Source organism: Triticum aestivum, chromosome 1B (genome assembly GCF_018294505.1).
Source record: "Triticum aestivum cultivar Chinese Spring chromosome 1B, IWGSC CS RefSeq v2.1, whole genome shotgun sequence".
NCBI lineage: Eukaryota > Viridiplantae > Streptophyta > Magnoliopsida > Poales > Poaceae > Triticum > Triticum aestivum.
This window is the reverse complement of record NC_057795.1, coordinates 264,814,670-264,886,758: the sequence shown is the minus strand read 5'-3', so window position 1 is coordinate 264,886,758 and position 72,089 is coordinate 264,814,670. Positions and strand designations below refer to the sequence as shown.

The following is a 72,089-nucleotide window of genomic DNA, read 5'->3' as shown; positions in this document are numbered from 1 at the left end:
GAAGATCATCTGGATGTCTGAAGGTACTAGGTACCAATCCATTGTTGAAGAATGGGCTCAGTTGATCAATGCTCCAAAAGAAAATGAAGATGACTTGGATGTTTATGCTGAGAAGAAGAAAGACCACAACACCATGGCACACATGTATAGAGAGATCCCAGATAAAGCTTTGGAAACTCACAAGCTTGGATCTGTACACTTCTTGTTGTCTGGTCTGCCTACAATCAACTGGATCCTTAGGCACACATTGCTACCCAGGTCTGGAGATCACAAGATGATCAGAGGACATGCTATCAACTTGCTGCATTTGTTTGATGTGCCTCAAAAATTCAAACTCATGAGTCTGATTGTGGAAACAATCAAGAGAACAGCAACTGATCAGAAGAGAAGTTGTGGGTATGCTCCACACATTCAGGAGCTCATCAACTCAAAGATGGGCACATGCACATATCTATTGGATAAGGAGCATCTAGCATTATATCCTGATTTTGAAGATAACACAGTTGAGATGAATGAGGAGGAACCATCATCTGTGCAAGCACATGAGAAGAGAGAGAAGGCAAGGGCAGAGAGAGCTGCAAAGATGCCAACTGTTGAAGAGGCATCTCATGTGTTCCTGAAGAGCAAGCAAGATCAGCTTGGCTATCTGATTGCCTCCACCTTGAGGATTGAGAAGGGCTTGGCCACCCCGACTCAAAACTAGGAGAGTTTGGAGAGTATCATTGAGCAGAAATTCTATGCTCTTGATGTGAAGGTCACTGAGATCCAAACTGTAGTTGAGCAACTTCAGGAGGATGTGGACGAGAAGAAGGGCAAGTCTACTACAGATGCTTTTGCTAGAGTGCCCAGAGGACAGAGATCTGCTGCAGTACCTGTTCCAGACACGAGAGCTACTTCATCTACACCAGCAGCTACAGCTTTAGTGCCACCAGCTCCAGCAGCCACTCCACCAGCTCCAGCTACATCAACTGATGCTTTCATCCTTGGAGTCATCTCTACACAACCTCATGAAGACCAATCCTGAGAATCGATTAGCACTATGCATTTTTGAACTTTTTGGTAACTTGTTGCCAAAGGGGGAGAAAAATGTATAGATCATAGGCTTCGAGAGAGAGTGTTGCTTTTGATCTCTCTTGTTTTGGTGAACTTCTTTATTGTGCGCTTGCTTGATACATTATGTCTTTTGTGAGATACTTGGATGATCATGTGTTTGATCATATGCTACCTTAATGCTTGATTAGATGATATTATCTCTTATATCCTTATATGATCATTCTCTTTGCTTGGTGATGAGTGCATATGTTCAATTATTATCATTTTGAGCGCTCCACCAAGATGTATGTGACATGGAAGAGTGACCCATGATCCTAACAGATTGTGCATTTGCAATCCAAAGCAAATTTTAAATAATGCACAAATTTAGGGGGAGCTCTTGCTTATCACATACTTCTCAAAGCGACGATGTTTTTCAATCTTATTATCATTTGTCGAAGCTTTGATCTATATGTTGTCATCAATTACCAAAAAGGGAGAGATTGAAAGTGCAACTATCCCTGGGTGGTTTTGGTAATTCCTAACAACATATAGCTCATTGAGCTAATGCTATTTCAAGATAAATATTTCAAGAAAAGCTCAATGATTGGCATGGCATGGATGAGAAAAGTGGACCCCTTAAAATGTTAAGGACAAAAGGATTGGCTCAAGCTCAAAGCACGAGACTCTTCATTTTCCATTTTAGTGATCTGAGATCACATTGAGTCCATTGGAAAAGCCAATACTATCAAGAGGGGATGAGGTGTTGCTTAATGAGCTTCTTGCTCAAAGTGCTTAGTGATATGCTCCAAAAACCCTCAACTACTTTCTCACATCCACATATGTCCCAAACCAAAAGTCAAACTCGGCCCCACCGAAACTTTCTATGCGGCGCCACCGAGTTATGTTGACATAGCCACTGCCAGAAACCCTAGTCTTTTCGGTCTCACCGATAGGGATCTCGGTCTCCCCGAGATAGGATTGTAATCTCTCTATTTCCCTTTGTGACGTTTCATTCAAACAGAGATGAGCGATCAGTCCCATCGAGATTGCAATGCAAACTCACTGTTTCCCTTTCATAGCGTTTCGGTCCAACCGAGATGAGTGAATCGGTCCCACCGAGTTTGCCTGACCAACTCTCTGTATGTCTATTACCAAAATCGGTCTCATCGAGTTCGTGTAATCGGGTCTCACTGAGATTTCGTTATGCCCTAACCCTAACCATATCGGTCCCACCGAGTTGACATGTTGGTCCCACAGAAATTCCTAACGGTCACATTATTTACTAAATTGGTCTGACCGAGTTTCACGATTCGGTCCCACCGAGTTTAGTAAGTCGTGTGTAACGGTTAGATTTTGTGTGGAAGCTATATATACCCCTCTACCCACTCTTCATTCATGGAGGGATCCATCAGAACATCCCTACACTTCCAACATACATTTTCTGAGAGAGAACCACCTACACTTGTGTTGAGGTCAAGATATTCCATTCCTACCACATAAATCTTGTTCTCTAGCCTTCCCCAAGTTGCTTTCCACTCAAATCTTCTTTCCACCAAATCCAAACCCTGTGAGAGAGAGTTGAGTGTTGGGGAGACTATCATTTGAAGCACAAGAGCAAGGAGTTCATCATCAACACACCATTTGTTACTTCTTGGAGAGTGGTGTCTCCTAGATTGGCTAGGTGTCACTTGGGAGCCTCTGACAAGATTGTGGAGTGAACCAAGGAGTTTGTAAGGGCAAGGAGATCGCCTACTTCGTGAAGATCTACCCTAGTGAGGCAAGTCCTTTGTGGGCGACGGCCATGGTGGGATAGACAAGGTTGCTTCTTCGTGGACCCTTTGTGGGTGGAGCCCTCCGTGGATTCACGCAACCGTTACCCTTCATGGGTTGAAGTCTCCATCAACGTGGATGTACGATAGCACCACCTATCGGAACCACGGATAAAAAATCTCCGTGTCAACATTGCGTTTGCCTCCTCAAACTCCTCCCTTTACCTTGATATGCAATTGTTTTACATTCCGCTGCTATACTCTTAGAATTGCATGTGTAATTTGATTGCTTGACTTGTGCTAAGTTGGTAAAATCTGCCAAGAACTAAAATTGAGAAAAGGCTAGATTTTTATTTAGTCAAGTAGTCTATTCACCCCCCTCTAGACATACTTTGGATCCTACACTTCCCCAAGTTGCTTTCCACTCAAATCATCTTTCCACCATAGCCAAATCTGTGAGAGAGAGTTGAGTGTTGGGGAGACTATCATTTGAAGCACAAGAGAAAGGAGTTCATCATCAACACACCATATATTACCTTTTGGAGCGGGGTGTCTCGTAGATTGGTTAGGTGTCACTTGGGAGCCTCCGTCAAGATTGTGGAGTTGAACCAAGGAGTTTGTAAGGGCAAGGAGATCGCCTACTTCGTGAAGATCTACCCTAGTGAGGCAAGTCCTACGTGGGCGATGGCCATGGTGGGATACATGAGGTTGCTTCTTCATGGACCCTTCGTGGGTGGAGCCCTCTGTGGACTCGTGCAACTATTACCCTTTGTGGGTTGAAGTCTCCATCAACGTGGATGTACGATAGCACCACCTATCGGAACCACGCCAAAAATCTCCGTGTCAACATTGCATTTGCTCCCTCCAAATTCCTCCCATTTACTTTCTTGTGATTTGCATGCTTTACTTTCCGCTGCTCATATACTATTTACATTCTTGCTTGAATTGTGTTAATATGGCTTGACTTGTGCTAAGTTGCTAAAATCTGCCAAGAACTAAAATTTGGAAAAGGTTAAGTTTTTATTTGGTCAAGTAGTCTAATCACCCCCCTCTAGACATACTTTCGATCATACACATCATGTGAGCTGCTATATCTCAGATCTACAAGCTCCAAGGAACTCATATCAGCATATAGCATCATATTCTCCCGGGGAGTGGGGTGCACAACCCATCGGTGTTTGGGAGGGTGGGGACAAATATGATGTTAAAAAAATATAATCTTAACAATCCTAAACAGAGCTTCACAATTTTATCTAAGGTCGAGGGGTTAACCCCTGACAATCTACATAGCTTCACCTATGTAAGAGGTGTAGTGCGAGCATCTATGTGTGAGAGAGAGGACGCAAAAATGTGAGGTCAATCGAGTCATTTATAGAGGGAGAGATCGAGGGAGTGTTGTCTAGCGTACACTCGAATGTTAAAGACAATACACCAAGATATCGAGCAGCGAAGCTGTGCTGAGGGATGGAGGGAGATAGTTACCGAGAGAGTGGCCTACATAGACTTTTTGTGTGCGCGCATAGGGAGGGTGTTTTACAAAGGCAACACATGTGTCTTGAGAGAGGGAGGGAGCTTTTGTCATGGAGGGCACGACAAGGTTGTGTGTGAGAAATACATTTGTTGAGAGTGTTAGGGCGGGAATGAAATAAATGGAGATCGAAACATGAAGAGCAATAATGAGGGCGCGTGTGTCGGATACCAATAGCAGTATTAACAAAGAAATTAACATCAGTCGATACATGAAGTATGTGTGTGTGGGGGGTCGATGGAAAGACCTAACACTAGTGCAGGATGCTGCTAGCGCGACACTACAATCAGAGACCCTTTGACGAAACTGTATGCGATGCATTAATCACAGACGGTGGTTTAAAAAAACCTTCAAAAAGGTGCAATACGTTTGTGATGACGGATGCATCAAACACTGTTCAGATTTTAGTTCCGTGTGCAATGCAGGGCATACGGTTCAGTGCAATTAACTGTTTGCGATGAGGGGCAACAAAAGAAACAGACAGCCAGATGAAGGTGTGTGCGATATACAACATATGGTTCACTAGGATGAACTGTTTGTGATTAGGCAACACAAAAGAAACGGTCAGGAAGATCAAGGTGTGTGTGATATACCGCATGTGGTTCACTCGGATGAACTCTTTGTGTTGAGATAAGAGAACATAAATGGTTCAATATAACAAGATGTGTGTGATATGCGGCAAACAGGTCTGTAATCAGAAATGTGTGCGAAGACCGATAATAACACAGATGATTGGTGCTAATGAGATGTGTGTGTTTTGTGATGGGATTGCATACAGAACAACAACATATATATACACACACTTATAACGACATGGTTGCATAATCAAAATAGAATCCACTTACATAGGTGGATACTACAACTATGGCATTTGCACACACCAAAGTAAACTGTTACATGCATAATTACATAGGTGGCTACTACACACATGAAATTTCCACACATCAAAGTAAACTATATATTACATGCATGATTAACTAGCATAAACGTTCATCTGATCATCATCTACTTCTTGTGATGCTTGCTCTGCTTGTGGCTCGATTTGGGCTCATCGATTTGGGTAACGAGGCACTTCCTCATGTCAACGATCCGCCTGTGCATCTCGTAGCCTATGTACATGCTCTTAGCCGTGAACCTGAGGTGATGTTCATCTAGTTGCCGCATACAGGCCCCGTGCCAGGATACAGGACGTGTTCTGTTGGCATCCTGCTTCATCTTTTTGTAGTATGGGTTGATGATGGCTGAGGTGAGTTCAACCAGGGAGTCCTTCTTCATGCTGCCCCAGACCCTGTAGTGCGCTAGGATTTCGACAAGGTTCTTGCATGCCAAGCCCGTAACCCTGAGCGCTTTTACGTCATCGGTGGTTTCCACCGTAGCAAACTTTTAGTCAGTGTTGTTGACAAACCTGGCGAAACGGTCGGAAGGCTTTGTGGCCATGTGGAGTGGTAGATGAGGACATGATGGCGCACGCACAACTGGGAAATAACAACCTTCTGATCTATTTTGGGATGACCAGTGGTGTACTCGAGGTTGATGCCGACCACCTTGTACTTGTCTCGAGCAAGCAACTGCTCAACGGTGTTGATGTAGTTGTCCACCACGGCCGGGTTGATGGTGTACACCACTGAGAGATCCGTCTCCCTCATGTGGGTCTCCACTTTATGCTCGGCGAACTCCATTGGAGCGCTGCTAGACATCCCCTCTCTATGTGTCGTTGTGGATGTGCTTGTTTTTTTACTAGGAACTGTGGGGCAAACCCCCACAGCATATCAAAACTTTATTAATGAAAGACAACAATTACAACAAGATGATTACAAGGGGTAATCCAAAAAACAAAAAAGAAGAAGTCTTACAAAAAGTCTTAAGGGGGAAGAAAAGAAATCCACTTCAGTAAGTCATCCTTTTAAGCAGACTTGATTCTGTGCTGCAGGAGACTAATATCATGCCTAAAAGCACCTCTCCATTTATTAAAACTTGACCTCTCACTTCTAAAAACTTTGGCATTTTTGATGATCCAGATATTCCAGCAGGCAGTGAACACCACTTCAGTGAAGAAAGGCTTATCAAAACTTCTCCTTGCCCGAATAACCAAATCAGACATGGAGTTACCCGTAGACCAATCAATCTGCAAATAATTCCAAATTCTAACACTAAAGTTGCAGCTAAAGAACAGGTGGTCCCTGGTTTCTCTTGTCCGCAAAGGACATAGCCTACAGTGAACTCCATCCTCCATGTGCCAGTGCCTCCTTTCCACCATATCCTTTGTGTTCAGTCTGTCCATAATGAGCATCCAAGCAAACACCTTAATCTTGAGAGTGCAAGAAGACTTCCAAATCCAACAAGTCAAGGGATTGAAAGCTTTAGACACAAAAGTGTGAGAGTAAAACATCTTGGGCCTGTACTGCTTGGATGAGCCCTGCCAAAACCACACATCCTTAGTGCCAGATTCTCTGTTGTGAGAGCCCATCATATCTTGGATCATGTTCAAATCATCAAAAGCCTGAGCAGACAAAGGAAGATGAAAATGCTGGTACATGACCAGGGTGCTGGAAATTTCCTTAACTGAAATCCAAGGATCCTTAGAATATGAAAATAGCCTTGGAAATCTAGTCTGTAGGCTAGAAACATCATTACCAAGATTCCAATTATCATACCAAAAAAGTGCAGTGTCACCTTCATTTATCTGCACCCAAGAGCAATCCCTTAAATTTTGCATCACCTTGCAAATATCCCTCCACCAAAAAGAGCCACAATCATTTGTTCCCTGGGGCACCCTTCCAAAGTAATATGAGTCCCGGATTAGGGACACCCAGGGAATATCTCTTTTCTTTAGGAAATTACTAGCATGCTTGAGGAGCAGGGCTACATTCGGAACACCCAAGTTGAGGATACCAAGCCCTCCTTTGTTTTTTGGCCTGCAAATAAGCTCCCAAGCAGCAAGAGAAGGGGCTGGATCATCTCTATGTTTCCTCCAAAGGCACTGTCTCTAAATTCTCTCTAACTGTTTAAGGATGCCAGCAGGAACAACCAGGCTACACAAAAAGAAAATTGGCATGGAGGACAGAGCAGAGTTCAAGAATTGCAACCTTTCACCTTGATTAAGGAAAGAGGAACTAGCGGTCATTCTTATTTCCATACAGTCCACTAATGGCATAAAATCCACCATTTTGGGCCTTGTGGTTCCCACTGGCAAGCCAAGATAGGTAAATGACATCTTTCCTATTTGGCTACCAAAAGCAGCAGCTAAATCCATCATGAATGTTGGGTTAACATTTATTGTAATAATAAATGATTTGTGGTAATTCACATCAAGACCTGTGGACTAAGAGAACACCTGCAGGATATCTTTCAAAGCCAAAAGCCGAGCCCTGTCTGCGGGGAGAATGATCAATGTATCATCAACAAATTGGATCACTGGGTAATCCTGATCATGACATGGAATAGGAAGGTGTAGAATACCTCTTCTGAACATATCATTGATAATTGTTTGCAAAAGATCAACAGCTAAAACAAATAAAAGAGGAGAGACAGGGTCACCCTGACTAACTCCCCTTTTGCAAACAAATTTCCTCCCGGGGACTCCATTAAGAAGAACAGAAGAAGTACCAGTGGCCAGCAACTATTTCATCCAAAGGATCCATTTCTCATTGAAACCTTTATGTCTCAGGATTTGAAAGATTGCTTCATGCTCCACAGAGTCAAAGGCCTTCTCAAAATCAAGCTTAAGAATTACAATTGGCCTCTTGGACTGATGGCATTGGTGCAAGTACTCAAAGGTCCAACCAATACAATCCTGGATTGTTTTGCTCTTTATGAAACCATATTGATTCTTATGAATACACTACATAATCACCTCTTGAAACCTGTTGGCAGATGTGCTTGTTGTGTTGTGGGGCGCGATTGAAAGATTGAAGAGACTAAGGTTATAATGGCCGCGGGAATTAAATGGGAAGCCAGACGACCTGGAATATCGGCACACCATGATGGCAGTTCTAATTCGCAGCGCGTAACTCCATTGTGTCGTGATACGTCCATTTTGCATCATGCTTTTATATCGATATTTATTCCATTATGGGCTGTTATTACACGTTATGTCACAATACTTATGGCTATTCTCTCTTATTTTCAAGGTTTAACATGAAGAGGGAGAATGCTGGCAGTTGGGATTCTGGGCTGGAAAAGGAGCAAACATTGGAGACCTATTCTGAACAGCTCCAAAAGTCCTGAAACTCCATGAAAGTCATTTTTGGAATTAATGACAATTATTGAGCGAAAGAAGTACCAGAGGGGCCCCACACCCTGGCCACGAGGGTGGGGGGCGCCCACCCTTACAGGGCGCGCCCCCTTGACTCTTGGGCCCCCTGGTGGCCCTCCAGTTCCAATCTTCCGCTATATGAAGTCTTTTACCCTGGAAAAAATCATAAGCAAGACAGGAGGAAACTCCGCCGCCATGAGGCGGAACCTTGGCGGAACCAATCTAGGGCTCCGGCGGAGCTGTTCTGCCGGGGAAACTTCCCTTCGGGAGGGGGAAATCATCACCATCGTCATCACCAACGGTCCTCTCATAGGGAGGGGGTCAATCTCCATCAAAATCTTCATCAACACCATATCCTCTCAAACCCTAGTTCATCTCTTGTATCCAATCTTTGTACCCAAACCTCATATTGGTACCTGTGGGTTGCTAGTAGTGTTGATACTCCTTGTAGTTGATGCTAGTTGGTTTATCCAGTGGAAGATCATTTGTTCAGATCCTTAATGCATATTAATACTCCTCTGATGATGAACATGAATATGCTTTGTGAGTAGTTACGTTTGCTCCTGAGGACATGGGTGAAGTCTTGCTATTAGTAGTCATGTGAATTTGGTATTCGTTCGATATTTCGATGATATGTATGTTGTCTCTCCTCTAGTGGTGTTATGTGAACGTCGACTACATGACACTTCACCATTATTTGGGCCTAGAGGAAGGCATTGGGAAGTAATAAGTAGATGATGGGTTGCTAGAGTGACAGAAGCTTAAACCCTAGTTTATGCGTTGCTTCGTAAGCGGCTGATTTGGATCCATATGTTTCATGCTATGGTTAGGTTTACCTTAATACTTCTTTTGTAGTTGCGGATGCTTGCAATAGGGGTTAACCATAAGTGGGATGCTTGTCCAAGAAAGGTCAGTACCCAAGCACCGGTCCACCCACATATCAAATTATCAAAGTCACGAACACAAATCATATGAGCGTGATGAAAACTAGCTTGACGATAATTCCCATGTGTCCTCGGGAGCACTTTTCTCATTATAAGAACTTGTCCAGGCTTGTCCTTTGCTACAAAAAGGATTGTTCCACCTTGTTGAACCTTATTTACTTTCATTGCTTGTTACCCGTTACAAATTATCTTATCACAAAACTATCTGTTACCTACAATTTCAGTGCTTGCAGAGAATACCTTACTGAAAACCACTTGTCATTTCCTTCTGCTCCTCGTTGGGTTCAACACTCTTACTTATCGAAAGGAATATGATAGATCCCCTATACTTGTGGGTCATCAAGACTCTTTTCTAGCACCGTTGCAGGTAGTGAAGCACCTTTGGTGAGTGGAACTTGGTAAGGAAACATTTATATAGTGTGCTGAAATTTACTGTCACTTGTTACTATGGAAACTAATCCTTTGAGGGGCTTGTTCGGGGTATCTTCACCCCGACCAGTAGAGCAAAGAGTTGCTCCTCAACCTATTGAACCTACTGAAAATGTTTACTTTGAAATTCCTTCGAGTATGATAGAGAAAATGCTAGCTAATCCCTTTGCAGGAGATGGAACATTGCATCCCGATTTACACCTTATCTATGTGGATGAAGTTTGTGGATTATTTAAGCTTGCAGGTAGCCCGATGATGTTGTTAAGAAGAAGGTCTTCCCTTTATTTTTGAAGGGAGATTCATTGACATGATATAGGCTATGTGATGATACGGGATCTTGGGACTATAAATGATTGAAATTGGAATTTCACCAGAAGCTTTATCATATGCATCTTGTTCATCGTGATCGTAATTATATATATATATATATTTTTGGCCTCGCAAAGGATAAAGCATCGCTCAAGCTTGGGGGAGGCTTAAGTCAATGTTATATTCATGCCCCAATCATGAGCTCTCAAGAGAAATGATTATCCAAAAAAATTATGCTCGGCTTTCTCTCTATGATCGCACCATGCTCGATACTTCTTGTGTTGGCTCTTATATGATAAAGACTATGAATTCAAGTGGGATTTATTGGAAAGAATTAAACGCAACTCTGAATATTGGGATTCCGATGATGGTAAGGAGTCAGGTATGACACTTAAGTTTGATTGTGTTAAATCTTTTATGGATACCGATGCTTTTCGTGGATTTAGCACTAAATATGGACTTGACTCTGAGATAGTAGCTTCCTTTTGTGAATCATTTGCTACTCACGTTGATTTCCTTAAGGAGAAGTGGTTTAAATATAATCCTCCCACTGAAGTAAAAGTAGTTGCACCTATTACAGTTGAAGAAAAGATTATCACTTATAATGATCCTATTATTCCTACTACTTATATTGAGAAACCACCTTTCCCTGTTAGGATAAAAGATCATGCTAAAGCTTCAACTATGGTTTGTAAAAGTAATACTAGAACATATATACCACCTTAGCAAATTAAAGTTGAACCTAGTATTGCTATGGTTAAAGATCTCTTGGCCAATAATATTGATGGGCATGTTATTTATTTCTGTGATGAAGCTGCTAATATTTCTAGACCCGATGCTAAGGTACATCTACCTGTAGTAGGCATGCCTATTATTTCTGTTAAAATAGGAGATCATTGTTATCATGGCTTATGTGATATGGGTGCTAGTGCTAGTGCAATACCTTTTTCCTTATATGAAGAAATTATGCATGATATTGCACCTGCTGAGTTAGAAGATATTGATGTTATAATTAAGCTTGCCAATAGAGATACTATTTCACCATTTGGGATTGTTAGAGATGTTGAAGTCTTGTGTGGGAAAGTTAAATATCCTGCTGATTTTCTTGTTCTTGGTTCCCCACAAGATAGCTTTTGCCCCATTATATTTGGTAGACCCTTCTTGAATACTGTTAATGCTAAGATTGAGTGAGAAAAGGATGGTGTTACAATTGGCTTGGGGGATATGAAACATGAGTTTAATTTTGCTAAATTTCATAGACAACCCCATGATAAAGAATTGCCTAGTAAGGATGAAATTATTGGTCTTGCTTCTATTGCCGTGCCTCCTACTGATTCGTTAGAACATTATTTGCTAGACCTTGAAAATGATATGTTTATGAATGAAAGAAGGGAAATAGATGAAGTATTCTTTAAACAGGGTCCTATTTTGAAACACAACTTACCTGTTGAAATCCTAGGGGGTCCTCCTCCACCCAAGGGTGACCCCATGTTTGAGCTTAAACCATTACCTGATACTCTTAAATATGCTTATCTTGATGAAAAGAAGATATATCCTGTTATTATTAGTGCTAACCTTTTAGAGCAGGAAGAGGAAATATTATTGAAAACTCTGAAGAAGCACTGTGCCGCTATTGGATATACTCTTGATGATCTTAAGGGCATTAGTCCCACTCTATGTCAACACAAAATAAATTTGGAAGATGATGCCAAACCAGTTAGAGATCATCAATGACGATTAAATCCTAAAATGAAAGAAGTGGTAAGAAAGGAGATACTTAAGCTCCTCGAGGCAGGTATAATTTATCCCGTTGCTGATAGTCAGTGGGTAAGTCCTGCCCATTGTGTCCCTAAGAAGGGAGGTATTACTGTAGTTCCTAATGATAAAGATGAATTGATCCCACAAAGAATTATTACAGGTTATAGGATGGTAATTGATTTTCGTAAATTAAATAAAGCTACTAATAAAGATCATTACCCTTTACCTTTTATTGATCAAATGCTAGAAAAACTATCCAAACATACACATTTCTGCTTTCTAGATGGTTATTCTGGTTTCTCTCAAATACCTGTGTCACTAGACGATCAAGCAAAGAGTACTTTTACTTGCCCTTTCAGAACTTGTGCTTATAGACGTATGCCTTTTGGTTTATGTAATGCACCTGCTTCCTTTCAAAGATGCACGATGGCTATATTCTCTGACTTTTGTGAAAAGATTTGTGAGGTATTCATGGATGATTTCTCCATTTATGGATCCTCTTTTGATGATTTCTTGAGAAACCTTGATCGAGTTTTGCAGAGATGTGAGGACACTAGTCTTGTTTGGAATTGGGAAAAGTGCCACTTTATGGTTAATGAAGGCATTGTCTTGGGGCATAAAATTTCCGAAAGAGGTATTGAAGTTGATAAAGCTAAAGTTGATGCTATATTAAAGATGCCTTGTCCCAAGGACATTAAAGGTATAAGAAGTTTCCTTGCTCATGCCGGTTTTTATAGGAGGTTCATTAAGGACTTTTCTAAAATCTCTAGGACTCTAACTAATCTATTGCAAAAAGATATTACTTTTGTCTTTGATGATGATTGTGTAGAAGCATTTTAAATACATAAGAAAGCTTTGATTTCTGCACCTATTGTTCAGCCACCTAATTGGAATTTACCCTTTGAAATTATGTGTGATGCTAGTGATTATGCTATAGGTGCTGTTCTAGGACAAAGAGTTGATAAGAAACTAAATGGTATTCAATATGCTAGTAAAACTCTAGACACTGCTCAGAGAAATTATGCTACCACTCAAAAAGAATTCTTAGTGGTTGTATTTGCTTGTGATAAGTTCAGACCTTATATTGTTGATTCTAAAGTAACTATTCACACTGATCATGCTGCTATTAAATATCTTATGGAAAAGAAAGATGCTAAACCTAGACTTATTAGATGGGTCCTCTTGCTCCAAGAATTTGATTTGCATATTATTGATAGAAAGGGAGCTGAGAACCCCATTGCAGAGAACTTGTCTAGGTTAGAGAATGTTCTTGATGACCCACTATCTATTGATGATAGCTTTCCTGATGAACAATTAGCTGTCATAAATGCTTCTCGTACTGCTCCATGGTATGCTGATTATGCTAATTATATTGTTGCTAAATTTATACCACCTAGTTTCACATACCTGCAAAAGAAAATTTTCTTTTATGATTTAAGACACTACTTCTGGGATGACCCACACCTTTATAAAGGAGTAGATGGTGTTATTAGGCGTTGTGTACCTGAGCATGAACAGGAACAGATCCTACGCAAGTGTCACTCTGAGGCATATGGAGGACACCACGCTGGAGATAGAACTGCACATAAGTATTGCAATCCGGTTTTTATTGGCCTACTCTCTTCAAGGATGCCCGTAAGTTTGTCTTATCTTGTGATGAATGTCAAAGAATTGGTAATATTAGTAGACGTCAAGAAATGCCTATGAATTATTATCTTGTTATTGAACCATTTGATGTTTGGGGCTTTGATTATATGGGACCGTTTCCTGCCTCTAATGGATATACACATATTTTAGTTGATGTTGATTACATTACTAAGTGGGTAGAAGCTATCCCAACTAGTAGTGTTGATCATAACACCTCTATTAAGATGCTTAAAGAAGTTATTTTTCTGAGGTTTGGAGTCCCTAGATATTTAATGACTGATGGTGGTTCACATTTTATTCATGGTGCTTTTCGTAAAATGCATGCTAAGTATGATCTTCATCATAGAATCACATCTCCTTATCACCCACAGTCTAGTGGTCAAGTAGAATTGAGTAATAGAGAGCTCAAATTAATTTTGCAAAAGACTGTTAATAGATCTAGAAAGAATTGGTCCAAGAAACTTGATGATGCATTATGGGCTTATAGAACTGCATATAAGAATCCTATGAGTATGTATCCATATAAAATGGTTTATGGAAAAGCCTGTCACTTACCTATCGAACTAGAACATAAGGCATATTGGGCTATTAAAGAGCTCGATTATGATTTCAAACTTGCCAGTGAGAAGAGGTTATTTGATATTAGATCACTTGATGAATGGAGAACCCAAGCCTATGAGAATGCCAAGTTGTTTAAAGAAAAACTTAAAAGATGGCATGACAAAAGGATACAAAAGCGTGAGTTTGACGTAGGTGATTATGTGTTGCTATTCAACTCTTGTTTAAGATTTTTTGCAGGAAAACTTCTCTCTAAATGGGAAGGCCCTTACGTTATCGAGGAGGTCTATCTTTCTGGTACCATAAAAATCAATAACTTCGAAGGCACAAATCCGAAGGTGGTGAACGGTCAAAGAATCAAACATTATATCTTAGGTAATCCTATAAATGTTGAAACTAATATTATTGACACCGTGACCCCGAAGAATACATAAGAGACACTTTCCAGAACGTTTCAGACTCCAAAAAGGAATAGGTATGTGGTACGGTAAGTAAACTGACTCCAAAACAGTTCTAATTGCAATTTTTCTCCGTTTTGGAATATTTAAGAAAATAGGAAAATAAGAAGTAGTCCGAGAAGGACACGAGGCGTCCACGAGGGTGGACGACGCACCCTACCCTACTGGGCGCGCCCCCTGCCTTGTGGGCATCTCGTGTGCTCTCCGGACTCCGTTTTCTTGCACAATATTTCTTTCGGTCGGTAAAAATTCATTATATAATCTCCCGAAGGTTTTGACCACCGTATCATGCAAAAATCTTCTATCTTTGTTTCGAGTTATTTTTCTGATAGATCTAGAGCACCATGACGTCTTCAAGCGCTCCCAAGGACAAGTTTTTCGAGAGGTTCATCAACCCCTATCTTGCGGAGGTGTTGCATCACCCTCAAACCATTGAGATGCGTGAGGGGGTGCTGCACATTCGCGATGTGGAGGGACCAAGGAGTACCGGAAGCATGGAGACAAAGCTCGAAGCGATGGAATAACAAGTTTTCAAGTGCCAAGGGATGGTGGAGCGCGGACTTAATGCCAAGCAGATGATGATCGCGGAGTTCACCAACAACCACAAGATGGACGCCAAGAACATTGGGGAGACCATCTTCAAGCTTCATGAGAAAATCGAGCACCTCCAAGCCTAGATCTATGACCTGCAAAACCAAAACTGTGGGTATGAATATAGATTCAAGAGGATGAGTTTGGCTGCAGATTTGAGGATCCCGGAGACTCGATCATCCTTCTATGATGGTGAGCCTATTCCTTGGAAGACGGACGACAAGCCTACATCATCAACAACTCCTTCTTAACCACCTCCAAGGACATAATCACATGGGTATGGGCACTCCCCTTGGAAACTGCCAAGCTTGGGGGAGTTGCCCTGGTATCGTATCACCATCACACTCCTATGTTTACCGTTTTTCTTAGTTCGATCCTTTTGGTAATATCTTGATCTAGTAGAATAAAGTTTTGGTATGAATTAGTTTTGAGTTTTGCTTTGTGATCCCTCTATGTAATTGAGTCCATGAGCTATATATAATAAAGATTAGTGTTGAGTCAAGGGCTTTGCTATCTTGCCATGATCTTAAGTGCATAAAAGAATAAAAAGAATAAAAGAGTTCATATTGATCTTATGGATAGCAATGACTTCACACATAGAGAGTATGAGGCTTAAAAGTTGTTGAGAGTTGGCAACCGTAGTTTTGGTCATCGTTGCAATTAATAGGAAGTAATAAAGAAAGCGAGGTTTTCACATATAAATATACTATCTTGGACATCTTTTATGGTTGTGAGCACTCATTAAAATATGACATGCTAAAGAGTTGATGTTGGACAAGGAAGACAACATAATGGGTTATGTTTTCTCACATCTCAGTTAAAGTATATTGTCATGGATCATTCAAACATGTTGAGCTTGCCTTTCCCCCTCATGCTAGCCAAATTCCTTGCCAAACTAGAGATACTACTTGTGCTTCCAAATATCCTTAAACCCAGTTTTGCCCTGAGAGTCCACCATACCTACCTATGGATTGAGTAAGATCCTTCAAGTAAGTTGTCATGTTGCAAGCAATAAAAATTGCTCTCTAAATATGTATGACTTATTAATTTGGAGAAAATAAGTTTTATACGATCGTGTGGTATGGAAGTAATAAAAGTGACGGACTGCATAATAAAGGTTCATATCACAAGTGGCAATATAAAGTAACGTTCTTTTGCATTAAGATTTCATGCATCCATCCAAAAAGCACATGACAACCTCTACTTCCCTCTGCGAAGGGCTTATCTTCTACTTTATGTCTTTTACATTATGCAAGAGTCAAGGTGATCTCCACCTTTCCCTTTTTATTTTATCCTTTGGCAAGCACTTCTTGTTGGAAAGATCCTGATATATATATATATATATATATATATATATATATATATATATATATATATATATATATATCCAATTGGATGTAAGTTAGCATGAACTATTATTGTTGAAATTACCCTTGAGGTAAGACGTTGGGAGGCAACACTATAAGCCCCTATCTTTCTCTATGTCCGATTAAAACTCCATAACCATAAGTATTGCGTGAGTGTCAGCAATTGTGAAAGACTAAATGATAATTGAGTATGTGGACTTGTTGAAAAACTCTATTATTTACTCTTTCCTATGTTATGATAAATTGCAATTGCTTCAATGACTGAGATTATAGTTTGTTAGTTCTCAATGAAGTTTATGAATCATACTTGACATTGTGAATAGATTGTTACTTGAGCATAAGAAATCATATGACAATATATATATATATATATATATATATATATTGCTGTTATAAGAGTGGTTATGATGCCCTCATGTCCGTATTTTATTTTTATCGACACCTCTATCTCTAAACATGTGGACATATTTTTCGATATAGGCTTCTGCTTGAGGACAAGCGAGGTCTAAGCTTGGGGGAGTTGATACGTCCATTTTACATCATGCTTTTATATCGATATTTATTGCATTATGGGCTATTATTACACGTGATGTCACAATACTTATGGCTATTCTCTCTTATTTTAAAAGGTTTAACATGAAGAGGGAGAATGCCGGCAGCTAGGATTCTGGGCTGGAAAAGGAGCAAACATTGGAGACCTATTCTGAACAGCTCCAAAAGTCATGAAACTCCACGAAAGTCATTTTTGGAATTAATGATAATTATTGAGCGAAAGAAGTACCAGAGGGGGCCCACACCCTGGCCACGAGGGTTTGGGGCGCGCCCGTGCCTCGTGGGCCCCCTGGTGGCCCTCCGGTGCCCATCATCCGCTATATGAAGTCTTTTACCCTGGAAAAAATCATAAGCAAGCTTACGGGACGAAACTCTGCCGCCACGAGGCGGAACCTTGGCGGAACCAATCTAGGGCTCCGACGGAGCTGTTATGCCGAGGAAACTTCCCTACGGGAGGGGGAAATCATCACCATCGTCATCACCAACGATCCTCTCATCGGGAGGGGGTCAATCTCCATCAACATCTTCATCGGCACCATCTCCTCTCAAACCCTAGTTCATCTCTTGTATCCAATCTTTGTACCCAAACCTTAGATTGGTACCCGTGGGTTGCTAGTAGTGTTGATTACTCCTTGTAGTTGATGCTAGTTGGTTTATCCGGTGGAAGATCATTTGTTCAGATCCTTAATGCATATTAATACTCCTCTGATCATGAACATGAATATGCTTTGTGAGTAGTTACGTTTGTTCCCGAGGACATGGGTGAAGTCTTGTTATTAGTAGTCATGTGAATTTGGTATTCGTTCGATATTTTGATGAGATGTATGTTGTCTCTCCTCTAGTGGTGTTATGTGAACGTCGACTACATGACACTTCACCATTATTTGGGCCTAGAGGAAGGCATTGGGAAGTAATAAGTAGATGATGGGTTGCTAGACTGACAGAAGCTTAAACCCTAGTTTATGCGTTGCTTCGTAAGGGGCTGATTTAGATCCATATGTTTCATGCTATGGTTAGGTTTACCTTAATACTTCTTTTGTAGCTGCGGATGCTTGCAATAGGGGTTAATCATAAGTGGGATGCTTGTCCAAGAAAGGGCAGTACCCAAGCACCGGTCAACCCACATATCAAAGTATCAAAGTAACGAACGCGAATCATATGAACATGATGAAAACTAGCATGATGATAATTCCCATGTGTCCTCGGGAGCACTTTTCTCATTATAAGAACTTGTCCAGGCTTGTACTTTGCTACAAAAAGGATTGGGCCACCTTCCTGCACCTTATTTACCTTCATTGCTTGTTACCCGTTACAAGTTATCTTATCACAAAACTATCTGTTACCTACAATTTTAGTGCTTGCAGAGAATACCTTACTGAAAACCGCTTGTCATTTCCTTTTGCTCCTCGTTGTTCTGCACTCTTACTTATCGAAAGGACTATGATAGATCCCCTATACTTGTGGGTCATCATGCTGCACGTAACTACTTCGCATGACAATGCACGCGGCGCAACTTCATGCATATGGGGCCCCCGACGTGATCATGCGCAGGCCCAACCGCTGGCAGAGCGCGCGTGGAGGGATGCAAGCAGAGCGCTCCGCGGTCGCCTCAATGGCGAGCAACCATATATATGCATATATTAGTTGAACACGCAAGGAAAATCTTTCCACAAGCCGAGCGCACCTACGGACGCGAGCAAAGCGTGCCGTGGCGCCTAACAGCGAGCACAGCGTGTTGCGGCACGTAACGGCGAGCAGAGCGTGCCGAGGGACACGAGCAGAGCCGACACAGTGATACGTGGCAAATAAGACAAACTATGCGAGCGATGTCAGAGATATCAAGCACGAATCAGATTAGAGTTGCGTGTGCGATATGTGGCATACAGTTGATCCATCCTAGCTGTTTGTGATAGAATAAGCCGTGTGTGTTGTGGGAAAACACTTGCTGGTATATAACCTCAAATTTAACCGACAAAGTGTTAATGCATGTTACAAAAATTATATAACTGGAAACTATGTTCAAATATGAATCCAACGATATAATCTTTGGCGACATGCATTCGTATTTTATTAATTAAATCCTATTTATAAACCAGGATGGGGGTATAGTAGGTAATTAAATCACAAACATTTATTTATTAACCATATGTGTATGTGTCCTTTCGTCCTCCTCTCGCATGTCTTGTCACCCTGCTGCCGCAGACGGTTCGAGTGCAAGCTTGAGCAGCACGCGGGGGCATTCTTTTGGCCAAATAGTGGTGAGCCCGTTCCCGCGCAACCACGCAGGTTCCCGCGCAAGCTTCCTACCCGACTCGGTGAAATCCCCCAAAATCCCAATGCTTACCAGCCTACTATATAAAACCTCACGGCAGGCGAGTCCTGCGTCACATTTTCCCCTCCCTACCTGTAGCTTATCTTGTCTGCTTCTCCCACAATCGGCAATGGCACCGGCCCGTCGTAGTCGCTCAGCCACTCTGCCGTCATCAGAGCACAGCTCCAGCTGGGAGGCTACACCACGGCGGTAGTGTAGTCCCTGGCGTAGTATAGTGCATGTGGTGTCCCTATTGGGTGTGCGCGGAACACCCACCACACGCTCGGCCGTCGGTGCCCGTCGACAGCTGTTGTTGGCCGCCGTTGCTGCCACAGCAATGTCGAAAGCTAGGGCCATCGCCCGCTCCACCGTTGCGGCTTGAAGCCGGGAGGTGGCCATTGTGGCTGCCACCCCACTGCCGGCCACTATGGCCATCACTCGCTCCGCCACCGCGGCCTGAATGCGGGAGGTGGTGATCGTGGCCGCCACCCCATCATCCGCCATAGGGATCATCACCTGCTTCGCCATCGCTGCCCGAAGGAGTGAGGCGGAGGTGGAGGCCTGCACGTGCGTCAGCGACCTTGCGTGCTACATCGAGTTCCTGCAGGAGGAGGAGGAGAGCCTTGTTGAGCACGCGAAGAGCCTTACCGCCGCCATGGCCGCAGCACACGCCAACGCAGAGGCAAGGAATCAGGAGATCTATGAGCAGTCCGGCCGCTTCAAGAGGAGTCGTCTGGAGCGGCAGAGGGCGTTCAAGGTGAGCGTCACTAAAGGTGCAGCAGCGGCAGGCACCGCATTGCAGTTGTCCAGTTCGTCGGTAGGGTCCTCCTCCTCTTCCTCTTACTAAGCGCGCTCAACAAAGGAGAGGCTGCCAGAAGTAGTACAAAGCCCCTCCGTAGTACTATTTAGTGGCTATTTTGTTCAGTTCATCTTACTATAGATGCAGTGGAACTGTACAACGTACTTAAAAGTAGCTATATATATATATAGTTGAACTAGCTATTTTAGTACGTGGTTGGCAACAATTGGGGAAAAGTTTGGTTAGTTCAGCTGTCGAGTTGAATTGTTTGTATAAATTAAGAATGATTGCTTAATCTATGAATGAAATCTATGCTTAATTACTGAATCTTAGTTGAAAAAATTAGATAGTGCTAGTTATTTTTAGCTGCATATTTTGACAAATCGCAGTGTTACCAGGATTGACAAATGGCAATGTTACTAGATCATAAAAATGTCAATCTTTCCAGTTTGACAAATGGGGATATACCGAATATGTCAGATGCAAATCTTACCAAATTGTCTGTACGTGGTTGCACACGGGTCACCCGAAAAAACCATTTGCGTTGAAGGGAGGTACAAATCCTGGTTGCCAAATTTTCTCTTGGCTTAGCGCCGAAGTCTCTCTTTGCATACCTTATTCAATCTGAACCATTTATGTTGAAAAGATGAACAAATCCCTCGCAACGAATGTTCCCTTGGCTTACTGCGGAAGACCATAGCTCTCACTTTGCATACAGGTGTTCTATCTAAAATGTTTGCAATGAAGAGCTGCACAAATCCTACTCGGCACATTTTCCCTTCGCTTACTGGGGAAACTATTAGTTTACATATGGGCGTTCTATCTAAAACGTTTGCGATGTTAGAGTGGTAGCTATTTGTTTCAAAATGCCCGTGTTGACTATTATTTGAGTGCGCCTTCTCTCAAAATGGACATAAACAAAAAACCACATCATGTTGGGTGCCATTCCATGATAGCATGCCAAGTTCGATGAATTTCAGACAAGTTTTGGATTTACTAGAACTTAAAAACAAAGTATCTCAATGTTTTGCCGGCAATCAACAGTGCCCTGGTGTTTGAAATTCATTTCCATTTCTTGCATGGGACCTAAGTATGCACCCAAGCACACATATTTGATTTTTCAACCAATTTATATGCACTAGAGCATGTGCATGTAGTTCAAATTTGAATTATGCACATAAAATGCCTAGAAAACCCAGTTAATGTATAAATATGTCCAAACGAACCCCGAAAAATTCCAAAATTTAGCACAACACTCCTGTTGTTCTATGTTGACACTAGATTTTTTTTTGAAAACAATAACAGGCTATGGATATCATTTCATCCCCAAAGGTGGCACGTTCCCTACCGAAACCATCAGGCTTGTTGTGAGAAGCTCTGTTTTGTGAGAAGCTTATACCCAAACCTGCCCTAAATGGGACAAAAATTTACCACGGCATGTCGGGTGCCATTCCATGATAGCATGCCAAGTTTCATGAATTTCAGACGACTTTTGAATTTATTAGAATTTAAAAACCAGGCATCTCAATGTTTGCGAACGAGTGACGGTGGAGGGTGTTTGACATTCATTCCCATTTCTTGCATGGGACCTAAGCATGCAACAAAGGACATAGATTTGGATTTTCAACCAATTTATATGCATTAGAGCATGTGCATGTATTTCAAATTTGAAGTATGCACATAAATGCATTGAAAACTCAATTAATGCATAAAAATGTCCAGATGAACCCCAAAAATTCCAAAATTTAACACAACACTCCTGTTGTTCTATGTTGACACTAGAGAAAAAATTGAAATCAAGAAGAGGCAACGACTATCTTTTCGCCCAGAAAGGTGAAACGTTCCCTACTGAAACCATCAGGCTTGTTGTGAGAAGATCTGGTTTGTGAGAAGCTCATATATACCAAAACCTGCCCCAAATGGGACAAAATATTTACCATGGCATGTTGATGCCGCTCCATGATAGCATGCCATGTTTCATGAATTTTAGACGAGTTTTGGATTTACTAGAATTTAAAAACTAGTTATCTCAATGTTTGCGGCCGAGTGACAGTGGCACGGTGTTTGACATTCATTCCCATTTCTTGCATGGGACATAAGCATGCAACCAAGGACACGTATTTGATTTTTCAACCAATTTATATGCATTAGAGCATGTGCATGTAGTTTAAATTTGAATTATGCACATAAATGCATTGAAAACTCAATTAATGCATAAAAATGTACAAACGAACCCTGAAAATTTCCAAAATTTAACACAACGCTCTTGTCGTTCTATGTTGACGCTAGAGAAAAAAATTGAAATCAAGAAGAGGCAACAGATATCGTTTCGTCCAGAAAGGTGAAACACTCCCTACCTTAACCATGAGGCTTGTTGCGAGAATCTCTAGTTCGTTAGAAGCTTATACCCCAACCTGCCCCAAATGGGATAATATTTTTACCACTGCATGTTGATGTCGTTCCATGATAGCATGTCAAGTTTCATGAATTTCATATGACTTTTCGATTTACTAGAATTTTAAAACCATGTATCTCAATGTTAGCTATCGAGCGACAGTGGAAAAGGTGTTTGACATTTATTCCCTTTTCTTGTATGGGACCTAAGGTTGCAACCAAGGACACACATTCGATTTTTCAATCCGTTTATATGCACTGGAGCATGTGCATGTAGTTCAAATTTGAATTATGCACATGAATGCATAGAAAACTCAGTTAATGTGTACAAATGTCCAAGCAAACCCCGAAAAATCCCAAAAAATTGCACAACACTCTTGTTGTTCTATGTTGACACGAGAAGAGGCAACATATATCGTTTCGTTCCCCAAGGTGGCACATTCCCTACCGAAACCATCAGGCTTGTTGTGAGAGAAGCTCTGGTTTGCGAGAAGCTTATACCATAACCTGCCCCACATGGGACAATTTTTTTACCCCAGCATGTTGATGTCGTTCCATGATAGCATGCCAAGTTTCATGAATTTCAAATGAGTTTTGTATTTACTAGAATTACAAAAGCAAGCACCTCAACGTTTGCCGGAGAGCCACGGTGTCGTGATGTTTCAAATTCATCCCCATTTCTTGAATGGGACGTAAGCATCAACCCATGGACACATATATCATTTTACAACCCATTTTGGTGCACCAGAGGATGTGCATGTAGTTTAATTTTGAATTGTGCACCTGAAATGCATATAAAACCAAGTTACTGTATAAAAATGTCCAAACGAACCCTGATAATTCCAATTTTTTTGATGGCACACCTATAGTTGCATGTTCACTGCAGATAAAAGTTCTAGCAATTCAAACATCATCCTTTGCAGCTGTGACCCCATTATGTAATTCAAATCAAGACAAAAAGTCAAGTAGATCGCACACAGTTTACCAACCGTGCGAGATCCAGTACAAAATATCCTGGAGCATCATCGGTGTATAGTACGCATACAGCTTACGCGAGAAGGTGCGTCGGCTACAGTGTGGGTGTGTTGTAGTCTCCTTTGTGTACCCAAAATATGCAATGACGTGGATGAGCACTATAACCAGGGAAATTGGAACCAAAAATTTTGACGTTCAAACTCATCACACACGGGTTAAGCTATCTGAATCGTTTGTGATGTTCACATATCATACACAGTTCTGAATAAGGGACCATGTCTGATGACACTTTGCACGCCAGTTTTTCGCTGAACCGATTCAAAATTTTTGGCTTCCGCGAAAATATCTACCTCCCCGCACCCTCCCCCTTACCAAAAGCCACATTGCCCCTATTTCTGCCTTCCTTTCCAAGTTGAAACCTTCACTCCTTGCTTGCAGCGCTGCCCCCTCGCCGGTGACCCTCCTTCACGCTGCTCGGTCTCGTCTATCTAGGCAGGTAATCCACACCAGACCCCCATCCTCCTCCTTCCACATCCCACATGCCCTGAGTGCTGACACGACACCTTCCACCAAAATCACCGACCCCTCCACCAAATAAGCGCCGCCCTAAGCCATGGTGCAAGCAGTATAGCCAGGAGCTCAAGGAGCATTTGGTAGCGGACAAGAAAATCATGGCCGCACGCGCGGATGAGGTCGTGATGGCTGCCATTGGTGCCGACCCCTAGATCTTGGAGGAGCACCTCGCCGTCGAGGCCACCGTCGACGCCTCGTGTGCCGACACCACGACACGATTGGCTGCTTTAAACGACTCATGGCGTTTTCTCGAGGCCACCCTCGGTGCCTTCAACAAAGACTACGAGTTGTTTTCTAAGCGTGCACATGCTTACCTCAACTCGAGAGCCAGCATGTTGGTGCCCGGAGCGGCTCAGGCAACTGACCACATGATGCGGGCACCCACAATGTGGAGGCCTCGCCCTCTTCCATGTCCAAGGAGCCAATCGTCATCAATATCTCCGACAATGAGGAGTAGCTTCTCTTATTAGCTCACTATAAGGACCCATGTTTAGTTTGCTAGCTACTGCCTTTCCTTAACAAATTCTAATGAATTGTGCTATCTACTTTTACCATGCAATTTGTTGCACTAGTGTATATGTTCTATATGTCGTGCAATGTGGTGCTCACTTATTAACTTTTTGGTTAATTAGTTGTCGTGTTCAGTTAACTATTTGGTTTAATTCTGCAAATGTGATGTTCAATTCTTCAGGGTGCAATTTTGTATTGTCTTCCATGTGAGAAATAAATTGATTTTTTCTTTACAAAACACATGAGAAACAAATACAATTGCTATATTTCCAAGTTGTCAAGCATGCTTGGTTTGGTTAACTGTTTGATCTTCTAGTATGTTATACATTGTGCAATGTGGTGCTCAGTTAACGTTTGGTTCATTTGTTGTGGTGTTTAGTTAACTGTTTGGTTCCATTCTGTAATGCGATGTTCAATTGTTGTGGGTGCATTCTGTTATTGTATACCATGTGAGAAATAAATGGAATTTGGCTGTACTAAATACATGAGAAACAAATACAATTGCTATATTTCCGAGTTGTTAAGCAACCTTGGCTTGGTTAACTGTCTGATCTTCTATTAGGAGTATGTTATATTGTGCAATGTGGTGCTCAGTTAATGTTTGGTTCATTTGTTGTGGTGTTTAGTTAACTGCTTGGTTCAATTCTGCAATGCAATGTCCAATTGTCATGGGTAGAATTTTTGTATTGTTGTGCATGTGAGGAATAATCGAATTTGGTTGCAATTAATACATGGGAAACATAAACAATTGCTATATTTCCTAGTTCTTAATCATGCTTGGTTTGTGTAAGTGCATCTAGTGCCCTTAGTGATTTTGGTGTATTGAAGACTTATAGGTTAAGGAACTGATGCGTTTGTGAGTGTACACAGGTCTATAAGTCTATGCGGAGTTTGATATTTACAGAGAAATTCGACCCCTAAAAATGAAGTTCTTCAACTGAAGACTTTGGATCTCTGAAGACTTCCTGAAGACTTTGAAAGTGAAGAAATTGGTGTGACCTTGAAGACTAGGAAATCATTCGAGGAACATGAAGCGTGAAGACTTTTGTTTTCGTAGTTTCATTTTCTCTTTCTTGAGTCATAGGAAACACCGTACTGTTAAAGGGGGTCGAGGAAATACTAAGGAAAAATTTTCATGTGATGCTCAACTCAAAATCCTACACCTACCAATCCCTTCGAGTGAAGCCATTGGAAATCTCATACAGTTCAGTCATATTCTTCAGTGACAGAGACAAAGTTCTTCTGGTCTCTGAAGAATTTGTTCTGACTGAGGAGTTAGGAATTCACCAGTGTGAATTGCCTACACAGTGAGGAACATGATAGTCCTGAGGATTTTGTTAGTCAAAATTCCGACGGTTGCTGTGCTATGCGCCAGCGGTTCCAAAATATCTACCCACCTAACGGTCATATTAGACAAGGGAATTTATGTCTTCATGTCGGGCTGCTCCCTAGGCTATAAATAGCCGCCCCCTTCAACCACTAGCTGGTTGGCTGCTCCGAGAGAAACTGACACTTGTCATTTGAGAGCATCCCATCCTCCGAGGACTTTGAGCGAAAATCATCAAGTGAGGAAAACCCAAAACCCAACACCTACAAACCCAAAGTGATTGAGCATCACTGAAGAGATTAATCCTGCGTGGATCCGACACTTGTTTCCTTTGAAGACTGTGCTTCTTCCAGACGGTTAGGTGTCAATGTCTAGAGCATCCAAGAGGAATTGTGGATCGCCGAGTGACCGAGTTTGTGAAGGTTCAGAAGTCACCTGAAGAGTTACCACGAGTGATTGGGTGAGGTCTGTGTGACCTTAGCTCAAGGAGAATAAAGTGAGGACTGTGTGTCCGGGACTGGGTGTCCTCGAGTTTAAATACTTAGCCGCTCCAACCAGATGTACAACTGAGACAATAGTTGGAACTGGTCTACCAAATCATTGTCTTCACCAAGCCTGCTGGTTCTATTTCCTCAACTCTTTCATTTCCTCATGTCTTTTGTTGTGTGCCTGTTCATATCTGTTTGAAGACTTTGACTGAAGACTTTCTCAATTTCCTCAGATCAATTTCTTCAGTCAGTCTGTCTTCTTTCTTGTGTTATCCCGTGTTTACGCTTTCTGTACTCTGTGCTTGTCTTCATTTCATCATGATGACTATGCTTGTGTTCTGTTATGTTTACTTCTGAGTACTTATTCCGCTGCTAGTAGTTCTTCATTTAGGAATTTCCTCACCAGCAAATTCATCAGTGAACAATTCATAAAAATCGCCTATTCACCCCCCTCTAGTCGATATAACGCACTTTCAATTTGGATAAATGGGTTTTCCAGGTGGCTTGAATTAATCTGATGAATCTGCAATGTGCTTAGTTTTCATCGACACATTTTACTAATAGCATGCGAACCCTCACTTAACCTGATCACTAACTACCTTATATGTGTTGCAGGGAAACAATGGGAAGCACTGAGGTTTACAATCGAGGTTTGCACATGCATGGTCCTTTGTCTAATAGCACATTATTGTGCAATTGAAGGAACCATTCTAATACTTGGGTTTTAAACAAATTGGTCTTGCACATATAGGTCCTACTGCTAGAGGTTTTGACCCACTGTTCGACCCTTTTTGCATATGGGGAAATGAGTTGTCCATGAATACCAGTTAAGTCAAGAAACTTAGAAAGATTGTTAGGATAAAAAAATTAGCGACAAAAAAAAACAAGATCTTTGTCTACACAATGAAGAAGACATCAGTTCACTACAGGATGGTACTAACTATTAGACCTTGCCTTTTTTATTCCTTTGCCCCATTTTCAATATAGAGAAGATATTTATGCACATCCTTGTTTTCAGGCCTTTCCAAAGCAGTTCACTGATGATTACCTCTCAAACCACCTATATGGTCAAGAGGCGAGGAAGGTATTCATACAACACCCACGGTTCAATATTGAAGTGTTCTTGAAGAGGACGAAGGATGGACGGTCAATCATCCACATGCACTGGCCTAAAGTTGCAAAGACCTTCAACATCAATGAATGCTCAATATTCGCATTCTGCTTCAGCAGTTTTCTAGATGAGATACATCTGTCTATGTACCGTCTATGATGCTAATTTCGAAAGGTTATAGATGTTGCATGTGAAACTTGATGCTGGTGTAGTTGTGTAATGGGGCAGCTGAGTGCTGAAGCTATATGATGCTGTACTCTGATGTATTTCAATTATGAAAATGAAATATATTGTGTGCTTAATATGAAAAGTCAATTAGATCAACAAATGGATTATTAATAATAGGATAATTAGCCTGCTATTTGGGTTTTTCTATTGCAAAAGGTTACTGAGAAAACACGTGGGCGATGACGTGATACGTCTCCAATGTATCTATAATTTTTTATTGTTCCATGCTATTATATTATCCATCTAGGATGTTTTATATGCATTCATATGCAATTTTATATGATTTTTGGGACTAACCTATTAACCTAGAGCCCAGTGCCAGTTTCTGTTTTTCCTTGTTTTTGAGTTTTACAAAAAAGGAATACCAATCAGAGTCCAATTGACGTGCCAATTTTTGATGATTTTTATGGACCAAAAGAAACCCCCAGAGTAAAAGAGTTGGGCCAGAAGAGTCCCGGGCTGCCCACGAGGGTGGGGGGTGCGCCCACCTCCCCTGGGCGCGCCCCCTATATCATGGACGACTCGGATACCCCCCTCACGTGAGACCTACGCCAAAAAATTCCTATAAATACAGAGACACCTAGGAATAAACCTAGATCGGGAGTTCCGCCGCCGCAAGCCTCTGTAGCCACCAAAAACCAATCAGGATCTTGTTCCGGCTCCCTGCCGGAGGGGTGATCTCTCACCGGTGATCATCTTCATCATCCCGGCGCTCTCCATGATGAGGAGGGAGTAGTTCACCCTCGGGGCTGAGGGTATGTACCAGTAGCTATGTGTTTGGTCTCTCTCTCGTGTTCTTGATACGGCATGATCTTGATGTATCACGAGCTTTGCTATTATAGTTGGATCTTATGATGTTTTCCCCCCTCTAATCTCTTGTAATGGATTGAGTTTTCCCTTTGAAGTTATCTTATCAGATTGAGTCTTTAAGGATTTGAGAACACTTGATGTATGTCTTGCATGTGCTTATCTGTGGTGACAATGGGATATTCATGTGATCTACTTGATGTATGTTTTGGTGATCAACTTGCGGGGTCAGTGACCTTGTGAACTTATGCATAGGGGTTGGCACACGTTTTCATCTTGACTCTCTGGTAGAAACTTTGGGGCACTCTTTGAAGTACATTGTGTTGGTTTGAATAGATGAATCTGAGATTGTGTGATGCATATCGTATAATCATACCCATGGATACTTGTGGTGACATTGGAGTATCTAGGTGACATTAGGGTTTTGGTTGATGTGTGTATTAAGGTGTTATTCTAGTACGAACTCTAGGATAGATTGAACTGAAAGAATAGCTTCGTCTTATTTTACTACAGACTCTTGAATAGATCGATCAGAAAGAATAACTTTGAGGTGGTTTCATACCCTACAATAATCTCTTCGTTTGTTCTCCGCTATTAGTGACTTTGGAGTGATTCTTTGTTGCATGTTGAGGGATTGTTATATGATCTAATTATGTTATTATTGTTTAAAGAACTTGCACTAGTGAAAGTATGAACCCTAGGCCTTGTTTCCTAGCATTGCAATACAATTTGTGCTCACTTTTATCATTAGTTACCTTGCTGTTTTTATATTTCCATATTACAAAAACCTATATCTACCATCCATATTAAACTTGTATCACCATCTCTTCGCCGAACTAGTGCACCTATACAATTTACCATTGTATTGGGTGTGTTGGGGACACAAGAGACTCTTTGTTATTTGGTTGCAGGGTTGCTTGAGAGAGACCATCTTCATCCTACGCCTCCCACGGATTGATAAACCTTAGGTCATCCACTTGAGGGAAATTTGCTACTGTCCTACAAACCTCTGCACTTGGAGGCCCAACAACGTCTACAAGAAGAAGGTTGCGTAGTAGACATCAAGCTCTTTTCTGGCGCCGTTGCCGGGGAGGTGAGTGCTTGAAGGTATATCTTTAGATCTTGCAATCGAATCTTTTTGTTTCTTGTTTTATCACTAGTTTAGTATATAAAAGAAAATTACAAAAAAATGGAATTGAGGGTGCCTCATATGCTTCATCTTTTTAATGTCTTCCGTGAAAATAAGGATTCCAAAAATTGTGCTCAAGTAATAGAAGAAGAATTACATAGAATGCTTGGCATAAAATATGTTAATGATGAGCATGATTGCAATGTTGTTAGTATGAGTTCTTTGAATACCCATGATGCTAATGATATGCAAAGCCACAATCTTGGGGATGCTATGTTTGATGAATATGACATTTTTTGTCCCCCAAGTTTTGATGAGAAAATTTATTATGATGAAAGCATGCCTCCTATTTATGATGATCATTGTGATGATACGTATGCCATAAAGAATAGACATAACCATGAAACTTGTCATCATGATTTAATTTTAAATTGGATTATGCTTCACATGGTAGTTATTTTGTTGAGTTTGCTCCTACTACTATTCATGAGAAGAAGTTTGCTTATGTGGAGAGTAGTAAAATTTATATGCTTGTGCATCATGAAAATAATGCTTTATGTGATGGTTATATTGTTGAATTCATTCATGATGCTACTGAAAATTATTATGAGGGAGGAACATATGCTTGTAGGAATTGCAATAATATCAAGTTTCCTCTTCATGTGTTGAAAATCTTGAAGCTATGCTTGTTTTACCTTCCTATGCTAGTTAATTCTTGTTCCCGTAAGTTGTTTGCTCATAAAAACCCTATGCACAGGAAGTGGGTTAGGCTTAAATGTGCTAGTCATATGCTTCATGATGCTCCCGTTATGTTTCAATTCTTATCTTTTATGTGAGCATCATTATCATCATCATGCCTAGCTAGGAAGGCATTAAAGAAAAGCGCTTGTTGGGAGACAACCCAACATTTACCGTTACTGTTTTTGTGTGTCCACATGATTATTCTACTGTAGTAATCATGTTTTATAGCTTTTGTTTCAATAAAGTGCCAAGTAAGACCTTTAGGATAGCTTATGGTGATAGTTGTGTTGGTCCTGCTGAAAATTAGAAACTTTTGCACCCAGTAAATTAGTTTTGAAAATTCACAGAAACGTGCTTTTGATTTGATTCTTTTTGCCCTGGATTGGTACACAAATTTGTCACACTTTCCTAATTCAGTAGGAGTTTTGGTGTTACAGAAGTATTCCGGAGTTACAGATTACTACAGACTATTCTGTTTCTCACAGATTCTGTTTTCTATGTGTTGTTTGTTTATTTTGATGAATCTATGAGTAATATCGGAGGGTATGAACCATAGATAAGTTGGAATACAGTAGATGTTACACCAATATGAATTTAGAATGATTTCACAACAGTACCAAAAGTGGTGATTTTTCTTATACTAAAGGAGCTTATGAGTTTTCTGTTGAGTTTTGTGTTGTGAAGTTTTCAAGTTTTGGGTAAAGATTCGATGGACTATGGAATAAGGAGTGGCAAGAGCCTAAGCTTGGGGATGCCCAAGGAACCCCAAGGTAATATTCAAGGACAACCAAGAGCCTAAGCTTGGGGATGCCCCAGAAGGCATCCCCTCTTTTGTCTTCGTTCATCGATAACTTTACTTGGAGCTATATTTTTATTCACCACATGATATGTGTTTTGCTTGAAGCGTCATTTTGTTTTATTTTGTTTCCCTTTCTGTTTGAATAATATCCCAAGATCTAAAATTCTTAAATATTAGAGAGTCTTCACATAGTTGCATAATTATTCGACTACTCATTGATCTTCACTTATATCTCTCGGAGTAGTTTGTCATTTGCTCTAGCGCTTCACTTATATCTTTTTAGAGCACGACGATGGTTTTATTTTATAGAAATAGATAAACTCTCATGCTTCACTTATATTATTTTGAGAGTCTTAAACATCATGGTAATTTGCTTTAGTTATTAATTTAGTCCTAATATGGTAGGCATCCAAGAGGGATATAATAAAAACTTTCATATAAAGTGCATTGAATACTAAGAGAAGTTTGATTCCTTATGATTGTTTTATGATATGAAGATGGTGATATTAGAGTCATGCTGGTGAGTAGTTGTGAATTTGAGAGATACTTGTGTTAAAGTTTGTGATTCCCGTAGCATGCACGTATGATGAACCTTTATGTGATGAAGTTGGAGCATGATTTATTTTTTGGTTGTCTTCCTTTGTGTGGAGGTCGAGATCACGCGATGGTTAACTCCTACCAACCCTTCCCCTAGGAGCATGCGTGTAGTACTTTGTTTTGATGACTAGTAGATTTTTGCAATAAGTATGTGAGTTCTTTATGACTAATGTTGAGTCCATGGATTATACACACTCTCATCCTTCCACCATTGCTAGCCTCTCTAGTATCGCGCAATTTTTGCCGGTACCATATACCCACCATATACCTTCCTCAAAACAGCCACCATACCTACCTATTATGGCATTTCCATAGTCATTCCGAGATATATTGCCATGCAACTTTCCGCCGTTCGGTTTATTATGACACGCATCATTATTGTCATATTGCTTTGCATGATCATGTAGTTTACATTGTATTTGTGGAAAAGCCACCGTTCATAATTCTTTCATACATGTCACTCTTGATTTATTGCACATCCTAGTACACCGCCGAAGGCATTGATATAGAGTCATATCTTGTTCGAAGTATCGAGTTGTAATTCTTGAGTTGTAAGTAAATAATAGTGTGATGATCTTCATTATTAGAGCATTGTCCCAGTGAGGAAAGGATGATGGAGACTATGATTCCCCCACAAGTCAGGATGAGACTCCGGACGAAAAATAAAAAAATGAGAAAAAGAGGCCATAAAAAGACAAAAGGCCCAAATAAAAAAAATAAAAAAATGAGAGAAAAAGAGAGAAGGGGCAATGCTACTATCCTTTTACCACACTTGTGCTTCAAAGTAGCACACTGATCTTCATTATAGAGAGTCTCCTATTTTGTCACTTTCATATACTAGTGGGAATTTTCATTATAGAACTTGGCTTGCATATTTCAATGATGGGCTTCCTCAAATTCTCTAGGTCTTTGTGAGCGAGCAAGTTGGATGCATACCCACTTAGTTTCTTTTGTTGAGCTTTCATATATTTATAGCTCTAGTGCATCCATTGCATGGCAATCCCTACTCACTCACATTGATATCTATTGATGGGCATCTCCATAGCCCATTAATATGCCTAGTTCATGTGAGACCATCTTCCTTTTTTTTGTCTTCTCCACAACCACCACTCTATTCCACCTATAGTGCTATGTCCATGGCTCACGCTCATGTATTGCTTGAAAGTTGAAAAGGTTTGAGAATATTAAAGTATGAAAGAATTGCTTGGCTGAAACCGGGGTTCTGCATGATTTGAATATTTTGTGCGATGAAGATGAAGCATAGTCAGACTATATGATTTTGTAGTGATAGCTTTCTTTGGCAATGTTATTTTGAGAAGACATGATTGCTTTATTAGTATGCTTGAAGTATTATTATTTTTATGTCAATATTAAACTTTTGTTTTGAATCTTATGGATCTGAATATTCTTGTCACAATAAAGAAAATTACATGGATAAATATGTTAGGTAGAATTCCACATCAAAAATTCTATTTTTATCATTTACCTACTCGAGGACGAGCAGGAATTAAGCTTGAAGATGCTTGATACGTCTCCAACGTATTTATTATTTTTTATTGTTCCATGCTATTATATTATCCATCTAGGATGTTTTATATGCATTTATATGCTATTTTATATGATTTTTGGGACTAATCTATTAACCTAGAGTCCAGTGCCAGTTTCTCTTTTTTTCCTTGTTTTTGAGTTTTACAGAAAAGGAATACCAAACGGAGTCTAATTGACGTGCCAGTTTTTGATGATTTTTTATGGACCAAAAGAAGCCCCAGAGTAAAAGAGTTGGGCCAGAAGAGTCTCGAGCTGCCCACGAGGTTGGGGGGCGAGCCCACCCACCGGGCGTGCCCCCCTATCTCGTGGACGACTCAGAGACCCCCCTAATGTGAGACCTACGCCAAAAATTCCTATTTAAATCAATAAAGAGGCTAGCCAACTCGCATGAAGGAGGCTCCCCCGATTTGCACCTTCGCTGGCCGTTAGATCATGGTTGACTGAGTCTTTTTTTGCCTGTCGTCCGTTGGATCTCGCTGGGAAATGACTCATGTTGTTTTGACCGTGTGGTGAAATCTTGACAGTGTATGGCGTGTGGGCTCGAGCTAGATCCGATTGGCTGGGTTAAACTTTTCTGGGTGTACACACGCTTCTCTACACGCGCCGCGCCCTCCGCGTCGTGCGGAGCAACTCGCATGGAGGAGGCTCCCCCGATTTGCACCTTCGCTGGCCGTTAGATCATGGTTGGCCGAGTCTTTTTTTGCCTGCCGTCCGTTGGATCTCCCTGGGAATTGACTCCTGTCGTTTTGACCGTGTGGTGAAATCTGGACAGTGTATGGCGTGTGGGCTCGGGCTAGATCCGATTGGCTGGGTTAAATTTTTCTGGGTGTACACGCGCCTCTTTACACGCGCCGCGCCCTCCGCATCGTGTGAAGTGGGCGAGCTCGTCTGCAATTGGCTAGAGGGAGATAGAGGATGAACTGACGCATACGAACCCGCCCCACGAACTATGATGAGTGGGCCTTGTTGGCGTTTTCTTCCGCGTGCATATTGACCGGGTCATCCAGCGGGAGATAAAAATCATCCCGCGCTGCATGCCCTTCCCACGCCGCATCAGTCAAACACCGGCCCTCTTTCTCCCAATCCCCGCAGCTGCCGCGCCATGCACACCTCCCTCCTCCACTCCCCCTGCGCCCTACCCTTCCCCGCCGAGCTTGTTCCTCTAGCCACCCACTCGTCTCCTCCTCTTCCTCCTCTCTCTCTCTCTTCTAGCTTCCTCCTCCTTCCTGATCTCTGCATCGGCCGGACCGCGAGAGGAGCGGTGGTGGCGGAGACGCTCCGGTGGCGACATCGAGTTGCGAACCCCAGGAACCAGGTCTGGGGGTTCGGTTCCAAGGCACGGACGGCTTCTCCGCCTATGACGCCGAGGGGAAGTGCACACCCTAGTCCCCTCCTCCTGCGTGAACCCTAAGAGAGAGAGAGAGGAAGATGAGAGGGAGGGAGAGAGAATGACCGGCGTCGGCCTGCGCCGGCGAGGACGGGCGCGACCTGGAGGTTGGCCGCTGCTCGATTTGCTCTTGGATCGGGAGCTTCGACGAAGCTGGGATTCGGGCGCGTTGCACCGGAGGCTGCACTCCACCTCTTCCTCGTGGTGCGGCGGACGGCAGCTCTTGCAGTCGTGCGGCTGACGGCGGCCTCAGCGGGTGGTCGACGACACTTGCAGCTGGTGCTCTACCCATGGATTCCGGCATAGCCCGAAATACTCAGGTGGTCAATTAGAAGCCCTCATTCTCTCTTTAGACGTGGGTCTTTTTGTCCATAAAAACTATGAAGTTGTAAGTTCTTGTTCTTTATATTTGTGCAGATATTTGACTGCATTACTGAATGTTCTAGGGTTGGAGCAGCAGCTGAGCTTAGGTGAGTGCTCAGTTTCTATGTGGATCACATAAAAAATAGAAATCCCAATTTCTGAAAATAGATCGAACCATGTATATATTTGCAGGGCAAGACAAGCACATTAGTTTAATCCTGAACTTACAGGATGGTTTCCCCTGCCACAACCATTGTCATCGGCCTGCATTCCCTCGTCAAGCGTGCATCGGTGCTGGATATGCAAGCTGCAACAGCACATCAACGGGAAGGCAAGAGCAAGACGATGGTCATGATTTTTGGTATGAAGTTTCTTTTATGAACTTTCAGTCAACATTTGCAGTGAATATATATACTATTTCTTCTGCACCTAGCCGAGTAATTTAGCTGATAATTTTTTTCCTTATGCAGCCAAGGAGTGGAAGACAATGTTAACTAAAGCCACTTTTGTTGGTCATGGATTTACAAGAAAGCCAGTAGAGTATGAAAAGGTTCTCATGGGACTCACCCTAAACTGAAATCTATCTTCAACCTTGGTATAGCTCTATAGAAAAACCCAAGTGGTCCAATATTTTGTTTATTTCCTTAGTGCCTGTTGTTGTTGGTTTGTTATAACTGCATTTATGTCCTATTGTTGGTTTCTTTCTTTTATTCTGTTTAGGTGGGTTCTAAACTATTAAATTATGAAATGTTTTGTTTATCAGTTTGAGACCTGCTTTAGGAAAAAGAATGAAAGGAATAATTCTTATTTGATGATGACACTCATGACTGTCAAACTGCAGAAAATACTTGGTTTATGTACTCTGCACAGTGATGAGTATACCATTTAACATGTGCATATGTTAAAATTGTGTGAATCTAAGGGCCTACTTGCTTCATAATCTGTAGCTAAGTTATTTTAGGATTTTTTTTTTATTTTTGTGTGTGCGAGGAGAAATTGTACTATCTCTTCATGATTCATCGTTTATATATTAGTTGGATAGTATCTCTTTATTCGGTCCTTATGACTGACCTGCTGCTTTACTTATATGGACAGCTTAAACTGAAAGCAATGCATGGTATTGTTCAATTCGAAGTGTACTTGACGTGTGCAGATCTGAGGATGAAGGGAAGAAGACAGAATTTAGCTAACGAGTTGAATAAGATCAAGGTTATTATTCCACAATCATTTGTTGCATCCATTATGTGTTCACCCAATCCATCTCTCTCTCTCTGCTGGCTGCCGCCACACGTGGACGGTAGTGGTTCATTTTCCTACAACTTTTGGCATTTCTACAGTTTTATCATGTATAGCTTGATCCAGAAAATGTAGAGAAGAAAGTTTTGCAAGAGAAATAAAGTGCATAGGTTACGCCTCTTAATTTTTCTTCAACTGTTTTTGGTAAAATTGCTTACCTAGGCATCAGTATATTTTGTGACAGGAATCTGCACTATGTTCTTATGCTTTTAGCAATACCAATCTTATTTTGTTTCTTGGTGGAATTGCTTACCTAGGCATAAAAATGCGAAAAAAATCTGCACAATGTTCTTATGCTTTCAGTAATGAGCGCCTTGTTTAGATTCTCGGGGTTTTAGCCATGCTGACTTCTGAATAATTATTCATTCATGATATTCACTGTAGAATTGCTTACCTAGGCATAAAAAACGTAAAGAAGGTGAGATTGGCTACAGTTTTGATGTACTTTTGTAATGTTTTCCTGTTTGTACATACTTTATTTGTTTGCTTGAAACTGCATTTTAATATGTGCTTGTAGGCTCTACAGGATCCAGTGATGGATCTGAGTGTGAGCACTCGAGTTATAGGTTTCTTCTAGCATGTTGACACACTAATTAGATTCAGGAATTATTTGGTACATCTCAGCTTTGCGGCATCATGTGTAGAGGGTCATGTTAATAAATATATCTGGCCTGCACTTAGATGTTCTTTTCTTGTAATTGATAACTCATACGAATTCTGCAACATATTGTGCATAGCGATACACCTCTACTGAAATACTACTTTCTTATTCCCATTTCCATCCGACACCTGACTTTACATCATTTCTAATCTCATCTTTTCTCCTGAATTTTAGTCTGCTTCAGTAATGTTGTGGCCTGCCGCAAAACAACCACATTTTTGCTGCTGTGATTTGGTCCATCCTATGCATTTCAGTTCCTGGTGATCTCCAACGTTTGTCAGCTAATGCCACCATGAGGGTGCTGGGCTGCTAATGGCATGCTACCTGCTTTGAAAAAAAGGAATGAAAGGAAGCATTTGTTCATAGAACAAATATATTCATTGTCTGTTAAGATAAATATCCCTATCCTCTGTTTGTTTCTTGATTATTCTCTGTGAACTTTTGTTCTATGTGCAGACAAGTTTCCTCCATGTCATGTCAACATCCCATGGTGATGTATGTGAAAGATTGAAAGTGCGGTACTACATAAAGACGCGCCGCAATTATTGTTGCATAATCAAAACTTCTATAACATTAACTTCCATTGTCTGTTAATAATTAATTATCTCGGGTAAAATCTATTTTTCTATCTGATTGATGTGGTTAGTTTGATTTATAGTAGAATATCAACATTCTCCTTTATGATGGCTGATGGGCAGTGTGTTTCGTCCAAGTGATATGCTTCCTGTATTGTTAGAGATGTCTATTTGGCTTATGATCGTACTGTTGAGCACATCTTACCCTTGTGCTGAAGATAAATGGTACTAATCAATCTGCTAAAGCTTTGTGATGTGAAAGTGCATTTGGTAGGAAGGGTTCTGCAGATAACCCCTTTAGATTTTGTCCCTTCAAGATTTTTTTTGGATCAAGCCATAAATTTAAACAGGAATCCTTCAGTGGCTATTTTTTTTATCCACACACTTTCTAATGTCTGGTCCTCTTAACTTAGGATAAGCTTTTTACTGTCTTTGTTTTTTGATTATCATCAACAATACTAGTTCTGTTGTCCCTTAGGCTGTCAATGCTGATGCTATTTCAATGCTGAGAAGCGAACTCAGAAATCAGCTCGCTAACAAGAGTCGGAATTCGAATCTGAGGCAAGTTTCACATTCCCCAATTTGTCTATTGAACCCATGGTCTCTCTTTCTTCTGCATTATTTCTCATTCATTATCTAAGATATGATTTTGACTTCACTGCACCGTCTTGTCTGGTTTATAATGCCGGTTGAGCTCATTTCTAATTGTTCATAACTAAATTTTTTGTTGTGATTTTGCAAGATATTGAAATTATTGTATTTCAAAATTGTTTTACTGATTCTCGATGCTCTGTTCATGGCTTTTTTTCTTATTTTATCCTTCTTTGCTTTTTTCCTTTCCTGCAAGAAGATGTCGAGTCATGTAATATGTTCAAAGAAGAGAGAATCTGGACTTTATGAATCCTTTCTTCTTTCTTCATTGTTACTTCAAGTTAGTGAATTCATTTAAGTTGTATTGAGCAGCTTCATGTGCATGGTTTCTTCATCTACACATCTTATTCAGTCACGAGGCGAGTAAGATCTTTTGCCTTTTAGAAAAAGGGAGATGCCATTTAGACCTTACTCTTCCAACTTGATCTTTAACTTGCTACTACTGTTTCTAAGATTTTTACCAAGCATTTTTTATTTGCTTCATAGAATGAGCTCACCTTATTCAGTGGATGTGCCAAGTAAAAAAAATTAGAAACTGAGCAATTAGTTCCACTCTTGAATTTTGTACAGCGGTCCAAATTATCCAATAAATCATTTGTTAGCATGGTCAAATTATAGAAGTTGAATCTGTTGTTCCAAATTACAATGTGTGACTTATTCCATTTGTTTATCCTTTTGTCCTTTTAATCAAGAACAATGTTTAGAGCTTACATGGTTGTCCAAATTTAGTTTTGTAAAAGAGGAATATTGATATCATGCAATGATCAGTGCAGATTAGGATAGTTATAGAGTTTTTCCTCAGTTTTCATTGAGAAAAGATTGAATCTGTATGATTTCTAATACCAAGTAAATCTTGGTCTGCATTCTGTTAGTTTTCCTACTGAGTTTTTTTTGGCTATTTTCGTTTAAATTGGTAGCTGATGTGAAAAAGTGTGTGTTGACATGCATGTAACCGAATCATGTATTAATGTGAGGCACTACATATACTTGCCTATCTCTTTCCAGAAGCACAACCCTCTTGATCCAACTAGGAACATCAAAACCAAATGGGAAATCATTGAGTGGACTTCAGATGGCCATGCTGTGAGTACACCATTAGTATCTAAATCTACTTTGTATAATTAAGACACACTTTCTACATATCGCTGCTATATTGATACCATGTGATCACTTAACATGAGTGTGACTAGCCTATTTTCTTGCCTAACTATGTGATTGCATGTAGTAATGCATGGCTTCTCTATTTAAATGAATAGTTGTGTTTATCATAATAATTATATACCACAGACTTGTTTCTTTCTGTTTATGTAATAATGTAGTTCGTCTTCTACCATATGTTTTCTTCGTTACATGTCTTCTAATTGTTCATCTTTTTTTCTCTTTCGACGACAAAATAACTTTGCGTTTCGAAATATTTAGTACGCCATCATGGTCTTTCTTAAGGGTGTTCAGGCCTTTTGGTCTTCTATTCATGTTGTGAATCCCAATATGGCATCTCGCCGTTCCCCATGATCCACATGGTAAGTATGGATTTATTTAATGATAATATGATATCAACTGCCTTTTCTTCAGGATAATCTGACACCTAATAAGGACCAAGAGAACAACAGAGATGCTAAGAGGGAACCTTTTGGGTTTAAGGATATAAACAACATGGCTTACGAGGATTTGAACTGCTATTCTTTTAGTTCCACTCTTAAATGTTTTGGTTCTTGAAGGCCTGCACTTTCCTGGTGGAGTAGGAGCAAAATAATTTAGAGGCTTTAAAGCTGCTGCACTTTAGTAGTTAGGATCAATCCTTTGTTTTGGTTTGAAATGCTCCTCAATTCCTCCTATTTGATTGATTCATCTGATGGTCATTTGTCAGGAAAATAAACAAAAGGCATATGTATTGTTTTGAGTGAAGCCATCCATATCCCATATGTGGAATTCAAGATAAAGAGAAATGTTATTGTTCTTCTGCTAATTGGTTGCTTGACCAAATGTACTATAAATGATGTTATTATTGTACTAGATATAGAGAAATGTTATTGTTCTTCAATTATTGAGATGATAGAAGTACTACTTAGCAGTTTTGTCTCTTGACCGAATGAAGCTCTCGAGGAAGAAGGGATGAATAAGTGCTGAGCAAAAAGGGCTAAACAAGTCGCCCGATTCACGGGCCGAACTGGCTGCCATACGACTGCTTCACTGATTTGAAATATACATGCGTCTGAGTGGCACATAAGTACTCTTTTTTCAAACACACAGAAACAAGCTGATAGAAATACTACTCTTTCTAAAATAGCATAATTATACATATGTTCTTAGGCAAGAAGATATGTACTCTTATAGAATGGTCTAAATTCTTACCTCGCGTACTTGCTCAAACAAAAGATTCTGGAAAAATACATATATTTTCAATGCGACGTTGTTTTGAATGAGACTCCATGCTACCAAAGTAAATTGTGCATGTATATCTTATTGTAGACAATAAACCTATATGTTTTTACTAAAGGGGATTAAATTTGTTACGATATGTGCATGCTCATAGCTAAAACATGTTTTTGACAATGCGCACATGGATTAAAAAAGGTACATGTATTTTCAGCGGCATGATTTTGGATGAGACTTTGTGCTACCAAATTAGAATGTGTATATACATATCATTATAGACAATAAAATCATGCCGCTAAGGGGGTTAGTTTTGTTACATGGATTTTGTTTCAAATAGAACTCTGCTATCAAATTTAAATGTGTATATACATCTATTGTAGACAACAAGCCCCCGTTTTTTCCAACTAAGAGAAATTAAATTTGTTTTCATATGTGTTTGCGCGTAACAAAATCAACTGAACCATGGATTTCTTTTCATCGCTAAAATGGAATCAACAGGTCTCTGCGCCATTTGGCGTAACAAAATCAACTAAACCATGTTTTTTTCCTTAGGTTTCTTATCCTTTTCCCTTTTTTTTGCAGGAAAAATATGCATGGCCAGGTTTCTCATCCTGATAACCGTGTTTTCAAACTTGCTAAAAAAATACAACCATGCCAACTTTGCTCTCTCATCATAGTGCCCATATTTTCAAACTGAACATATTCATATTATGCAAAGTTCCCCTTTTCCCGGACTACTATTTAACAACGTAACAAACATGTTTAAAAAATAGCATGATTTAGTTGAAGGTTCTTGCAGCATGAAACTATTTTCATCGACAACATGTCTTCAGCAGGTCTCTGCTCCATTTGGCACAACGGGTTATCTAGCAAATACAGAAACCCCAAGAAATAAACCTAGATCGGGAGTTCCGCCGCCGCAAGCTTCTGTAGCCACCAAAAACCAACCGGGACCCTGTTCCGGCACCCTGCCGGAGGGGTGATCCCTCACCGGTGGCCATCTTCATCATCCCGACGCTCTCCATGACGAGGAGGGAGTAGTTCACCCTCGGGGCTGAGGGTAAGTACCAGTAGCTATGTGTTTGATCTCTCTCTCTTGTTCTTGATATGGCATGATCTTGATGTATCGCAAGCTTTGCTATTATAGTTGGATCTTATGATGTTTCTTTCCTCTACTCTCTTGTAATGGAGTGAGTTTTCCCTTTGAAGTTATCTTATCGGATTGAGTCTTTAAGGATTTGAGAACACTTGATGTATGTCTTGCATGTGCTTATCTGTGGTGACAATGGGATATTCACGTGATCTACTTGATCTATGTTTTGGTGATCAACTTGCGGGTTCAGTGACTGAGGGAATCCTGGATTAGGGGGTGTCCGGATGGCCGGACTGTGACCTTTGGCCGGACTCCCGGACTATGAAGATACAAGATTGAAGACTTCGTCCCGTGTCCGGATGGGACTTTCCTTGGCGTCGAAGGCAAGCTTGGCAATACGATATGAAGATCTCCTCCCATTGTAACCGACTCTGTGTAACCCTAGCCCTCTCCGGTGTCTATATAAACCGGAGAGTTTTAGTCCGTAGGATGAACAACAATCATACCATAGGCTAGTTTCTAGGGTTTAGCCTCTCTGATCTCGTGGTGGATCCACTCTTGTACTACCCATATCATCAATATTAATCAAGCAGGAGTAGGGTTTTACCTCCATCGAGAGGGCCCGAACCTGGGTAAAAACATTGTGTCCCTTGTCTCCTGTTACCATCTGCCTAGACGCACAGTTCGGGACCCCCTACCCGAGATCCGCCGGTTTTGATACCGACAGTGACCTTGTGAACTTATGCATAGGGGTTGGCACACGTTTTCGTCTTGACTCTCCGGTAGAAACTTTGGGGTACTCTTTGAAGTACTTTGTGTTGGTTTGAATAGATGAATCTGAGATTGTGTGATGCATATCATATAATCATACCCACGGATACTTGTGGTGACATTGGAGTACCTAGGTGACATTAGGGTTTTGGTTGATGTGTGTCTTAAAGTGTTATTCTAGTACGAACTCTAGGATAGATCGAACTGAAAGAATAGCTTCGTGTTATTTTACTATGGACTCTTGAATAGATCGATCAGAAAGAATAACTTTGAGGTGGTTTCGTACCCTACAATAATCTCTTCGTTTGTTCTCTGCTATTAGTGACTTTGGAGTGACTCTTTGTTTCATGTTGAGGGATTGTTATATGATCTAATTATGTTATTATTGTTTAGAGAACTTGCACTAGTGAAAGTATGAACCCTAGGCCTTGTTTCCTATCATTGCAATATCGTTTGTGCTCACTTTTATCATTAGTTACCTTGCTGTTTTTATATTTCCAGATTACAAAAACCTATATCTACCATCCATATTGCACTTGTATCACCATCTCTTCACCGAACTAGTGCACCTATACAATTTACCATTGTATTGGGTGTGTTGGGGACACAAGAGACTCTTTGTTATTTGGTTGCAGGGTTGCTTGAGAGAGACCATCTTCATCCTACGCCTCCCACGGATTGATAAACCTTAGGTCATCCACTTGAGGGAAATTTGCTACTGTCCTACAAACCTCTGCACTTGGAGGCCCAACAACGTCTACAAGAAGAAGGTTGTGTAGTAGACATCATGATCTCAGGAAACACACATAATTTCTAGGAATAAACCGTGTTGGATAATGAACAATTACACATGACATCCTCTTGAAAACTATTTGCGTTAGGCCACCTGGCGCAAACGTTTATCACATAAAAACTGTGTGTGATGGACAACCTTTTCCATACAGTTTCTTCTATGCACCATTTGTGATGCATTCAATAATGCAAACGATAAAATTGTTAATACCATGTGTAATGGAAATGCTATCGCAAACATTTTGACGGGGAAAATTCTGTGTGATGTACCTGCAAACAGAAACAGTTTCCTTGGAGCGACCATGTCGGATGTATATACGAACGGAAACATTTAGCGGGGACTGACTGTGTGGGATGAACTTACGACCGGAAAGGATTTCACCTGTATAATTGAATTTTTTTCACACTACTATATGTATAACCGTATTTGATCGCTCGCTGGTCGAACACAACCTCATTTTGCCGAGCGTGTGTGCCAGGAGGGCATATCCCCAACGGTTTCTGGGTCGTCTGGGAAGGACCCCCCTATCACAGTCACTCACTACGCGATGGTTCCAAATGCCATTGCGGAAAGTGGTTAAAAACCGTTTGGATAGCACCTCATTGTACTAGTGTAAACACAACATTTGCGTATGTAGTACTAGACTTAATATTCATGTTTTAGTTTACTGTGCATTTTAAATATTGAATTGAGGACCATGCATGGCTTACATTGGACTCCATTCGTTCCCAAATATTTGTCTTTTTAGAGATTTCAAATGGACTGCCACATATGGATGTATATAAACATATTTTAGAGTGTAGATTCACTTATTTTGCTCCATATGTAGTCACCTGCGAAATCTCTATAAGACAAATATTCAGCAACATAGGGAGTATTTTTGAATTCGTGTCATGCATGCATGGTCTGGAAAAATAGATGCACTATACTTACTAGATTGTTGTTGTATTCGTGTGTGTGTGTGTGTGTGTGTGGTCATATGCTAAATACATACAAAGTTTTGTCACCACCATACCGTTCATCTTGTCGATTTGAATTTGCAATGAAAAACTTACTGGGATACCATGAAATGTGAAATCCACGTTGAGATCACTATATCACAAACTCATTAATTCAAAAACTCGTCATAAATCAATTACCATGCCTTTTGGAATGACCAGTAATTTGAAAGGAAAATACGGGCATTTTAATACATATATATTCATTTGGAAATTTAAAAGATTCATTTCATATTCTCGAATGGTAGCACCCGACGGCGTACCAGCCAGACCCGGGCTCGTGTTGATCCTAAAAAACGGGCTCGTGCCCTTCTAGTGGTGTGCGTGGTACGCACATTTGCCAACCCCAACCACTCGAGCCCCCGCGTTTCGAGTCGAAATATCTGGCGGCCAGAATTCCGTCCCAAGGAAATTCTCCTCATGTCCCCGGTCCATAATGACTACCGATGAACAATAGAGGGATGCTTTAGTAACTAGGCCATGTTACCTACCATGCCGAGCACGGTTCAATTCCCTCGGTCGCCGCTACCCAAGGTCACCCATCAACTCCATTGCCTAGTATTAATAAGAGTACTACACTAGGATGAGCACAGAACTAAGCCCCGTTTGTTCATGCCTAATACTAGAATTACTATATCAGGCAATGCACTGGTACGGAGGGATTATCCTTTTATTCTGTATATATAACTTGTTTGAAGTCTAACTAAGCAAAATGTTTGACCAAATCCTTCCTTAAGAAATATTAACATCTAAAACAGTAAATATTATCCTCTCATGAAATTGAGCATAGTCTCGTGATATGGCACGAATATGCTGTCGTAAGTTATTTGTTCAATTTGAGACAAGGTATTTATGAAAAGTTGCACAAATGAAGAGCCAAGGTATTTTGGAACAAAGACCTCAACACGAACGATTTCACTATTCAAACCGTTGGCGTTTACGTACTTCCACGAGTCCCGCTTCTCATCGGCAGGTGCCATCCGAGCAAGCGTATAGTCAACAGGAGGCGTGCGAGCAGACCACTGCGTAGGCTCACCGGGAGGCGAGCTCTTTGACCAGGCTCCGCCGCCCACCTTTGTCCCAACTGCCCCCACTTTTAATGGCACCAGCGCCACAGTTTAAAATCACCCCCGCACTACCTAGTATCGCTACAATCTTCTCTCTTCCTCTCTGATTCTCCTATCGTCTACCTCCAACCAGTCTGACCTAACCTTACGCCATGCCGCATCATGATGGGCTGCCCTTAGTCTTCTAGTTTCCTAAGGAAGACACCCAGCCAGAGTCTCAAGAACATAAGGCGCTTTGGGAGGATCTTGAACTGGCCTTGTGGGAAGACGTCGCGCCTTTCCCCGCTCCCATTCCAGCTCCCGTCGCCCCGACTGCGCCACCTCCCATTCCCATGGCATTGATGGGCTGGGAGCCGCACATTGTTGCCGAGCTTAATGCCACGGGGTTCCACGAGGTCCCCGCCAACTTTCACGCGCCCGTGTACCTGCCAGCGCATATGCTTGCGTGTGCCGGTGCCCATGCACCTACCAGCGCATGCGCCTGCGCGTGAACTAACGCGTCGCTCGTCCTGGTGCCCGTTCACACGAATGTCTCCACCACGTTGTTTCCAGCACCTGTCCCCGCGCAGGTGCCAGTGCCCCCCTCAGTAGCATGGATCGCTGCCATCGACCGCTTCCTTGCACCAACACAAGTTGCCTCCTCCCACCAGATGATTTACTCCTAGAGACTGAAGTCCAGAACATTCTGGCCTTCCTTGAAGGTCGGGCCAATGTCCAGGAGTACGCCCACAATGGCGCAAGACACCGCCGTCACTGTCGCCGTCGGTCAGTGGCTCGACGACACAAAGAGCACGGCAGAGGAGCCGCTTCCCACCGCAAGACGCCCTTGCTGCCGCCGCGTAATCTAAATTTGCCATGAAAAACGTTAGAATTGCCATGCTTAAAATCTGAATGTTTGGGATTTATCATTTCCGGTTATTTTAGTTCGATCGTCGTATGAATGTAAAGTCGGAGTCAGACTGAATGAAATCTATGGTTTCATCGACTGAATGTTCTGCTAGAGCCGTATCAAATTAAATATAAAACATCATCAAGCCACATGTATTCCTTCTCATAGCAAACATTTCATATTAAATACCACTTCAATTCCAAATATTTTTTAGGGAAGTCAATTCCAAATACTTGTAGGGCGCCACCAGTCCCCTCGTTTGAGCACTAGGCGATACATCTATTTATCCATGCATTTAATTATTACGGAGTAGTAGATAAATAATACTACAACTAGCCTAACTTGTGTGTCACGGTCGCTTTTGTTCCTAAACTTGTTACATGTATAATACTAGTTATACGTGAAACTGGTGCCGTAACTTCTGAACGCGTCCAGATATGGTCAATGGCAACATCGCCCGCGCATCCTTCGTGTTTGCCCATGCGCCTAAACATAGAAGCGGAGAAGAGAGAGAGAGAGAGAGAGAGAGAGCAAACATGGAATCCACTAGTAAGTGAAAGTGAATAGTATGTGCTAATGAGTCGGTCCCACTAATGTACTAAAATTAATATTAAAACATGTTATCTATTAAATTGCTAGTGGTAATATAAGAATATTATATCAACAAAGGGGGGTACAACAAACGTTACTACTATGTTGCATATTGATGTGCGGCTTGAAGGCCCTGGTCGCATGTTCGATCCTTGTCCTTTTTCATTTTTAATTTATATATGAGTCCAAATTTGTTCCATGACAGGTGGACCCTCGGTGTGTAGTTTGTAGCACTTTAATTTCTGGGTCAAAATCTGTTCCATTACAGGTGGACTCTCGGTGTGTAGTTCGTAGCTTATTTGTAATAATTAAAGAGACCAACAAAGTTTTTTGCAAAAATACCATGGTGAGACGTGGAATGTGAGAAAGGACATGCGAGAGAGTGGTGACTGAGCCAAAGGGAAATCAATTGGGGGAGGTGCAGGGGTTGCAACAGTGTTTGGAGTAGTTGTGGGCCGAATGCTATGAAAATATAATCTAAACCCACCGGAATAAATGCCTTCACAAATTAATCCAAGGTTGGAGTCCCCATCGCAATGTAAATAGCTCCAGCTCTGCGAGGGATGGAGAGGTAGCTTCAATGTGTGGAAGATACAACGTGAGAAAGCAAGGATAATCGAGACACAAATAGATAGAGAGACAAAGTGAGTGTGGTCCGGCACTCGTTGAAAAGATATATATGCTCTGGAGAGATATTGTCCGATTGAGCTTTTGGGAAGGGTGAGGGATATAAGATAGAGCTTGAGAGATGATCTAGTCACAGACATGTAGATATATTTTGTACGTGGGAGGAAGCAAGGTCAATTGATACATAGATAAAGGGAGAGAGATTGAGCTAGTGTGGGTCGCCATGCGATCGAAAGAGTGAGACGAGTTGGAGAGAGTGACCTAGATAGACAATATGCGTGATAGAGTATACATTATGAATATGTCGAATTGGGCTCAAACATGGAGATATATCGTTTGTGTCTAATAAAGAGTGAGGTCAATCAAGACATACATAAAGAGAGAGAGAGAGAGATAGATAGACAAATTGATAGATAGATAGATAGATAGATAGAGATAGAGAGAGAGAGAGAGCGAGAGCGAGAGAGAGAGAGAGAGAGAGAGAGAGAGAGAAAGAGAGAGAGAGAGAAAGAGATTGAGCGAGCATGGGTCGCCATGAGGTCAAAAGAGTGGGGGCGGCTTGGATGGAATGACCTAGATAGACAATCTGCATGAGAGAGTATGGAGTGTGTCGATCGAGGCCCGAACAAGGAGATATATCATTTGTGTGTGAGAGAAAGCGAATGTCGGTGTCAAAACTGGTAGACCTCGGGGTAGGTGGTCCCGAGTTGTGGACCTGGGATCGATGGGGAACAAGGGACAACGAACACAGTGTTTGCCCAGGTTCAGGCCTTCTCAAAGAGGTAATACCCCACGTCCTGCTTGATTATATTGGATGTATAGTATGGTTTACAGAGTAGATCTACCTCAAGATTAGCATGAGCGAAACCCTAAGGTGATGAGGTGATGAATATTGCTCTCTGCCTAAAGACTACAACCCTCGGTTTATATAGACACCCATAGGGTTAGGGTTACCGGAGATAGATTACAATATGGGAGGAAGAGATCATGTCTATCCTTAACTTGGAGGACACACCACGACTTCATAGGTCTCCCATCGGTATGTGGCTTCACCGCTCCAGCCCATGATCAATGGGCCGGCGCCCCGAGGACCCCTTAGTCCATAACTCCCTTAGTAGCCCCCGAACTTTCCTCCAACGCCAAGGCTTGTATCCGACATCCGCTCAGCCAACAGTATTCATCTTGCGAGGCGAGTTCTTCAGTGTGCTTTGTTCATGTTCGGAGCCAAGTGATGTCCGAAATTTGAAACGACAGTTTTACTGAACAACAAAGGCAATAAAAAAAAACTATTCAGGTGTAAAGAGTGCCTTCATCTGAAAGCTTTTTCTCTTTCAACAAAGAGCCGCGTCCAGCCATAGCGCCAATCGGTTAGTGTTTCTCGAAGCGCGACTCGAGGCCGTCGCCACGTCCGTCACGCCTCATCAAGGTGGAGATCATGCCTCGCCTTTCAGGGGATATGATGAATGATTTTGACTCACCTCCCCGCACATAATGTTGTGACCGTATCGGCAAGTGGAGAAGCCATTGGCATGGAAAAACAAACTCATGGCCTGTTAATAACCTATAAAGGGGGAGCTGATGTCTACTACACAACTTGTTCTTGTAGACTCGTGTTGGGCCTCCAAGCGTAGAGTTTTGTAGGACAGTAGTAATTTTCCCTCAAGTCGATGATCTAAGGTTTATCAATCCGTGGGAGGCGTAGGATGAAGGTGGTCTCTCTCAAACAACCTTGCAACCAAATAATAAAAGGTATCTTGTGTCCCCAACACACCAAATACAATGGTAATTTGTATAGGTGCACTAGTTTGGCCAAGATATGGTAATAAAGCGTAGTAATGATAGTAGATATTGATTTTTGTAATAGGTATAATAAAAACGGCAAGGTAGCAATTGAAAAACGGAGCACAAACGGTATTTCAATGCTTGAAACTGAGACCTAGGGTCCGTACTTTCACTAGTGCAATCTCCCAACAAGGCTAATCTAATTGGATCATATAACCTTCCCTCAACGTGCGATGAAGAATCACTTCAAAGTTCTTATCTAATGGAGAACATAAGAAGAAATTGTTTGTAGGGTACAAAACCAACTCAAAGCTATTCTTTCCGTTTGATCTATTCAAGAGTTCATACTAAAATAACGCAAAGTTATTCTTTCTGTTCGATCTATCCAAGAGTTTGTACTAAAATAACACCATATGATACGCATCAACCAACTCTAATGTCACATACATACTCCAATGTCACCACAAGTATCCATGAGTTAATTATATGATATGCATCAAACAATTTCAGATTCATAATACTCTATCCAAAACAAAGAACCTCAAAGAGTGCCCCAGGATTTTTACCGGAGATACAATGATGAAAACTGCATCAACCCCTATGCATAGATTACCCCAATGTCACCTTGAGAATCCGCGAGTTGAGTGCAAAACATATATCAAGTGAATCAATATAATACCCCATTGTCACCGCGGGTATTCATCTACAAAACATATGTCAAGTGCTCCCAAATCCATAAAAGTATTCAATCTGATAAAACAAAATCTCAAAGGGAAAACTCAATTCACAACAAGATAAAAGAGGGGAAAACACCATACGATCCAACTATATTAACAAAGCCCGCGATACATCAAGACCGGTCGGCCGATCGAGAACGGGACTGCACGGTCGCCGGCCCGCGTTGGGCGTGGGAGGACGGAGTAGCGACCGGGGTCAGCGACGGAGTGGCGGTGCGGACGTCGCATTGTACAGAGGGCGACAGTGACAAACCCTGCTGCATGTGGGCTGCAGGGCCAGTGGCAGCGTTGGCCACGGGCGACGGGAAGCGGCGAGGGGCACCATTGCCCGTGGGCTCCGTCTGGGCGATGCACGCAGCCAGGGCTGCCCAGCGCTCGGCACGAACCCGACGAGCCTCATCCATGAGAACAGTGGAGCGGGGGGTGAAACAACTAGCAGAAGAGAGGCTTCGACACGCCCCTACCTGGCGCGCCAAATGTCGGATTCCAGGCTCCACAGACCCAAGAAATGTTCAAACTCAGGGGCGTGTGCGAAGAACTCAACCTCTCAAGCTGATCGATCCGCTGCTCTCACGACCTAGCTTGATGAACACGAAAGAAAAAGACACGACAGTTTACCCAGGTTCGGGGCACCTTGCGGTGTAATACCCTACTCCTGCTTTGTGGTGGATTAGCCTTGCGAGGGGCTGAGGATGAACTAGTACAAGTGGAAGAACAACCTCAGGAGGCTTGTTCTTGTGATGAGCTCTCGGCCGTTCGATGAGCTGATCACCTGATGAGTAGATCCCTCTCTATGGTGGTGGCTAGGATGTATTTATAGTGGCCTTGGTCCTCTTCCTCCAAAACTTAGGCGGGAAGGGATCCCACAACGGACAAATTTGAAAGGGGAGAAGAAGTACATGTAATTCTGATGAAAGGTGGTCTTCGCCTGCAAAGCCTCTTAGCATGACGTCGTGGTGGGCTCGGTGATGACATCCATCCTGCCGTTCTAGCGGTCTTGGTCTCGTTGCACGCAAATGGCAACCTTTCGATGATTCCTTGGGACTCCACACCTGCGCTTGCCTCCTTTGCACCAAAGAGTAAACTGCTGCTCTATGCCCGTTGGCGCATGCCTGGCCTTGGTCGTCATGGCTGATGTCATTTCAGCCTCCTGAGGCCGGGTCTTGCATAGAAATCTCTGCTCTACTCAGGAGGCCGCCTGAGGAGGCCGCTCTCTCGGGAGGTCTTGAAGTTGCCCCCCTCGCGAGGGTCTTGTCTTGCTATAGTCGAAGCTGGGCCGTACCAGGTCGTCAATGGAGCCATGTCGTGGGCCATAGGCAGGCAGGTTTGGGTACCCTGGTTCCCAGAACGCTGACAAGGATGATGAAGATGGCCACCGGTGATGATTTCCACCTCCGACGGAGTGCCAGAACGGGGTCTAGATTGGTTTCTCGTGGCTACAAAGGCTTGCGGCAGCGGAACTTCTGATCTAGGGTTATACTCGGGGGTTTTGGAATATTTGGAAATTTATAGGGCGAAGAGGCGGTGTGGGAGGCCACCGAGGTGGGCACAACCCACTAGGGCATGCCTGGGCTGCCAGGCGCGCCCAGGTGGGTTGTGCCCCCCTCGAGGCACCCCTATGGTATTTATTTGTCCCATTGGATGTCTTCTGGTCCAAAAAAATCTCTGAAAAGTTTCGCTGCGTTTGGACTCCGTTTGGTATTGATTTTGTGTGATGTAAAAAACAAGCAAAAAACTTCAACTGACATTGGGCACTATGTCAATAGGTTAGTCCCAAAAATGATATAAAGTTGATATAAAATGATTGTAAAACATCCAAGAAATATAATATAACAACATGAATACTTCATAAATTATAGATACGTTGGAGACGTATCAACATCCACAAGCCTAATTCCTACTCGTCCTCAAGTAGGTAAATGATAAAAGGAATAATTTATGAAGTGTGAATGCTAGCAAAGTGCATAAGTTTTATCAATGATAATTTCAATCACTTTTCCTAGCATCATAACAGCAACTCTTTCTCATAAACTTATAATGATAAAGTAGCAACCAATTCACATGTTAAGGTTCAAACAGTGAATTCCCTTGAAACACAACAACCTATATTCTTAGTCACCAAACAATTGCAATTCAACTTATTCAACAGTGTCTAAGTAAGAGCTCCACATCTTCAATCATCATATAGTCTTCCATGATTGCTACTACTCACAGCATATTCTTAGAACAAATGGCATCCATCAAACACAGAGAAAGATAGGGGCTTAATGTTTCGCCTCCCAACTCATTTATCATAAAGATAATTGTCAACAATAATAAATTATGATCAAATATATTTGACTAGTCAATTTTTCCTAGACCTTTCCCCACCACCTAATGCTTGCAAACTAGAGAATAATTGATGTTGAAATGAGAACTCATACTATTGACTCTTTCCATTAAAGTAAATACTGAAAAGTAAAAGATAGGCCCTTCGCAGAGGGAAGCAGAGGTTGTCATGCGCTTTTATTTTTGGATGCCCAAGCTCTTAATGCAAAGGAACATGACGTTATATTGCCCCTTATGATAGCAACCTTTATTATGCAGAACATCGCTTTTATTACTTTGCCATCACAAGTTCGTACAACGCTCAATTTTCCCTTACAATAAAAGATCAAACATATTTATGAGCAATTTTTATTGCTTTATGCACTGATGACAACTTACTTGAAGGATCTTATTCATCCATAGGTGGGTATGGTGGACACTCATGGCAAGAAACTGGGTTTATGGGTTTTTGGATGCACAAGTAGTATCTCTACTTAGTACAAATTTTTGGCTAGCAAAAGATCCTAGGCAAACACCACATGTTGGAGGATCCATGACAATATAACTTCTATGCAAATATACACAACATAACTCATTACGTTGTCTTCCTTGTCCAACTTCAACAAATTTTCTCAAGTTTGGAAATAATTAATGGGTATTCACAATCATAGAAGATTTCCAAGATAATATATTTGTATGTGAAAGTTCTCTTCCTTATACTAATCATTCATGAATTGTTTGTATGGCCAATATTGTGATTGTCAAGCTTCAAAAGATTTCACTTTCTAAACCCAATGTGAAGCCACTACTAGGCATGATATGAACATATAATTTCAACTTCATGATATCCAATTCATTTATCAATGTACTCATAGGATATAAGTGAAGCACGGGAGTAAATGACAAACTACTCCAAAAAGATATAAGTGAAGATCAAACAAGTAGTTAAGTAAATAGGTAGCTATATGAGGACTCTCTTTTATTTAAAAAAATTTGGATCTAAGTATCTTACTAAAATAGAAAGCAAAAAAATAAAATAAAATGACATTCCCATAATAGCACACATCATGTGAAGAAGCAAAAACTTAGGCTCAACCGATACTAACCGATAATTGTTGATAAAGAAAGGTGGGATGCGGGGCATCCCCAAGCTTAGATGATTGAGATTCTTGAAATATTATCTTAGGATGCGTTGGGAATCCCCAAGCTTGAGCTTTTGTGTCTCCTTAATTCCTTTTATATCATGGTTTCCCTAAATCTTAAAAACTTCATCCACACAAAACTCAACAAGAACACGTGAGATAAGTTAGTATAAATCAATGCAAAACCTTATCATTCTATACTGTAGAAAATCACTAAAATTATAAATTAACATGGCATACTAAATGCCTTTGCATATTTTATATTCCTATCCTCAAATAGAATCATTGAACAAGCAAACATATGCAAACAATGCAAACATAACATCAATCTTTCTAAACAGAACCGTCTGTAAGAGTGCAATATTAATCATAATTCCCTAACTCCAAAAATTCTGAAAAATTACCACATTCAAGAAAAAATATTATAGATTACTATGCAAAAAAATTCAACCATTTATCACATTCTGACTTTTCTAGAGAATTTTTGCAACAGTGATTAACTTTCTGTTTTCTAACAGCAACATGTAGACTTGCAAAGTAAGCATGTGAAAGGCTATACTTAACATTTTTATTGAATTAAAAGATGCAGAACATTACTATAGATAGCAGGAAGCAAATAAAAACAAAATAAGATGACGCTCCAAGAAAAACTTATATCATGTGACAAATGAAAATATAGCCCCAAGTAAGATTACCGATAATGTTGGAGACAAAAGATGGGATGCCTTCCGGAGCATCCCCAAGCTTAGTTGCTTGGATCTTCCTTGAATATTAACTTGATGTGCCTTGGGAATCCCCAATCTTAGGGTCTTGTCACTCCTTATTCTCCTCATATCTATATCTCACCCAAAACTTGAAAACTTCAATCACACAAAACTTAACGGAACCACGTGAGATAGGTTAGTATGATAAAGCAAATCATTCACTTTGGTACTGTCAAAGACAAGATTAATTATTTTTCTCCCACAATTCCTACTATACCTTATCATTTCCACAATTTATGTTGAGCAATATAAGCCATAGAAACTAGGAAACAAGCAAACTATGCATTGAAAACAGAATCTGTCAAAAACAGAATAGTCTGTAATGATCTGGAAAACAACCATACTTCTGCTATTCCAAAAATTCTGAACAATTAGAAAAATGTAGGTAATTTTTATATATATGACCTATAAAAAATTTAGATCAAAAGCACGATCCGGTGAATTTTTTAAAATTCCTGTACTGAGCGCAAAAGTTTCTGTTTTTGCACAAAATCAAGTCAACTATCATCCACACTATCCCAAAGGCTTTACTTGGTACTTTATTGAAAAAAGGAATAAAACATGATTACTACAGTAGCATAATCATGTGAACACACAAAAACAATAGGTAAAAGTGTTGGGTTGTCTCCCAACAAGTGCTTTTCTTTAATGCCTTTTAGCTAGTCATGATGATTTCAATGATACTCAACAACAACAACAACAACAAAGCCTTTAGTCCCAAACAAGTTGGGGTAGGTTAACAGAGACCTGAAGGATTGGAGTATCGACAAAGAGCTAGCTATGGACAGGGGTGCGTGGAAGCTTGCTATCCATGTGCCAGAGCCATGAGTTGGTTGCGAGATCTTATGGAAGCACATGTTCCTCTCCTATAATAATGTTTAGTAGCATCATGAATGAATGCAATAATATAGCTATCACAAAAAGAATTATTTTCATGATCCACATGCATAATTTTTTTATTACTCTCCACATAAGCAAATTTATTGTCATGAATAGTAGTGGGTGCGAACTCAACAAAATAACTATCATGTGATTGAAAATTAAAATTATGATGACAAGTTTCATGGTTATCAGTATTCTTCATAGCATACATGTCATTACCATAATCATCAGATATAGGAACTTTGTTGTCATAGTCAATTGCAACCTCTTTCAAAATAGTGGATTCATCATTAAATAAAGTCATGACCTCTCCAAATGCACTTTCATCAATATAATCATCATAAAAAGGAGGCATGCCATCATCATAATAAATTTTCTCATCAAAACTTGGGGGACTAAAAATATAATCTTCATCAAACATAGCATCCCCAAGCTTATGGCTTTGCAAATCATTAGCGTCATGGATATTCAAAGAATTAATACTAACAACATTGCAATCATGCTCATCATTTATGCCAAACATTCTATTGAATTCTTCTTCTATCAATTGAGCACAATTTTCATTTTCATGAAAGACATTATAAAGATGAACAATATGATGCCACCTCACTTCCTTTTTTTACTTTTCTTTTTATAAACCAAATTAGTGAGAAAACAAGAAACTAAGAGATTCAGTTGCAAGATCTAAAGATATACCTTCAAGCACTCACCTCCCCAGCAATGGCGCCAGAAAAGAGCTTGATGTGTACTACACAACTTGTTCTTGTAGACTCGTGTTGGACCTCCAAGCACAGAGTTCTGTAGGACAGTAGCAATTTTCCCTCAAGTGGATAACCTAAGGTTTATCAATCCATGGGAGGCATAGGATGAAGATGGTCTCTCTCAAGCAACCCTGCAACCAACTAATAAAAAGTCTCTTGTGTCCCCAACACACCAAATACAATAGTAATTTGTATAGGTGCACTAGTTCAGCGAAGAGATGGTAATAAAAGCATAGTAATGATAGTAGATATTGATTTTTGTAATAGGAACAATAGAAAAAAACAAGGTAGCAATTGATTAAATGGAGCACAAACGGTATTGCAATGCTTGAAAATGAGGCCTAGGGTACTTTTGCTAGTGCAATCTCTCAACAATGCTAATCTAATTGGAGCATATAACCTTCCCTCAACATGCGATGAAGAATCACTCCAAAGTCCTTATCTAGTGGAGAACATAAGGAGAAATTGTTTGTAGGGTATGGAACCACCTCAAAGCTATTCTTTCCATTTGATCTTTTCAACAGTTCGTACTAAAATAACACAAAGTTATTCTTTCTGTTCGATCTATCCAAGAGTTCGTACTAAAATAACACCATATGATACACATCAACCAACTCTAATGTCACATACATACTCCAATGTCACTACAAGTATCCATAAGTTAATTATACGATATGCATCAATGTCAGGACCCCGACTCAATGCCACATCGATCTAGCATGTAACACCTCATATCACTTTGCGGCCTCATGCACGGTATCCCCACGGGTGTCGCCTTACCTTTGCCCGGGACCGTTTGCGCCTTTTGGCACACGTATATGATAGTGTCGCTAGCATCCATATGATAAGGAGCCCGGGCTGACATGGCTAGTCGTAAACCCAAAGTGGCACAAACTTACAGGGACAGGCATCCATGACCCATCATCGAACGTGTCGGTCATCAGCGAGTGAATCCAGGCTATAGCACTGGGCTAGCAGGACTCCGGTGAACCGGGCTGTAGCGGGCTAGCAGGACTCCGGTATTCATCGCGTGACATTTCCCCGAAGGGACAGACACAGGAACGAAGAAGGACACATGCCGGCCAGCCTAAGTGTTCCGGAGTAGTAGCAGGCTACCATGGCTCAATGGAAGCACTAGGAGACATTTCCCGGTAAGAGAGGCTACTAAGGATAAATAACTAGATAGTCAGATCCCACACATACCAAGCATTTCAATAACATACACACAATATGCTCGATATGTGCAATACAACATGGCATCACAACATGAATCTATAACTCAAGTATTTTATTCAATAGGCTCCGAGGAGCGAGATATTACAATCATGGGTCTCATGACCCAACATTCAGAGCAAACAAGTCAAGCACAAGCGGAAGCTTAACATGTCTAAGTACAGACATCTACAAAAGAAAAAGGCTGAGAAGCCTGACTATCTACCAGATCCTGCCGAGGGCACAAGATCGTAGCTGAGGTAACAAGCTAAACGTCGAAGTCCACGCGGTACTACTAGCGAGACTGAAGTCTCTCTGCAAAAACATAAATTAAGCAACGTGAGTACAAATGTACCCAGCAAGACTTACATCAGAACTAACTACGTATGCATCATTGTCAACAAGGGGATGGTGGGGTTTAACTGCAGCAAGCCAACTTTGACTCAGTGGCTAACCTGAACTACGACTGCAAGTAACTCTTTTGAGGTGGCGCACACGAGTCCACATATTCACCATATCAATACACCACTATTGATCCGCTCCCGTCTCCCTACGAGAACACCATCCATAGCACTCACGCTTATCTTGCGTATTTTAGAGTATCCACTTTCACTTGTCTATGAACTGTACAGGCAACCCAGAAGTCCTTTACCGCGGACACGGCTATTCGAATAGATCATATTAACCCTGCAGGGGTGTACTTCTTCACACACGCTCTCACCACTTACCGCCGTTTACACGACATGTACTCGGCAATCTTCAAGCGGAAGCCCAGCGAGGGTGTCGGCCACGACCTGACTAACCAAACAAGTCTCTCGTCCAGGTTTATCGCCTATTCGGGTTCCATCCGCAAGGAGATCCGGCCGGGGTGTCGCTCACGGCCCCAAACGATGTGTGCAGGGTTCCCAAGCCCACCTCGATGGGTGGATCTATGCTTGGTACACCGTGCCACGGTGCCTAGTCTGTCCCAAGCCCACCTGTACCGGGTGCCACTTGGTAGACTACTAACACAACCTACAAACACCAGAAACTAGTTGCAACTCCTGGACAGAGATCATGTTGATTAATAAGTCGAGAGGGGTCGAGTTACTGGAACCCAATGTGTGGTAGTATCTGTTCATGGATCACAAACACAGAACTCAGTTCCTGAGGACGGCTGCAATGAGACAACCCACCATGTACTCCTACATGGCCTCTCACCGCTACCTTTACCAAATCGTGTTCACACACTTAGCTCTCAACAGTAGGACATGTTCACACACCTCTGAATCATCCCCGATGAACCAGACCTAACTCAACTCTAAGCAGTAGCAGGCATGGCAAACAAGCATGAATGAGTAGGCACATCAAGGATCAAACAACTCCTACTCATGCTAGTGGGTTTCATCTATTTACTGTGGCAATTACAGGTCATGCAAAGGATAAAGAGGTTCAACTACCGCAACAAGTAACAGATGAATCGTTGTTGTCCTAATGCAGTAAAAGAGAGCAGGAGCGAGAGAGTGGGATTGTATCGGAATGAACAAGGGGGTTTTGCTTGCCTAGCACTTCTGAAGATGGTATAGCTCTTCATCGGTGTCATCGAACTCATCGTCGGAACCACGTCTATCGAGAGAGGACAAACACCGGCAAACAAGGAAGAACACAATCAATGCAATGCAAAATATGATGCATGATCATAACATGGTAATATGCTATGGTTTGAGCTAATGCAACTAGTAACAGATTAAATGAAGTTGGTTTGAATCCAAGATTCAAATTCAAACTCCACATGTGGTTATTTAAATGCCATTCATTCATTTGTCCTAATCAGTAGTCATAAGTTGTTCTAACATGCATGAAAATGGTACAGATGGATAGATTGGATTTTTCTGATCATTTTTCATATATAAATCATTTCATTTGGAGTTACGGTTGAATTACTATGAATTTTAGAAGTTTATACTAATTTCTGGAATTTCCTATAATAGAATAAATCCAGTAATTGATTTACTGCGTCAGCAATGCGTCAGGGTGATGTCATAGTCAACAGGGACGTCCAGGTCAAACCTGACTGATGGGTCCCGCATGTCAGCATAATTAGATTAGCTAAATATTAGTTAGAACTAAACCGGATTAGTTAACAGGGCTGGGCCCCACCTGTCATTGACTCAACAGAGTCAACCAGGGCCCACCCGTGGTCAAAGTCAAGTCGGCTGCACCGGCGTTTAGCCGCCGGCGAGCCCGACGCGGCGGCGGAAGTGATTTTGGCCGTTCCGGCCACCAAATGGGTCGCAGAAGGCATCTAAGTGGAGCTGGGGACAAACCGCAGCTCTTGGTGGTGTTTAGTTGGGTCGGGGTGGCCGGAATCGGCGCCGGCGACGACCTAGGCGGCCGCCGGAGTTCGGGTGGAGGCGAACTCGAGGCTAGGGTGTGCGGTGAGGTGCGGGGAGTGTATGGTTAGACCCTACGCGACGTGGTGAGTGCGATGGACACCGAGAGGTGGCCGGAGAATGGCCGGGAGCACGTCGGCGACGAGCTCCGCGGCGGTGCGTGCGGGTGATCTTCGTGCGGTTGCTACACAGCTCGGGGGCGAGAGAGGAAGGGAAGGGGAGGTAGCTAGGCTCACAGGGCACTCGTGGAGGCAACCGGCGGGGTCGGGGACGGACTGATGCGGCGACGGCGTTGAAGGGGATCTCCGGCGACGGCGGACTCGGGCGAAGTCGGTGCGGTGGACTCGGGCCACACGAGCACGCGGGGCTCGGCTAGCTCGACGAGAAGGATGGCGGCGGAGCTCCTAGACACGGCGAGACGGAGCACGGACGGCGGGGAGCGCGGCTACGGCGATGGGGCGGCGGCGGTGGCGTCGGCCATGGCTGGGGAGCGCGAGGGGGGAGGAGCTGGGGAGGAGAGGAGATGTCCGAGGGGTTTGCGGGAGAGAGGGGGAGCGATCCACGTCGCGGCTCGGTGAGAGGAGTGGCGAGGCGGCGACCAGGTGCGTGACACCCATGCGGTGCTCGCCGCTGAGCACCTGCCTGCCTGCCTGGCCGAGCCAAGAAGCTCGCTGGCGCGGCAGCTGGGCTGGGCCGGCAGGTGGGCCGGTTAGTAGGCGCCAGGTAAGGTTTTCTTCCTGTTTTTCTTCTTCTATTATTCTGCAACTTTGTGGAGTTTTAAAAAATACTTAAACAGCTTCAAAATTCACCAAACTGGACCTGGTCCTTAGTTGGAATATTTCCAACATGGAACATTTTAGTTTGGGAATATTTGGGCATTTGAAATATTTTATATAATTTAAATGCCCAAACTCAAATATTTATGATTTAATTCAAAGACCTTAGGATGACCTAGAAAATTGTGCACCACTTTTGGCAGAGGCTCTGAACCAAAGCAAAGGTGATGAGCATTTTAGAAGGGCATTTCAGATTCATTGAAAATAATTTTAGTAAACCCTAGTTGGATTCAAAAGGGGTTCTGGGGGTTCTGTCTTCCCCATTTCCAATTTCAAATGAAAATTAAACATGATGCACACACTAATGCATGGACTAGCTAGGATGTGACAACTCACCCCCACTAAACAAGAATCTCGTCTCGAGATTCAAGCGTAGGGTAAGATGATGGGGGGACGCAAACTAACACAATCTTCACGATCCAAGGTGCACTTCATGAGAACGTTGATTCGATCACCATCTTTGTCTCGACGTCTTGCTCTGAGATCTCCATCTAACATGACAACAAGAGGAAAGGGACAATTCCAGAAGAATCAATCTTCTCGAAGATCAATCAACTTAGGACCAACTCACAGAGTGAGTCATAGCAACATCTCTTGAGCTGAGACATGAAGCACACATCTGGAGGGATGGAGTGGAACAGATGATGAGGGTCACTAGGTAGACAATAATTCCACACTTAAGAAGGTGGTAAACGATTGTCAACATAGCGAGGAGTTGAGTTGCCATGATGCCACAGCGGAACATCCTGGAGGAGGGTGATTCGTAGATATATTCCCTTAAGTGGAAAAATAATTACCTTTGATTCAGAGATCATTGAAACTCTTTATACCAGCCTAAGGCAATTCACAATTGATCATTTGGAGGGGTTCGGTAGAATGGCATACCCGGATTAGGATGGATGATGTGGATTACCTTGTTGAAAACAACACAAGGGATGATTTTAGTAACTAGGGAGAAGCCCAACAGTAGAGAGTGAGTCCATTGTTGAAAAGTTATAGCATAACCAAGGAAACTGAGAGCAATCCAGTTAGTGCCAATGATAACACCTAACGCTTGTGCGTGCTCTCAAGAACTTGAGCATTTCCATATTCATCAAGGTTTTACCAATGTCCGTGTCAAGGATCCTGGCAACACAACATACTACCATGATGAATACCAGTGGAAGATGCAGATGCAAAGGAAGATAACACCTTCTCAGATTTCTCCTTAGCGAGGCCAAGGAAACAAAATCTGGATGATCGACCAAGAGACATTTAGCACTCCGCTTCTAATGTTCTCCTTGAAGTGCTAGCGTAATCCATAGATAATTATGGTTTGATATCTAGAACATCAAGTAAAAGGTCAGACTTCGGGAGCACAAGAATCCATAAGGAATAACTACAGAGGTAAATCCTGTGAAATCCTTATGGGGAGGTGGCCAACTTCTTCAAACAAGATACTACAATAATAGGTCTTTCGGCTGGGTGTGTTGGCCACGACATCCACTTTACCGGTTATCGAGAGACCAATATTATAGTTCTTGGGAAATGTTCCAACCATCATATCTGCCTGAGATTCAGATCTGGTTGGTGTCAGAATAATCCAAACTCATCGAGTCTAGGAAGAACAATGAAAGATTGCAACACAAACCGACGAGATGACGTTGCGAGATTCTCGGGAATGAACTACGATAGCAAGCTCAGAAACATGAGCTGGTTCTGCTACATACATGTGAACACGTTATCCAAGACAAGCATGACCACATAGTAGTCTTACAATAAAACACCACCGAGTTCTGGTTGGGAACCATCATCGAAGATAACGAAGTCGTGTGCATGACCTAGGATTAGCACATGAGACTCCCTTTTCTTGAACAAATCCATCAGTGGCTTGGTGTGCTAGGGAATTCATATGGAATGAAGATGATCAGTCTATCAGACCATAGAATACTTCGCACATGCATGACTGACTTGGGATGATTCCAGAGGAAGCAAAAACAAACTTTCTCGGATCCACGGCGACAACTTGCACCAAATGCACATGAATTTAGAGGAAGTCACTACTTTCATCCAAACATATGCTTCATGAACGAAACACGAAGAAATGCCTAAACAAGTTTCCAACACTAGGTCAATGTTCAACATGACTCATGGGGGAGACAAAATGCTGCTGATGGGCTCAACAGCAACTCATCGAAATTACCATATCACTGGACTTCCACCATCATGTGAACAAGGTGATAGCATTGGTCAGACCCAACGAGTATAACGGTGTATGCTCGAGGAACCAACCACGAGTAAGACAACATTATGAATATTGTTGGTTCTAACTTGATTTGACGATAGCCCACACTCAAATCAAGGTTTTGACAAGACAATAGGTTCAACAACTGATCACGAGGATCAGTCGATGAAGATATCATCTTTCTTCAATACACACACACTCACACTCAAGGATATCCCTTAGTGATGAACTAAGTCGGACAAGCTTTCATCTTCCAACTCTCCAAGTTGTTGTTTAGCTTAACCAACAGCTCGGGGGTATCCAACACAGAATCTTGGAGAATGGGTGGTTTGGAAGAAAACCAACATGATCACGAACTCGACATAGCGGTCAGGTGAAACCTGGTAATACTTCTGAGAAGATATTCGGAAAATCACGAACCACCGATATGTTATTAAGCTCGAGAACAATCTTGCTTTTCAGGGCAAGACGATATGATCAAGGAGCGAGGGATTGTCACAATCCTAACTCCTTGGTTGATGAGTGCACCCGGAAATATGGACTAGGTAGCACGATCAATCTTAGGATGATGATTCAATAACCAGCACGCTAAGAATGAGAGTATTGTCCATTAGCTACCAAGCAACGAGTTGCTCGAAGTATTGATTTCGCACATCACAGTACACTTGTCGGCATTCCGGTTACGATAACACGGGAGCCGAGGAATGAACAATGATGGCAAGAAGTATTACTGCCTCAAGAATTCATAAGAGGTGGTGCAATTCTCATGACATTCTTGACATAAAGATGGTAACACTCCAAGGTAGAATAGAACAAAAGCTGGATTGGCATTTTGATCTGTGGAATACAACTACTTTGACCCAATCCTGGATATGGATGAGGTACTGGAGTTTGTTCGTCCTAGTCATCCTGAATAGAATGGCTTGACGGACCACAAGAATAATAGGCATCGATGAACGATTGCACGCATACTCTTGACTATCAACTGATAGACAAGGATCGGAATACAACTACAGAGGGACAACTCAAAGGAACATATGATTTTCTGAGTTGTGGATGCATAGATTAATATGTCGAACCAAGTTCAACAGGTTTCTTCCAGATAACCCATGCAGAAAGGTAGAACTGGCAGAATCACAATTATGAATGGAGAACCCATCGAGAGCACTCCGGTTGTGATCTTTTGATCCAACAAACATCTGCTGTAAGTGGTTCATAGTATTTGGAAGAAGGAAATACCACGGACCTCGAGGACTAATGCAAAGGTTACTAATTTCCTAAAGGAACTAGCAAACACTATCAACATGAAATAAGTAGTGTGAATCTCGGGTTCAGAAACCCGGCAGTAGAATACCTACTAACTATGTGGCATCACGGGATGCTTTCGAGAATGATGGCCAGAATCTTCACACTGGGAACACAAAACATTGCTGGATTACTAGGTGACTCCCTAAAACACCTAGGGTCATAATAATAGCTCCAACATATATGTCAAGGCAATAGAGTACCTCAACTCACCATTTAGTGTGGTTAACCTGGCCATAAGGTCATCGAAAACAGAGGGAAAGGATTTTGCAATTGCATCAGATTATTTAGAAACCTGGGATGACTCGGACAGCATAACGGTTGTAAATGATCAAAAAGATTTAAGACATGCTACAAAAATGGTGGCATAACTGCTCGATCATCATAATATCAAGGTTCCGAGATCAACTATGAACACATGGAGGTAGTAGAAACTGAGCAGAGGCTTAAATCCAACAATCTTACAAGTCTACAGAGTAGTAACACGTGATCCTAATAGAAACAAGAGATAGCCTAGTTCCTTAACCCCGTAGGAAAGATAAGATGACTCAGATCAGAAGGGCATAAGGTATAAGGAGTAAAAAGAGCCTTACGTTCCATCCCACAATCAATTCCCTTATATAACTAAAGAATTTCTAGACTCAACTTCGACCAGTTTGGCTTGGTAATCCTACAGGCAGTCAAGCTCTGATACCAAAGCTGTTAGGACCCCGACTCAATGCCACATCGATCTAGCATGTAACACCTCATATCACTTTGCGGCCTCACGCACGGTATCCCCACGGGTGTCGCCTTACCTTTGCCCGGGACCGTTTGCGCCTTTTGGCACACGTATATGATAGTGTGGCTAGCATCCATATGATAAGGAGCCCGGGCTGACATGGCTAGTCGTAAACCCAAAGTGGAACAAACTTACAGGGACAGGCATCCATGACCCATCATCGAACGTGTCGGTCATCAGCGAGTGAATCCAGGCTGTAGCACTGGGCTAGCAGGACTCCGGTGAACCGGGCTGTAGCGGGCTAGCAGGACTCCGGTATTCATCGCGTGACATTTCCCCGAAGGGACAGACACAGGAACGAAGAAGGACACATGCCGGCCAGCCTAAGTGTTCCGGAGCAGTAGAAGGCTACCATGGCTCAGTGGAAGCACTAGGAGACATTTCCCGGTAAGAGAGGCTACTAAGGATAAATAACTAGATAGTCAGATCCCACACATACCAAGCATTTCAATAACATACACACAATATGCTCGATATGTGCAATACAACATGGCATCACAACATGACTCTATAACTCAAGTATTTTATTCAATAGGCTCCGAGGAGCGAGATATTACAATCATGGGTCACATGACCCAACATTCAGAGCAAACAAGTCAAGCACAAGCGGAAACTTAACATGTCTGAGTACAGACATCTACAAAAGAAAAAGGCTGAGAAGCCTGACTATCTACCAGATCCTGCCGAGGGCACAAGATCGTAGCTGAGGTAACAAGCTAAACGTCGAAGTCCACGCGGTACTACTAGCGAGACTGAAGTCTCTCTGCAAAAACATAAATTAAGCAACGTGAGTACAAATGTACCCAGCAAGACTTACATCAGAACTAACTACATATGCATCATTGTCAACAAGGGGATGGTGGGGTTTAACTGCAGCAAGCCAGCTTTGACTCAGTGGCTAACCTGAACTACGACTGCAAGTAACTCTTTTGAGGTGGCGCACACGAGTCCACATATTCACCATATCAATACACCACTACGGATCCGCTCCCGTCTCCCTACGAGAACACCATCCATAGCACTCACGCTTATCTTGCGTATTTTAGAGTATCCACTTTCACTTGTCTATGAACTGTACAGGCAACCCAGAAGTCCTTTACCGCGGACACGACTATTCGAATAGATCATATTAACCCTGCAGGGGTGTACTTCTTCACACACGCTCTCACCACTTACCGCCGTTTACACGACATGTACTCGGCAACCTTCAAGCGGAAGCCCAGCGAGGGTGTCGGCCACGACCTGACTAACCAAACAAGTCTCTCGTCCAGGTTTATCGCCTATTCGGGTTCCATCCGCAAGGAGATCCGGCCGGGGTGTCGCTCATGGCCCCAAACGATGTGTGCAGGGTTCCCAAGCCCACCTCGACGGGTGGATCTACGCTTGGTACACTGTGCCATGGTGCCTAGTCTGTCCCAAGCCCACCTATACCGGGTGCCACTTGGTAGACTACTAATACAACCTACAAACACCAGAAACTAGTTGCAACTCCTGGATAGAGATCATGTTGATTAATAAGTCGAGAGGGGTCGAGTTACCGGAACCCAATGTGTGGTAGTATCTGTTCATGGATCACAAACACAGAACTCAGTTCCTGAGGACGGCTGCAATGAGACAACCCACCATGTACTCCTACATGGCCTCTCACTGCTACCTTTACCAAATCGTGTTCACACACTTAGCTCTCAACAGTAGGACATGTTCACACACCTCTGAATCATCCCCGATGAACCAGACCTGACTCAACTCTAAGCAGTAGCAGGCATGACAAACAAGCATGAATGAGTAGGCACAACAAGGATCAAACAACTCCTACTCATGCTAGTGGGTTTCATCTATTTACTGTGGCAATGACAGGTCATGCAAAGGATAAAGGGGTTCAACTACCGCAGCAAGTAACAGATGAATCGTTGATGTCCTAATGCAGTAAAAGAGAGCAGGAGCGAGAGAGTGGGATTGTATCGGAATGAACAAGGCGGTTTTGCTTGCCTGGCACTTCTGAAGATGGTATAGCTCTTCATCGGTGTCATCGAACTCATCGTCGGAACCACGTCTATCGAGAGAGGACAAACACCGGCAAACAAGGAAGAACACAATCAATGCAATGCACAGTATGATGCATGATCATAACATGGTAATATGCTGTGGTTTGAGCTAATGCAACTAGTAACAGATTAAATGAAGTTGGTTTGAATCCAAGATTCAAATTCAAACTCCACATGTGGTTATTTAAATGCCATTCATTCATTTGTCCTAATCAATAGTCATAAGTTGTTCTAACATGCATGAAAATGGTACAGATGGATAGATTGGATTTTTCTGATCATTTTTCATATATAAATTATTTCATTTGGAGTTACGGTTGAATTACTATGAATTTTAGAAGTTTATACTAATTTCTGGAATTTCCTATAATAGAATAAATCCAGTAATTGATTTACTGTGTCAGCAATGCGTCAGGGTGATGTCATAGTCAACGGGGACGTCCAGGTCAAACCTGACTGATGGGTCCCGCATGTCAGCATAATTAGATTAGCTAAATATTAGTTAGAACTAAACCGGATTAGTTAACAGGGCTGGGCCCCACCTGTCATTGACTCAACAGAGTCAACCAGGGCCCACCCGTGGTCAAAGTCAAGTCGGCTGCACCGGCGTTTAGCCGCCGGCGAGCCCGACGCGGCGGCGGAAGTGATTTTGGCCGTTCCGGCCACCAAATGGGTCGCGGAAGGCATCTAAGTGGAGCTGGGGACAAACCGCAGCTCTTGGTGGTGTTTAGTTGGGTCGGGGTGGCCGGAATCGGCGCCGGCGACGACCTAGGCGGCCGCCGGAGTTCGGGTGGAGGCGAACTCGAGGCTAGGGTGTGCGGTGAGGTGCGGGGAGTATATGGTTAGACCCTACGCGACGTGGTGAGTGCGATGGACACCGAGAGGTGGCCGGAGAATGGCCGGGAGCACGTCGGCGACGAGCTCCGCGGCGGTGCATGCGGGTGATCTTCGTGCGGTTGCTACACAGCTCGGGGGCAAGAGAGGAAGGGAAGGGGAGGTAGCTAGGCTCACAGGGCACTCTTGGAGGCAACCGGCGGGGTCGGGGACGGACTGATGCGGCGACGGCGTTGAAGGGGATCTCCGGCGACGGCGGACTCGGGCGAAGTCGGTGCGGTGGACTCGGGCCACACGAGCACGCGGGGCTCGGCTAGCTCGACGAGGAGGATGGCGGCGGAGCTCCTAGACACGGCGAGATGGAGCACGGACGGTGGGGAGCGCGGCTACGGCGATGGGGCGGCGGCGGTGGCGTCGGCCATGGCTGGGGAGCGTGAGGGGGGAGGAGCTGGGGAGGAGAGGAGATGTCCGAGGGGTTCGGGGGAGAGAGGGGGAGCAATCCACGTCGCGGATCGGTGAGGGGAGTGGCGAGGCGGCGACCAGGTGCGTGGCACCCATGCGGTGCTCACCGTCGAGCACCTGCCTGCCTGCCTGGCCGAGCCAAGCAGCTCGCTGGCGCGGCAGGTGGGCTGGGCCGGCAGGTGGGCCGGTTAGTAGGCGCCAGGTAAGGTTTTCTTCCTGTTTTTCTTCTTCTATTGTTCTGCAACTTTGTGGAGTTTAAAAAAAAATACTTAAACAGCTTCAAAATTCACCAAACTGGACCTGGTCCTTAGTTGGAATATTTCCAACATGGAACATTTTAGTTTGGGAATATTTGGGCATTTGAAATATTTTATATAATTTAAATGCCCAGACTCAAATATTTATGATTTAATTCAAAGACCTTAGGATGACCTAGAAAATTGTGCACCACTTTTGGCAGAGGCTCTGAACCAAAGCAAAGGTGATGAGCATTTTAGAAGGGCATTTCAGATTCATTGAAAATAATTTTAGTAAACCCTAGTTGGATTCAAAAGGGGTTCTGGGGGTTCTGTCTTCCCCATTTCCAATTTCAAATGAAAATTAAACATGATGCACACACTAATGCATGGACTAGCTAGGATGTGACAATCAAACAATTTCAGATTCATAATACTTGATCCAACACAAAGAACCTCAAAGGGTGCCCCAAGATTTCTACCGGAGATACAATGACGAAAACGTGCATCATCCCCTATGCATAGATTACCCCAATGTCACCTCGGGAACCCACGAGTTGAGTGCCAAAACATATATCAAGTGAATTAATAAAATACCCCATTGTCACCATGGGTATTCATATGCAAAACATATGTCAAGTGCTCTCAAATCCATAAAAATATTTAATCCGATAAAACGAAATCCCAAAGGGTCAATTCACAACAAGATAGAGAGGGGAAAACACCATATGATCCAACTATATTAACAAAGCCCGCGATACTTCAAGATCATGACATATCAAGAACACGAGAGAGAGAGAGCAAGATTAAACTCATAGCTACTGGTACAAACACTCAACCCTGAGGGTGGACTACTCCCTCCTCATCATGGTGGCCGACAGGATGATCAAGATGGCCACCGGTGATGGTTTCACCCTCCGGCGGAGTGCCGGAACGGGGTCTAGATTGGTTTCTCGTGGCTACAGAGGCTTGCGGTGGCGGAGCTTCTGATCTTGGGTTGTCCTCGGGAGTTTTGAAATATTTGGGAATTTATAGGGCGAAGATGCGGTGCGGGAGGCCACCGAGGTGGGCACAACCCACCATGGCGCACCCGGGCCCCCAGGCGCGCCCAGGTGGGTTGTGCCCCCCTCAGGGCACCCCTTTGGTACTTCTTTGGCCCACTGGATGTCTTCTGGTCCAAAAAAAATCTCCAAAAAGTTTTGCTGCGTTTGGACTCCGTTTGGTATTGATTTTTTGCGATGTAAAAAACAAGCAAGAAACATCAACTGGCACTGGGTACTATTTCCATAGGTTAGTTCCACAAAATGATATAAAGTTGCTATAAAATGATTGTAAAACATCCAAGAAAGATAATGTAACAACATGAATACTTCATAAATTATAGATACGCTAGAGACATATCAGGAGCTACAACAGTCAGCATTCCACGCCTTTTCCACCTTCCGCTCAGACAGATCCTCAGAGCTCTAGCGCCCCTTTTCTCTGCTTCCCCAGCAAATCCTACCCCATGTCCTTCAACCATGGTCAGATCCGGTGCCAACGGGAAGGGGGAAGCCTCCACCGTCACCGAGGGTGACATCGTGAAGCTGAAACAGGCTGGCTATTTGTCGGCCGACATTGCCCATCGGGCCCCCGAAGAGGGCCAGATCATCCCTACGCCCGAACCAGGCGAAAGGGTCGTATTCCTCCCTCATTTCCATAGGGGGCTTGGATTTCCTCTGCAGACCTTTGTGAGGGGGTTGATGTTCTTCTACGGGCTAGTCTTTCACGATAGCCCCCAACTCCCTTCTCGACATTCGTCATTTATCATCTTCTGCGAGGCTTTTCTCCGAGTCCAGCCACACTTCGTCTTCTGGCTAAAGGTGTTCAACGTCAAGCCCAAGGTAGTTGGCAGCAAACATGTGGACTGCGGTGGGGCCATGATCAGCAAACTAACGCGGGTCCAGTGGCTGGAGGGCCACTTCGTTCACACCGTCAAAATGTGGCCAAAGGAATGGTTCTATATCACCGAGCCAAGGGGAGCCGGCTGGATGGTGGCTCCCGCTTTCAGATCCGGACCCCCTACCAAGCTGGCCTCATGGATCAACAAGAGCCCGGACTGGGGGCCGCTGATGACTTGAAGGCGCTGTAGAAGCGCGTTGTTAGCATAATGGAGACAGACACGAAGCTGGTCAACATGATTCAGATCATGCTCCATCGTCTATTCCTCCCCTGCCAGGAGAGGGTCGAGCCAATGTGGGAGTATGATCCCGAAGATCTGACCACCGTGCAACATCTCTTCGGCATGACCCACAAGAAAGTGTGGGGTCGACTATTCAATCCACAGAAGGAGTGGCTGGCCGAGGGGGAGGACATCGGCCTCGACACTGTGACCCCTCCGAAGAAGGTGACCGACATTTGTCTTAATATGAGTACAAATATTAGCACCATACGATTTGGTCTGAACTCCTTTATGTGGATTTTGCAGGGTTGGCTTGCCAGGGCCGAGAAGATCAGCAGCCCAGGGCTACTACCAGAAGGGCCCCGATTCGAATAGCTAGAGAAGTTGTTGGTTGTGGTGCCTTACAAGGCGCCTGACAATAAGGGCAAGAAGAAAGAGGTAGCGGAGGCTGATGTCTGCTAGAACTACGTTGGTATTTACCCAAAGAGGAAGGATGATGTAGTATAGCGATGGTAGGTATTTCCCTCAGTGATCAGACCAAAGTTATCGAACCAGTAGGAGAACCTCCTCACACCACGTAAACAGCACCTGCACACAAATAACAAATACTCGCAACCCGACGTGTTAAAGCGGTTGTCAACCCTTTCGGGTACGGCGCCTCAAGATAGGCAAATAACATGAGGTAAAAGTGGTAGATAGGATAAATAGATCACGGAACAAATAAATTGCAGCAAGGTATTATTTTATTTTTGGTTTAATAGATCTGAAAATAAATGCAAAGGAAAATGGATCGCAAAGGCAAATATGATGAATAGAGACCCGGGGGCCGTAGGTTTCACTAGTGGCTTCTCTCGAGAAAAATAACAAACGGTGGGAAAACAATTATTGTTGGGCAATTGATAGAACTTCAAATAATCATGATGATATCCAGGCAATGATCATTATATAGGCATCACATCCAAGATTAGTAGACTGACTACTGCCTGCATCTACTACTATTACTCCACACATCGACCGCTATCCAGCATGCATCTAGTGTATTAAGTTCATGGAAAAATAGAGTAATGCAATAAGAACGATGACATGATGTAGACGAGATCTGTTTATCTATTGGGGAGATATAGGTCTCATCTTGTTATCCTTAGTAGCAACGATACATACGTGTCGGTTCCCCTTCTGTCACTGGGATCAAGCACCGTAAGATCGAACCCACTACAAAGCACCTCTTCCCATTGCAAGATAAATAGATCAAGTTGGCCAAACAAAACCCAAATATCAGAGAACAAATACGAGGCTATAAGCAATCATGCATGTAAGAGATCAAAGAAGACTCGAATAACTTTCATGGATAAAAACATAGATCTGATCATAAACTCAAAGTTCATCAGATCCCAACAAACACACCGCAAAAAGACTTACATCATATGGATCTCCGAGAGACCAGTGTATTGATAATCAAGAGAGAGAGAGAGAGGAAGCCATCTAGCTAGTAACTACGAATCCGTAGGTCTACAAAGAACTACTCACGTATCATGGGAGAGGCACCAATGGAAGTGGTGAACCCCTGCATG

General features: G+C 42.4%; 1 protein-coding gene across 8 annotated transcripts; it reads left to right on the top strand.

Moving 5' to 3' along the window:
- Positions 1-34,588: 34,588 nt before the first annotated feature.
- Positions 34,589-40,510, top strand: LOC123118752 (uncharacterized). Of its 8 annotated transcripts, none has more exons than XR_006458303.1 (6): positions 34,589-35,244; positions 35,342-35,394; positions 35,518-35,648; positions 35,758-35,837; positions 36,383-39,553; positions 40,043-40,510. XR_006458303.1 is itself a non-coding variant. In XM_044538625.1 (6 exons), the coding sequence occupies exons 1-6, from the start codon at positions 35,215-35,217 to the stop codon at positions 37,538-37,540; spliced, it is 450 nt and encodes a 149-aa protein (XP_044394560.1). In that variant the 5' UTR covers positions 34,589-35,214; the 3' UTR covers positions 37,541-40,510. The 8 variants fall into 8 exon arrangements, 2 of the variants coding, with proteins under 2 accessions (XP_044394560.1, XP_044394559.1); XR_006458328.1 differs by having other exon boundaries at positions 35,480-35,648; positions 35,758-35,882; positions 36,383-36,496; positions 37,499-40,510; XR_006458326.1 differs by having other exon boundaries at positions 35,480-35,648; positions 35,758-35,882; positions 36,383-36,496; positions 37,419-40,510.
- Positions 40,511-72,089: the final 31,579 nt, after the last annotated feature.

Bases quoted from the DNA above. Each gene is read 5' to 3' on its own strand.
- LOC123118752 (XM_044538624.1), top strand. From the start codon at position 35,215: ATGGATTCCGGCATAGCCCGAAATACTCAG. The intron at 35,395-35,517 runs GTGAGTGCTCAG...CTGAACTTACAG, and splicing joins GGAGCAGCAGCTGAGCTTAG to GATGGTTTCCCCTGCCACAA. The intron at 35,838-36,382 runs GTTCTCATGGGA...TTATATGGACAG, and splicing joins AGCCAGTAGAGTATGAAAAG to CTTAAACTGAAAGCAATGCA.